We start from the raw sequence: 68,551 nt of genomic DNA on the forward strand, positions 1-68,551 counted from the left end.
GAGGCGAAGAAGCGGCTTCTTCGCGCAAAGACGATTGTGCCGCTCGCAGGGCTCTCCTTAGCTCGGCTTCTGCCGAAAGACGCCCGGGAGCGGCGCTTAGCTCCGGAGAGCATCGTACCTTCGTCTTTAGCGTCTTTTGTAGTCTACATCTTAGCAGAAAGCTTTTCCACTATGTCTGGCTAGGAAAAACTGTGCCAGCACAGAAAACAGCTCCCATCGTGTTCTAGACGTTCCACGGAGGTCTGCCAAGTGTTTGGAAGGAAGCAAAGAAAAGTTGTCCAAAACAGCTTCCAATCGAATGTTCATGTGATTGGAAAAGTCAGGAGAGTGGTAAGGTACTGTTTTCTGTCAGTTGGCAAGCTGCGCACACAATCCCAGTGTTGTACAGCTTCCTTCTGCGCCTTTCCGAAGCTGCCGCTCTCTCCGGCTCCCGGAGGCGATGAAGCGGCTTCTTCGCACAAAGACGATTGTGCCGCTCGCAGGGCTCTCCTTAGCTCGGCTTCTGCCGAAAGACGCCCGGGAGCGGCGCTTAGCTCCGGAAACATCGTACCTTCGTCTTTAGCGTCTTTTGTAGTCTACATCTTAGCAGAAAGCTTTTCCACTATGTCTGGCGAGGAAAAACTGTGCCAGCACAGAAAACATCTCCCATCGTGTTCTGGACGTTCCACGGAGGTCTGCCAAGTGTTTGGAAGGAAGCAAAGAAAAGTTGTCCAAAACAGCTTCCAGTCGACTGTTCATGTGATTGGAAAAGTCAGGAGAGTGGTAAGGTACTGTTTTCTATCAGTTGGCAAGCTGCGCACGCAATCCCAGTGTTGTACAGCTTCCTTCTGCGCCTTTCCGAAGCTGCCGCTCTCTCCGGCTCCCGGAGGCGAAGAAGCGGCTTCTTCGCGCAAAGACGATTGTGCCGCTCGCAGGGCTCTCCTTAGCGCGGCTTCTGCCGAAAGACGCCCGGGAGCAGTGCTTATCTCCGGAGAGCATCGTACCTTGGTCTTTAGCGTCTTTTGTAGTCTTCATCTTAGCAGAAAGCTTTTCCACTATGTCTGGCGAGGAAAAACTGTGCCCTCACAGAAAACAGCTCCCATCGTGTTCTAGAAGTTCCACGGAGGTCTGCCAAGTGTTTGGAAGGAAGCAAAGAAAAGTTGTCCAAAACAGCTTCCAGTCGACTGTTCATGTGATTGGAAAAGTCAGGAGAGTGCTAAGGTACTGTTTTCTATCAGTTGGCAAGCTGCTAACACAATCCCAGTGTTGTACAGCTTCCTTCTGCGCCTTTCCGAAGCTGCCGCTCTCTCCGGCTCCCGGAGGCGAAGAAGCGGCTTCTTCGCGCAAAGACGATTGTGCCGCTCGCAGGGCTCTCCTTAGCTCGGCTTCTGCCGAAAGACGCCCGGGAGCGGCGCTTAGCTCCGGAGAGCATCGTACCTTGGTCTTTAGCGTCTTTTGTAGTCTACATCTTAGCAGAAAGCTTTTCCACTATGTCTGGCTAGGAAAAACTGTGCCAGCACAGAAAACAGCTCCCATCGTGTTCTGGACGTTCCACGGAGGTCTGCCAAATGTTTGGAAGGAAGCAAAGAAAATTGTCCAAAACAGCTTCAAATCGGATGTTCGTGTGATTGGAAAATTCAGGAGAGTGCTAAGGTACTGTTTTCTATCAGTTGGCAAGCTGCGCACGCAATCCCAGTGTTGTACAGCTTCCTTCTGTGCCTTTCCGAAGCTGTCGCTCTCGCCGGCTCCCGGAGGCGATGAAGCGGCTTCTTCGCGCAAAGACGATTGTGCCGCTCGCAGGGCTCTCCTTAGCTCGGCTTCTGCCGAAAGACGCCCGGGAGCGGCGCTTAGCTCCGGTGAGCATCGTACCTTCGTCTTTAGCGTCTTTTGTAGTCTACATCTTAGCAGAAAGCTTTTCCACTATGTCTGGCGAGGAAAAACTGTGCCAGCACAGAAAACATCTCCCATCGTGTTCTGGACGTTCCACGGAGGTCTGCCAAGTGTTTGGAAGGAAGCAAAGAAAAGTTGTCCAAAACAGCTTCCAGTCGACTGTTCATGTGATTGGAAAAGTCAGGAGAGTGGTAAGGTACTGTTTTCTATCAGTTGGCAAGCTGCGCACGCAATCCCAGTGTTGTACAGCTTCCTTCTGCGCCTTTCCGAAGCTGCCGCTCTCTCCGGCTCCCGGAGGCGGAGAAGCGGCTTCTTCGCGCAAAGACGATTGTGCCGCTCGCAGGGCTCTCCTTAGCGCGGCTTCTGCCGAAAGACGCCCGGGAGCAGTGCTTATCTCCGGAGAGCATCGTACCTTGGTCTTTAGCGTCTTTTGTAGTCTACATCTTAGCAGAAAGCTTTTCCACTATGTCTGGCGAGGAAAAACTGTGCCAGCACAGAAAACAGCTCCCATCGTGTTCTAGACGTTCCACGGAGGTCTGCCAAGTGTTTGGAAGGAAGCAAAGAAAATTGTCCAAAACAGCTTCAAATCGAATGTTCGTGTGATTGGAAAAGTCAGGAGAGTGGTAAGGTACTGTTTTCTATCAGTTGGCAAGCTGCGCACACAATCCCAGTGTTGTACAGCTTCCTTCTGCGCCTTTCCGAAGCTGCCGCTCTCTCCGGCTCCCGGAGGCGAAGAAGCGGCTTCTTCGCGCAAAGACGATTGTGCCGCTCGCAGGGCTCTCCTTAGCGCGGCTTCTGCCGAAAGACGCCCGGGAGCGGCGCTTAGCTCCGGAGAGCATCGTACCTTGGTCTTTAGCGTCTTTTGTAGTCTTCAAATTAGCAGAAAGCTTTTCCACTATGTCTGGCGAGGAAAAACTGTGCCCTCACAGAAAACAGCTCCCATCGTGTTCTAGACGTTCCACGGAGGTCTGCCAAGTGTTTGGAAGGAAGCAAAGAATAGTTGTCCAAAACAGCTTCCAGTGGAATGTTCATGTGATTGGAAAAGTCAGGAGAGTGCTAAGGTACTGTTTTCTATCAGTTGGCAAGCTGCGCACACAATCCCAGTGTTGTACAGCTTCCTTCTGCGCCTTTCCGAAGCTGCCGCTCTCTGCGGCTCCCGGAGGCGATGAAGCGGCTTCTTCGCGCAAAGACGATTGTGCCGCTCGCAGGGCTCTCCTTAGCTCGGCTTCTGCCGAAAGACGCCCGGGAGCGGCGCTTAGCTCCGGTGAGCATCGTACCTTCGTCTTTAGCGTCTTTTGTAGTCTTCATCTTAGCAGAAAGCTTTTCCACTATGTCTGGCGAGGAAAAACTGTGCCCTCACAGAAAACAGCTCCCATCGTGTTCTAGACGTTCCACGGAGGTCTGCCAAGTGTTTGGAAGGAAGCAAAGAAAAGTTTTCCAAAACAGCTTCCAGTCGACTGTTCATGTGATTGGAAAAGTCAGGAGAGTGCTAAGGTACTGTTTTCTATCAGTTGGCAAGCTGCGCACGCAATCCCAGTGTTGTACAGCTTCCTTCTGCGCCTTTCCGAAGCTGCCGCTCTCTCCGGCTCCCGGAGGCGAAGAAGCGGCTTCTTCGCGCAAAGACGATTGTGCCGCTCGCAGGGCTCTCCTTAGCGCGGCTTCTGCCGAAAGACGCCCGGGAGCGGCGCTTAGCTCCGGAGAGCATCGTACCTTGGTCTTTAGCGTCTTTTGTAGTCTACATCTTAGCAGAAAGCTTTTCCACTATGTCTGGCGAGGAAAAACTGTGCCAGCACAGAAAACAGCTCCCATCGTGTTCTAGACGTTCCACGGAGGTCTGCCAAGTGTTTGGAAGGAAGCAAAGAAAAGTTGTCCAAAACAGCTTCCAGTGGAATATTCATGAGATTGGAAAAGTCAGGAGAGTGCGAAGGTACTGTTTTCTATCAGTTGGCAAGCTGCGCACGCAATCCCAGTGTTGTACAGCTTCCTTCTGCGCCTTTCCGAAGCTGCCGCTCTCTCCGGCTCCTGGAGGCGAAGAAGCGGCTTCTTCGCGCAAAGACAATTGTGCCGCTCGCAGGGCTCTCCTTAGCGCGGCTTCTGCAGAAAGACGCCCGGGAGCGGCGCTTATCTCCGGAGAGCATCGTACCTTGGTCTTTAGCGTCTTTTGTAGTCTTCAAATTAGCAGAAAGCTTTTCGACTATGTCTGGCGAGGAAAAACTGTGCCCTCACAGAAAACAGCTCCCATCGTGTTCTAGACGTTCCACGGAGGTCTGCCAAGTGTTTGGAAGGAAGCAAAGAAAAGTTGTCCAAAACAGCTTCCAGTGGAATGTTCATGTGATTGGAAAATTCAGGAGAGTGCTAAGGTACTGTTTTCTATCAGTTGGCAAGCTGCGCACACAATCCCAGTGTTGTACAGCTTCCTTCTGCGCCTTTCCGAAGCTGCCGCTCTCTGCGGCTCCCGGAGGCGATGAAGCGGCTTCTTCGCGCAAAGACGATTGTGCCGCTCGCAGGGCTCTCCTTAGCTCGGCTTCTGCCGAAAGACGCCCGGGAGCGGCGCTTAGCTCCGGAGAGCATCGTACCTTGGTCTTTAGCGTCTTTTGTAGTCTACATCTTAGCAGAAAGCTTTTCCACTATGTCTGGCGAGGAAAAACTGTGCCAGCACAGAAAACAGCTCCCATCGTGTTCTAGACGTTCCACGGAGGTCTGCCAAGTGTTTGGAAGGAAGCAAAGAAAATTGTCCAAAACAGCTTCAAATCGAATGTTCGTGTGATTGGAAAAGTCAGGAGAGTGCATAGGTACTCTTTTCTATCAGTTGGCAAGCTGCGCACACAATCCCAGTGTTGTACAGCTTCCTTCTGCGCCTTTCCGAAGCTGCCGCTCTCTCCGGCTCCCGGAGGCGAAGAAGCGGCTTCTTCGCGCAAAGACGATTGTGCCGCTCGCAGGGCTCTCCTTAGCGCGGCTTCTGCCGAAAGACGCCCGGGAGCGGCGCTTAGCTCCGGAGAGCATCGTACCTTGGTCTTTAGCGTCTTTTGTAGTCTTCAAATTAGCAGAAAGCTTTTCCACTATGTCTGGCGAGGAAAAACTGTGCCCTCACAGAAAACAGCTCCCATCGTGTTCTAGACGTTCCACGGAGGTCTGCCAAGTGTTTGGAAGGAAGCAAAGAAAAGTTGTCCAAAACAGCTTCCAGTGGAATGTTCATGTGATTGGAAAAGTCAGGAGAGTGCTAAGGTACTGTTTTCTATCAGTTGGCAAGCTGCGCACACAATCCCAGTGTTGTACAGCTTCCTTCTGCGCCTTTCCGAAGCTGCCGCTCTCTGCGGCTCCCGGAGGCGATGAAGCGGCTTCTTCGCGCAAAGACGATTGTGCCGCTCGCAGGGCTCTCCTTAGCTCGGCTTCTGCCGAAAGACGCCCGGGAGCGGCGCTTAGCTCCGGTGAGCATCGTACCTTCGTCTTTAGCGTCTTTTGTAGTCTACATCTTAGCAGAAAGCTTTTCCACTATGTCTGGCGAGGAAAAACTGTGCCAGCACAGAAAACATCGCCCATCGTGTTCTGGACGTTCCACGGAGGTCTGCCAAGTGTTTGGAAGGAAGCAAAGAAAAGTTGTCCAAAACAGCTTCCAGTCGACTGTTCATGTGATTGGAAAAGTCAGGAGAGTGGTAAGGTACTGTTTTCTATCAGTTGGCAAGCTGCGCACGCAATCCCAGTGTTGTACAGCTTCCTTCTGCGCCTTTCCGAAGCTGCCGCTCTCTCCGGCTCCCGGAGGCGGAGAAGCGGCTTCTTCGCGCAAAGACGATTGTGCCGCTCGCAGGGCTCTCCTTAGCGCGGCTTCTGCCGAAAGACGCCCGGGAGCGGTGCTTATCTCCGGAGAGCATCGTACCTTGGTCTTTAGCGTCTTTTGTAGTCTTCATCTTAGCAGAAAGCTTTTCCACTATGTCTGGCTAGGAAAAACTGTGCCAGCACAGAAAACAGCTCCCATCGTGTTCTAGACGTTCCACGGAGGTCTGCCAAGTGTTTGGAAGGAAGCAAAGAAAAGTTTTCCAAAACAGCTTCCAGTCGACTGTTCATGTGATTGGAAAAGTCAGGAGAGTGCTAAGGTACTGTTTTCTATCAGTTGGCAAGCTGCGCACGCAATCCCAGTGTTGTACAGCTTCCTTCTGCGCCTTTCCGAAGCTGCCGCTCTCTCCGGCTCCCAGAGGCGAAGAAGCGGCTTCTTCGCGCAAAGACGATTGTGCCGCTCGCAGGGCTCTCCTTAGCGCGGCTTCTGCCGAAAGACGCCCGGGAGCGGCGCTTAGCTCCGGAGAGCATCGTACCTTGGTCTTTAGCGTCTTTTGTAGTCTACATCTTAGCAGAAAGCTTTTCCACTATGTCTGGCGAGGAAAAACTGTGCCAGCACAGAAAACAGCTCCCATCGTGTTCTGGACGTTCCACGGAGGTCTGCCAAGTGTTTGGAAGGAAGCAAAGAAAATTGTCCAAAACAGCTTCAAATCGAATGTTCGTGTGATTGGAAAAGTCAGGAGAGTGCATAGGTACTCTTTTCTATCAGTTGGCAAGCTGCGCACACAATCCCAGTGTTGTACAGCTTCCTTCTGCGGCTTTCCGAAGCTGCCGCTCTCTCCGGCTCCCGGAGGCGAAGAAGCGGCTTCTTCGCGCAAAGACGATTGTGCCGCTCGCAGGGCTCTCCTTAGCGCGGCTTCTGCCGAAAGACGCCCGGGAGCGGCGCTTAGCTCCGGAGAGCATCGTACCTTGGTCTTTAGCATCTTTTGTAGTCTACATCTTAGCAGAAAGCTTTTCCACTATGTCTGGCAAGGAAAAACTGTGCCAGCACAGAAAACATCTCCCATCGTGTTCTGGACGTTCCACGGAGGTCTGCCAAGTGTTTGGAAGGAAGCAAAGAAAAGTTGTCCAAAACAGCTTCCAGTGGAATATTCATGAGATTGGAAAAGTCAGGAGAGTGCTAAGGTACTGTTTTCTATCAGTTGGCAAGCTGCGCACGCAATCCCAGTGTTGTACAGCTTCCTTCTGCGCCTTTCCAAACCTGCCGCTCTCTCTGGCTCCCGGAGGCGAAGAAGCGGCTTCTTCGCGCAAAGACGATTGTGCCGCTCGCAGGGCTCTCCTTAGCTCGGCTTCTGCCGAAAGACGCCCGGGAGCGGCGCTTAGCTCCGGAGAGCATCGTACCTTCGTCTTTAGCGTCTTTTGTAGTCTACATCTTAGCAGAAAGCTTTTCCACTATGTCTGGCTAGGAAAAACTGTGCCAGCACAGAAAACAGCTCCCATCGTGTTCTAGACGTTCCACGGAGGTCTGCCAAGTGTTTGGAAGGAAGCAAAGAAAAGTTGTCCAAAACAGCTTCCAATCGAATGTTCATGTGATTGGAAAAGTCAGGAGAGTGGTAAGGTACTGTTTTCTGTCAGTTGGCAAGCTGCGCACACAATCCCAGTGTTGTACAGCTTCCTTCTGCGCCTTTCCGAAGCTGCCGCTCTCTCCGGCTCCCGGAGGCGATGAAGCGGCTTCTTCGCGCAAAGACGATTGTGCCGCTCGCAGGGCTCTCCTTAGCTCGGCTTCTGCCGAAAGACGCCCGGGAGCGGCGCTTAGCTCCGGTGAGCATCGTACCTTCGTCTTTAGCGTCTTTTGTAGTCTACATCTTAGCAGAAAGCTTTTCCACTATGTCTGGCGAGGAAAAACTGTGCCAGCACAGAAAACATCTCCCATCGTGTTCTGGACGTTCCACGGAGGTCTGCCAAGTGTTTGGAAGGAAGCAAAGAAAAGTTGTCCAAAACAGCTTCCAGTCGACTGTTCATGTGATTGGAAAAGTCAGGAGAGTGGTAAGGTACTGTTTTCTATCAGTTGGCAAGCTGCGCACGCAATCCCAGTGTTGTACAGCTTCCTTCTGCGCCTTTCCGAAGCTGCCGCTCTCTCCGGCTCCCGGAGGCGGAGAAGCGGCTTCTTCGCGCAAAGACGATTGTGCCGCTCGCAGGGCTCTCCTTAGCGCGGCTTCTGCCGAAAGACGCCCGGGAGCAGTGCTTATCTCCGGAGAGCATCGTACCTTGGTCTTTAGCGTCTTTTGTAGTCTACATCTTAGCAGAAAGCTTTTCCACTATGTCTGGCGAGGAAAAACTGTGCCAGCACAGAAAACAGCTCCCATCGTGTTCTAGACGTTCCACGGAGGTCTGCCAAGTGTTTGGAAGGAAGCAAAGAAAATTGTCCAAAACAGCTTCAAATCGAATGTTCGTGTGATTGGAAAAGTCAGGAGAGTGCTAAGGTACTGTTTTCTATCAGTTGGCAAGCTGCGCACACAATCCCAGTGTTGTACAGCTTCCTTCTGCGCCTTTCCGAAGCTGCCGCTCTCTCCGGCTCCCGGAGGCGAAGAAGCGGCTTCTTCGCGCAAAGACGATTGTGCCGCTCGCAGGGCTCTCCTTAGCGCGGCTTCTGCCGAAAGACGCCCGGGAGCGGCGCTTAGCTCCGGAGAGCATCGTACCTTGGTCTTTAGCGTCTTTTGTAGTCTTCAAATTAGCAGAAAGCTTTTCCACTATGTCTGGCGAGGAAAAACTGTGCCCTCACAGAAAACAGCTCCCATCGTGTTCTAGACGTTCCACGGAGGTCTGCCAAGTGTTTGGAAGGAAGCAAAGAATAGTTGTCCAAAACAGCTTCCAGTGGAATGTTCATGTGATTGGAAAAGTCAGGAGAGTGCTAAGGTACTGTTTTCTATCAGTTGGCAAGCTGCGCACACAATCCCAGTGTTGTACAGCTTCCTTCTGCGCCTTTCCGAAGCTGCCGCTCTCTGCGGCTCCCGGAGGCGATGAAGCGGCTTCTTCGCGCAAAGACGATTGTGCCGCTCGCAGGGCTCTCCTTAGCTCGGCTTCTGCCGAAAGACGCCCGGGAGCGGCGCTTAGCTCCGGTGAGCATCGTACCTTCGTCTTTAGCGTCTTTTGTAGTCTTCATCTTAGCAGAAAGCTTTTCCACTATGTCTGGCGAGGAAAAACTGTGCCCTCACAGAAAACAGCTCCCATCGTGTTCTAGACGTTCCACGGAGGTCTGCCAAGTGTTTGGAAGGAAGCAAAGAAAAGTTTTCCAAAACAGCTTCCAGTCGACTGTTCATGTGATTGGAAAAGTCAGGAGAGTGCTAAGGTACTGTTTTCTATCAGTTGGCAAGCTGCGCACGCAATCCCAGTGTTGTACAGCTTCCTTCTGCGCCTTTCCGAAGCTGCCGCTCTCTCCGGCTCCCGGAGGCGAAGAAGCGGCTTCTTCGCGCAAAGACGATTGTGCCGCTCGCAGGGCTCTCCTTAGCGCGGCTTCTGCCGAAAGACGCCCGGGAGCGGCGCTTAGCTCCGGAGAGCATCGTACCTTGGTCTTTAGCGTCTTTTGTAGTCTACATCTTAGCAGAAAGCTTTTCCACTATGTCTGGCGAGGAAAAACTGTGCCAGCACAGAAAACAGCTCCCATCGTGTTCTAGACGTTCCACGGAGGTCTGCCAAGTGTTTGGAAGGAAGCAAAGAAAATTGTCCAAAACAGCTTCAAATCGAATGTTCGTGTGATTGGAAAAGTCAGGAGAGTGCATAGGTACTCTTTTCTATCAGTTGGCAAGCTGCGCACGCAATCCCAGTGTTGTACAGCTTCCTTCTGCGCCTTTCCGAAGCTGCCGCTCTCTCCGGCTCCCGGAGGCGAAGAAGCGGCTTCTTCGCGCAAAGACGATTGTGCCGCTCGCAGGGCTCTCCTTAGCGCGGCTTCTGCCGAAAGACGCCCGGGAGCGGCGCTTAGCTCCGGAGAGCATCGTACCTTGGTCTTTAGCATCTTTTGTAGTCTACATCTTAGCAGAAAGCTTTTCCACTATGTCTGGCAAGGAAAAACTGTGCCAGCACAGAAAACATCTCCAATCGTGTTCTGGACGTTCCACGGAGGTCTGCCAAGTGTTTGGAAGGAAGCAAAGAAAAGTTGTCCAAAACAGCTTCCAGTGGAATATTCATGAGATTGGAAAAGTCAGGAGAGTGGTAAGGTACTGTTTTCTATCAGTTGGCAAGCTGCGCACACAATCCCAGTGTTGTACAGCTTCCTTCTGCGCCTTTCCGAAGCTGCCGCTCTCTCCGGCTCCCGGAGGCGAAGAAGCGGCTTCTTCGCGCAAAGACGATTGTGCCGCTCGCAGGGCTCTCCTTAGCTCGGCTTCTGCCGAAAGACGCCCGGGAGCGGCGCTTAGCTCCGGAGAGCATCGTACCTTCGTCTTTAGCGTCTTTTGTAGTCTACATCTTAGCAGAAAGCTTTTCCACTATGTCTGGCAAGGAAAAACTGTGCCAGCACAGAAAACAGCTCCCATCGTGTTCTAGACGTTCCACGGAGGTCTGCCAAGTGTTTGGAAGGAAGCAAAGAAAAGTTGTCCAAAACAGCTTCCAATCGAATGTTCATGTGATTGGAAAAGTCAGGAGAGTGGTAAGGTACTGTTTTCTGTCAGTTGGCAAGCTGCGCACACAATCCCAGTGTTGTACAGCTTCCTTCTGCGCCTTTCCGAAGCTGCCGCTCTCTCCGGCTCCCGGAGGCGATGAAGCGGCTTCTTCGCGCAAAGACGATTGTGCCGCTCGCAGGGCTCTCCATAGCTCGGCTTCTGCCGAAAGACGCCCGGGAGCGGCGCTTAGCTCCGGTGAGCATCGTACCTTCGTCTTTAGCGTCTTTTGTAGTCTACATCTTAGCAGAAAGCTTTTCCACTATGTCTGGCGAGGAAAAACTGTGCCAGCACAGAAAACATCTCCCATCGTGTTCTGGACGTTCCACGGAGGTCTGCCAAGTGTTTGGAAGGAAGCAAAGAAAAGTTGTCCAAAACAGCTTCCAGTCGACTGTTCATGTGATTGGAAAAGTCAGGAGAGTGGTAAGGTACTGTTTTCTATCAGTTGGCAAGCTGCGCACGCAATCCCAGTGTTGTACAGCTTCCTTCTGCGCCTTTCCGAAGCTGCCGCTCTCTCCGGCTCCCGGAGGCGAAGAAGCGGCTTCTTCGCGCAAAGACGATTGTGCCGCTCGCAGGGCTCTCCTTAGCGCGGCTTCTGCCGAAAGACGCCCGGGAGCAGTGCTTATCTCCGGAGAGCATCGTACCTTGGTCTTTAGCGTCTTTTGTAGTCTTCATCTTAGCAGAAAGCTTTTCCACTATGTCTGGCGAGGAAAAACTGTGCCCTCACAGAAAACAGCTCCCATCGTGTTCTAGAAGTTCCACGGAGGTCTGCCAAGTGTTTGGAAGGAAGCAAAGAAAAGTTGTCCAAAACAGCTTCCAGTCGACTGTTCATGTGATTGGAAAAGTCAGGAGAGTGCTAAGGTACTGTTTTCTATCAGTTGGCAAGCTGCTAACACAATCCCAGTGTTGTACAGCTTCCTTCTGCGCCTTTCCGAAGCTGCCGCTCTCTCCGGCTCCCAGAGGCGAAGAAGCGGCTTCTTCGCGCAAAGACGATTGTGCCGCTCGCAGGGCTCTCCTTAGCTCGGCTTCTGCCGAAAGACGCCCGGGAGCGGCGCTTAGCTCCGGAGAGCATCGTACCTTGGTCTTTAGCGTCTTTTGTAGTCTACATCTTAGCAGAAAGCTTTTCCACTATGTCTGGCTAGGAAAAACTGTGCCAGCACAGAAAACAGCTCCCATCGTGTTCTGGACGTTCCACGGAGGTCTGCCAAATGTTTGGAAGGAAGCAAAGAAAATTGTCCAAAACAGCTTCAAATCGGATGTTCGTGTGATTGGAAAATTCAGGAGAGTGCTAAGGTACTGTTTTCTATCAGTTGGCAAGCTGCGCACGCAATCCCAGTGTTGTACAGCTTCCTTCTGTGCCTTTCCGAAGCTGTCGCTCTCGCCGGCTCCCGGAGGCGAAGAAGCGGCTTCTTCGCGCAAAGACGATTTTGCCGCTCGCAGGGCTCTCCTTAGCGCGGCTTCTGCCGAAAGACGCCCGGGAGCGGCGCTTAGCTCCGGAGAGCATCGTACCTTCGTCTTAAGCATCTTTTGTAGTCTACATCTTAGCAGAAAGCTTTTCCACTATGTCTGGCGAGGAAAAACTGTGCCAGCACAGAAAATATCTCCCATCGTGTTCTAGACGTTCCACGGAGGTCTGCCAAGTGTTTGGAAGGAAGCAAAGAAAAGTTGTCCAAAACAGCTTCCAGTGGAATGTTCATGTGATTGGAAAAGTCAGGAGAGTGCTAAGGTACTGTTTTCTATCAGTTGGCAAGCTGCGCACACAATCCCAGTGTTGTACAGCTTCCTTCTGCGCCTTTCCGAAGCTGCCGCTCTCTGCGGCTCCCGGAGGCGATGAAGCGGCTTCTTCGCGCAAAGACGATTGTGCCGCTCGCAGGGCTCTCCTTAGCGCGGCTTCTGCCGAAAGACGCCCGGGAGCAGTGCTTATCTCCGGAGAGCATCGTACCTTGGTCTTTAGCGTCTTTTGTAGTCTACATCTTAGCAGAAAGCTTTTCCACTATGTCTGGCGAGGAAAAACTGTGCCAGCACAGAAAACAGCTCCCATCGTGTTCTAGACGTTCCACGGAGGTCTGCCAAGTGTTTGGAAGGAAGCAAAGAAAATTGTCCAAAACAGCTTCAAATCGAATGTTCGTGTGATTGGAAAAGTCAGGAGAGTGCATAGGTACTCTTTTCTATCAGTTGGCAAGCTGCGCACACAATCCCAGTGTTGTACAGCTTCCTTCTGCGCCTTTCCGAAGCTGCCGCTCTCTCCGGCTCCCGGAGGCGAAGAAGCGGCTTCTTCGCGCAAAGACGATTGTGCCGCTCGCAGGGCTCTCCTTAGCGCGGCTTCTGCCGAAAGACGCCCGGGAGCGGCGCTTAGCTCCGGAGAGCATCGTACCTTGGTCTTTAGCGTCTTTTGTAGTCTTCAAATTAGCAGAAAGCTTTTCCACTATGTCTGGCTAGGAAAAACTGTGCCCTCACAGAAAACAGCTCCCATCGTGTTCTAGACGTTCCACGGAGGTCTGCCAAGTGTTTGGAAGGAAGCAAAGAAAAGTTGTCCAAAACAGCTTCCAGTGGAATGTTCATGTGATTGGAAAAGTCAGGAGAGTGGTAAGGTACTGTTTTCTATCAGTTGGCAAGCTGCGCACACAATCCCAGTGTTGTACAGCTTCCTTCTGCGCCTTTCCGAAGCTGCCGCTCTCTGCGGCTCCCGGAGGCGATGAAGCGGCTTCTTCGCGCAAAGACGATTGTGCCGCTCGCAGGGCTCTCCTTAGCTCGGCTTCTGCCGAAAGACGCCCGGGAGCGGCGCTTAGCTCCGGTGAGCATCGTACCTTCGTCTTTAGCGTCTTTTGTAGTCTTCATCTTAGCAGAAAGCTTTTCCACTATGTCTGGCGAGGAAAAACTGTGCCCTCACAGAAAACAGCTCCCATCGTGTTCTAGACATTCCACGGAGGTCTGCCAAGTGTTTGGAAGGAAGCAAAGAAAAGTTTTCCAAAACAGCTTCCAGTCGACTGTTCATGTGATTGGAAAAGTCAGGAGAGTGGTAAGGTACTGTTTTCTATCAGTTGGCAAGCTGCGCACGCAATCCCAGTGTTGTACAGCTTCCTTCTGCGCCTTTCCGAAGCTGCCGCTCTCTCCGGCTTCCAGAGGCGAAGAAGCGGCTTCTTCGCGCAAAGACGATTGTGCCGCTCGCAGGGCTCTCCTTAGCGCGGCTTCTGCCGAAAGACGCCCGGGAGCGGCGCTTAGCTCCGGAGAGCATCGTACCTTGGTCTTTAGCGTCTTTTGTAGTCTACATCTTAGCAGAAAGCTTTTCCACTATGTCTGGCAAGGAAAAACTGTGCCAGCACAGAAAACAGCTCCCATCGTGTTCTAGACGTTCCACGGAGGTCTGCCAAGTGTTTGGAAGGAAGCAAAGAAAATTGTCCAAAACAGCTTCAAATCGAATGTTCGTGTGATTGGAAAAGTCAGGAGAGTGCATAGGTACTCTTTTCTATCAGTTGGCAAGCTGCGCACGCAATCCCAGTGTTGTACAGCTTCCTTCTGCGCCTTTCCGAAGCTGCCGCTCTCTCCGGCTCCCGGAGGCGAAGAAGCGGCTTCTTCGCGCAAAGACGATTGTGCCGCTCGCAGGGCTCTCCTTAGCGCGGCTTCTGCCGAAAGACGCCCGGGAGCGGCGCTTAGCTCCGGAGAGCATCGTACCTTGGTCTTTAGCATCTTTTGTAGTCTACATCTTAGCAGAAAGCTTTTCCACTATGTCTGGCAAGGAAAAACTGTGCCAGCACAGAAAACATCTCCAATCGTGTTCTGGACGTTCCACGGAGGTCTGCCAAGTGTTTGGAAGGAAGCAAAGAAAAGTTGTCCAAAACAGCTTCCAGTGGAATATTCATGAGATTGGAAAAGTCAGGAGAGTGGTAAGGTACTGTTTTCTATCAGTTGGCAAGCTGCGCACACAATCCCAGTGTTGTACAGCTTCCTTCTGCGCCTTTCCGAAGCTGCCGCTCTCTCCGGCTCCCGGAGGCGAAGAAGCGGCTTCTTCGCGCAAAGACGATTGTGCCGCTCGCAGGGCTCTCCTTAGCTCGGCTTCTGCCGAAAGACGCCCGGGAGCGGCGCTTAGCTCCGGAGAGCATCGTACCTTCGTCTTTAGCGTCTTTTGTAGTCTACATCTTAGCAGAAAGCTTTTCCACTATGTCTGGCAAGGAAAAACTGTGCCAGCACAGAAAACAGCTCCCATCGTGTTCTAGACGTTCCACGGAGGTCTGCCAAGTGTTTGGAAGGAAGCAAAGAAAAGTTGTCCAAAACAGCTTCCAATCGAATGTTCATGTGATTGGAAAAGTCAGGAGAGTGGTAAGGTACTGTTTTCTGTCAGTTGGCAAGCTGCGCACACAATCCCAGTGTTGTACAGCTTCCTTCTGCGCCTTTCCGAAGCTGCCGCTCTCTCCGGCTCCCGGAGGCGATGAAGCGGCTTCTTCGCGCAAAGACGATTGTGCCGCTCGCAGGGCTCTCCATAGCTCGGCTTCTGCCGAAAGACGCCCGGGAGCGGCGCTTAGCTCCGGTGAGCATCGTACCTTCGTCTTTAGCGTCTTTTGTAGTCTACATCTTAGCAGAAAGCTTTTCCACTATGTCTGGCGAGGAAAAACTGTGCCAGCACAGAAAACATCTCCCATCGTGTTCTGGACGTTCCACGGAGGTCTGCCAAGTGTTTGGAAGGAAGCAAAGAAAAGTTGTCCAAAACAGCTTCCAGTCGACTGTTCATGTGATTGGAAAAGTCAGGAGAGTGGTAAGGTACTGTTTTCTATCAGTTGGCAAGCTGCGCACGCAATCCCAGTGTTGTACAGCTTCCTTCTGCGCCTTTCCGAAGCTGCCGCTCTCTCCGGCTCCCGGAGGCGAAGAAGCGGCTTCTTCGCGCAAAGACGATTGTGCCGCTCGCAGGGCTCTCCTTAGCGCGGCTTCTGCCGAAAGACGCCCGGGAGCAGTGCTTATCTCCGGAGAGCATCGTACCTTGGTCTTTAGCGTCTTTTGTAGTCTTCATCTTAGCAGAAAGCTTTTCCACTATGTCTGGCGAGGAAAAACTGTGCCCTCACAGAAAACAGCTCCCATCGTGTTCTAGAAGTTCCACGGAGGTCTGCCAAGTGTTTGGAAGGAAGCAAAGAAAAGTTGTCCAAAACAGCTTCCAGTCGACTGTTCATGTGATTGGAAAAGTCAGGAGAGTGCTAAGGTACTGTTTTCTATCAGTTGGCAAGCTGCTAACACAATCCCAGTGTTGTACAGCTTCCTTCTGCGCCTTTCCGAAGCTGCCGCTCTCTCCGGCTCCCAGAGGCGAAGAAGCGGCTTCTTCGCGCAAAGACGATTGTGCCGCTCGCAGGGCTCTCCTTAGCTCGGCTTCTGCCGAAAGACGCCCGGGAGCGGCGCTTAGCTCCGGAGAGCATCGTACCTTGGTCTTTAGCGTCTTTTGTAGTCTACATCTTAGCAGAAAGCTTTTCCACTATGTCTGGCTAGGAAAAACTGTGCCAGCACAGAAAACAGCTCCCATCGTGTTCTGGACGTTCCACGGAGGTCTGCCAAATGTTTGGAAGGAAGCAAAGAAAATTGTCCAAAACAGCTTCAAATCGGATGTTCGTGTGATTGGAAAATTCAGGAGAGTGCTAAGGTACTGTTTTCTATCAGTTGGCAAGCTGCGCACGCAATCCCAGTGTTGTACAGCTTCCTTCTGTGCCTTTCCGAAGCTGTCGCTCTCGCCGGCTCCCGGAGGCGAAGAAGCGGCTTCTTCGCGCAAAGACGATTTTGCCGCTCGCAGGGCTCTCCTTAGCGCGGCTTCTGCCGAAAGACGCCCGGGAGCGGCGCTTAGCTCCGGAGAGCATCGTACCTTCGTCTTAAGCATCTTTTGTAGTCTACATCTTAGCAGAAAGCTTTTCCACTATGTCTGGCGAGGAAAAACTGTGCCAGCACAGAAAATATCTCCCATCGTGTTCTAGACGTTCCACGGAGGTCTGCCAAGTGTTTGGAAGGAAGCAAAGAAAAGTTGTCCAAAACAGCTTCCAGTGGAATGTTCATGTGATTGGAAAAGTCAGGAGAGTGCTAAGGTACTGTTTTCTATCAGTTGGCAAGCTGCGCACACAATCCCAGTGTTGTACAGCTTCCTTCTGCGCCTTTCCGAAGCTGCCGCTCTCTGCGGCTCCCGGAGGCGATGAAGCGGCTTCTTCGCGCAAAGACGATTGTGCCGCTCGCAGGGCTCTCCTTAGCGCGGCTTCTGCCGAAAGACGCCCGGGAGCGGCGCTTAGCTCCGGTGAGCATCGTACCTTCGTCTTTAGCGTCTTTTGTAGTCTACATCTTAGCAGAAAGCTTTTCCACTATGTCTGGCGAGGAAAAACTGTGCCAGCACAGAAAACATCTCCCATCGTGTTCTGGACGTTCCACGGAGGTCTGCCAAGTGTTTGGAAGGAAGCAAAGAAAAGTTGTCCAAAACAGCTTCCAGTCGACTGTTCATGTGATTGGAAAAGTCAGGAGAGTGGTAAGGTACTGTTTTCTATCAGTTGGCAAGCTGCGCACGCAATCCCAGTGTTGTACAGCTTCCTTCTGCGCCTTTCCGAAGCTGCCGCTCTCTCCGGCTCCCGGAGGCGGAGAAGCGGCTTCTTCTCGCAAAGACGATTGTGCCGCTCGCAGGGCTCTCCTTAGCGCGGCTTCTGCCGAAAGACGCCCGGGAGCAGTGCTTATCTCCGGAGAGCATCGTACCTTGGTCTTTAGCGTCTTTTGTAGTCTACATCTTAGCAGAAAGCTTTTCCACTATGTCTGGCGAGGAAAAACTGTGCCAGCACAGAAAACAGCTCCCATCGTGTTCTAGACGTTCCACGGAGGTCTGCCAAGTGTTTGGAAGGAAGCAAAGAAAATTGTCCAAAACAGCTTCAAATCGAATGTTCGTGTGATTGGAAAAGTCAGGAGAGTGCATAGGTACTCTTTTCTATCAGTTGGCAAGCTGCGCACACAATCCCAGTGTTGTACAGCTTCCTTCTGCGCCTTTCCGAAGCTGCCGCTCTCTCCGGCTCCCGGAGGCGAAGAAGCGGCTTCTTCGCGCAAAGACGATTGTGCCGCTCGCAGGGCTCTCCTTAGCGCGGCTTCTGCCGAAAGACGCCCGGGAGCGGCGCTTAGCTCCGGAGAGCATCGTACCTTGGTCTTTAGCGTCTTTTGTAGTCTTCAAATTAGCAGAAAGCTTTTCCACTATGTCTGGCTAGGAAAAACTGTGCCCTCACAGAAAACAGCTCCCATCGTGTTCTAGACGTTCCACGGAGGTCTGCCAAGTGTTTGGAAGGAAGCAAAGAAAAGTTGTCCAAAACAGCTTCCAGTGGAATGTTCATGTGATTGGAAAAGTCAGGAGAGTGCTAAGGTACTGTTTTCTATCAGTTGGCAAGCTGCGCACACAATCCCAGTGTTGTACAGCTTCCTTCTGCGCCTTTCCGAAGCTGCCGCTCTCTGCGGCTCCCGGAGGCGATGAAGCGGCTTCTTCGCGCAAAGACGATTGTGCCGCTCGCAGGGCTCTCCTTAGCTCGGCTTCTGCCGAAAGACGCCCGGGAGCGGCGCTTAGCTCCGGTGAGCATCGTACCTTCGTCTTTAGCGTCTTTTGTAGTCTTCATCTTAGCAGAAAGCTTTTCCACTATGTCTGGCGAGGAAAAACTGTGCCCTCACAGAAAACAGCTCCCATCGTGTTCTAGACATTCCACGGAGGTCTGCCAAGTGTTTGGAAGGAAGCAAAGAAAAGTTTTCCAAAACAGCTTCCAGTCGACTGTTCATGTGATTGGAAAAGTCAGGAGAGTGGTAAGGTACTGTTTTCTATCAGTTGGCAAGCTGCGCACGCAATCCCAGTGTTGTACAGCTTCCTTCTGCGCCTTTCCGAAGCTGCCGCTCTCTCCGGCTTCCAGAGGCGAAGAAGCGGCTTCTTCGCGCAAAGACGATTGTGCCGCTCGCAGGGCTCTCCTTAGCGCGGCTTCTGCCGAAAGACGCCCGGGAGCGGCGCTTAGCTCCGGAGAGCATCGTACCTTGGTCTTTAGCGTCTTTTGTAGTCTACATCTTAGCAGAAAGCTTTTCCACTATGTCTGGCAAGGAAAAACTGTGCCAGCACAGAAAACAGCTCCCATCGTGTTCTAGACGTTCCACGGAGGTCTGCCAAGTGTTTGGAAGGAAGCAAAGAAAATTGTCCAAAACAGCTTCAAATCGAATGTTCGTGTGATTGGAAAAGTCAGGAGAGTGCATAGGTACTCTTTTCTATCAGTTGGCAAGCTGCGCACGCAATCCCAGTGTTGTACAGCTTCCTTCTGCGCCTTTCCGAAGCTGCCGCTCTCTCCGGCTCCCGGAGGCGAAGAAGCGGCTTCTTCGCGCAAAGACGATTGTGCCGCTCGCAGGGCTCTCCTTAGCGCGGCTTCTGCCGAAAGACGCCCGGGAGCGGCGCTTAGCTCCGGAGAGCATCGTACCTTGGTCTTTAGCATCTTTTGTAGTCTACATCTTAGCAGAAAGCTTTTCCACTATGTCTGGCAAGGAAAAACTGTGCCAGCACAGAAAACATCTCCAATCGTGTTCTGGACGTTCCACGGAGGTCTGCCAAGTGTTTGGAAGGAAGCAAAGAAAAGTTGTCCAAAACAGCTTCCAGTGGAATATTCATGAGATTGGAAAAGTCAGGAGAGTGGTAAGGTACTGTTTTCTATCAGTTGGCAAGCTGCGCACACAATCCCAGTGTTGTACAGCTTCCTTCTGCGCCTTTCCGAAGCTGCCGCTCTCTGCGGCTCCCGGAGGCGATGAAGCGGCTTCTTCGCGCAAAGACGATTGTGCCGCTCGCAGGGCTCTCCTTAGCGCGGCTTCTGCCGAAAGACGCCCGGGAGCGGCGCTTAGCTCCGGTGAGCATCGTACCTTCGTCTTTAGCGTCTTTTGTAGTCTACATCTTAGCAGAAAGCTTTTCCACTATGTCTGGCGAGGAAAAACTGTGCCAGCACAGAAAACATCTCCCATCGTGTTCTGGACGTTCCACGGAGGTCTGCCAAGTGTTTGGAAGGAAGCAAAGAAAAGTTGTCCAAAACAGCTTCCAGTCGACTGTTCATGTGATTGGAAAAGTCAGGAGAGTGGTAAGGTACTGTTTTCTATCAGTTGGCAAGCTGCGCACGCAATCCCAGTGTTGTACAGCTTCCTTCTGCGCCTTTCCGAAGCTGCCGCTCTCTCCGGCTCCCGGAGGCGGAGAAGCGGCTTCTTCGCGCAAAGACGATTGTGCCGCTCGCAGGGCTCTCCTTAGCGCGGCTTCTGCCGAAAGACGCCCGGGAGCAGTGCTTATCTCCGGAGAGCATCGTACCTTGGTCTTTAGCGTCTTTTGTAGTCTACATCTTAGCAGAAAGCTTTTCCACTATGTCTGGCGAGGAAAAACTGTGCCAGCACAGAAAACAGCTCCCATCGTGTTCTAGACGTTCCACGGAGGTCTGCCAAGTGTTTGGAAGGAAGCAAAGAAAATTGTCCAAAACAGCTTCAAATCGAATGTTCGTGTGATTGGAAAAGTCAGGAGAGTGCATAGGTACTCTTTTCTATCAGTTGGCAAGCTGCGCACACAATCCCAGTGTTGTACAGCTTCCTTCTGCGCCTTTCCGAAGCTGCCGCTCTCTCCGGCTCCCGGAGGCGAAGAAGCGGCTTCTTCGCGCAAAGACGATTGTGCCGCTCGCAGGGCTCTCCTTAGCGCGGCTTCTGCCGAAAGACGCCCGGGAGCGGCGCTTAGCTCCGGAGAGCATCGTACCTTGGTCTTTAGCGTCTTTTGTAGTCTTCAAATTAGCAGAAAGCTTTTCCACTATGTCTGGCTAGGAAAAACTGTGCCCTCACAGAAAACAGCTCCCATCGTGTTCTAGACGTTCCACGGAGGTCTGCCAAGTGTTTGGAAGGAAGCAAAGAAAAGTTGTCCAAAACAGCTTCCAGTGGAATGTTCATGTGATTGGAAAAGTCAGGAGAGTGCTAAGGTACTGTTTTCTATCAGTTGGCAAGCTGCGCACACAATCCCAGTGTTGTACAGCTTCCTTCTGCGCCTTTCCGAAGCTGCCGCTCTCTGCGGCTCCCGGAGGCGATGAAGCGGCTTCTTCGCGCAAAGACGATTGTGCCGCTCGCAGGGCTCTCCTTAGCTCGGCTTCTGCCGAAAGACGCCCGGGAGCGGCGCTTAGCTCCGGTGAGCATCGTACCTTCGTCTTTAGCGTCTTTTGTAGTCTTCATCTTAGCAGAAAGCTTTTCCACTATGTCTGGCGAGGAAAAACTGTGCCCTCACAGAAAACAGCTCCCATCGTGTTCTAGACGTTCCACGGAGGTCTGCCAAGTGTTTGGAAGGAAGCAAAGAAAAGTTTTCCAAAACAGCTTCCAGTCGACTGTTCATGTGATTGGAAAAGTCAGGAGAGTGGTAAGGTACTGTTTTCTATCAGTTGGCAAGCTGCGCACGCAATCCCAGTGTTGTACAGCTTCCTTCTGCGCCTTTCCGAAGCTGCCGCTCTCTCCGGCTTCCAGAGGCGAAGAAGCGGCTTCTTCGCGCAAAGACGATTGTGCCGCTCGCAGGGCTCTCCTTAGCGCGGCTTCTGCCGAAAGACGCCCGGGAGCGGCGCTTAGCTCCGGAGAGCATCGTACCTTGGTCTTTAGCGTCTTTTGTAGTCTACATCTTAGCAGAAAGCTTTTCCACTATGTCTGGCAAGGAAAAACTGTGCCAGCACAGAAAACAGCTCCCATCGTGTTCTAGACGTTCCACGGAGGTCTGCCAAGTGTTTGGAAGGAAGCAAAGAAAATTGTCCAAAACAGCTTCAAATCGAATGTTCGTGTGATTGGAAAAGTCAGGAGAGTGCATAGGTACTCTTTTCTATCAGTTGGCAAGCTGCGCACGCAATCCCAGTGTTGTACAGCTTCCTTCTGCGCCTTTCCGAAGCTGCCGCTCTCTCCGGCTCCCGGAGGCGAAGAAGCGGCTTCTTCGCGCAAAGACGATTGTGCCGCTCGCAGGGCTCTCCTTAGCGCGGCTTCTGCCGAAAGACGCCCGGGAGCGGCGCTTAGCTCCGGAGAGCATCGTACCTTGGTCTTTAGCATCTTTTGTAGTCTACATCTTAGCAGAAAGCTTTTCCACTATGTCTGGCAAGGAAAAACTGTGCCAGCACAGAAAACATCTCCAATCGTGTTCTGGACGTTCCACGGAGGTCTGCCAAGTGTTTGGAAGGAAGCAAAGAAAAGTTGTCCAAAACAGCTTCCAGTGGAATATTCATGAGATTGGAAAAGTCAGGAGAGTGGTAAGGTACTGTTTTCTATCAGTTGGCAAGCTGCGCACACAATCCCAGTGTTGTACAGCTTCCTTCTGCGCCTTTCCGAAGCTGCCGCTCTCTGCGGCTCCCGGAGGCGATGAAGCGGCTTCTTCGCGCAAAGACGATTGTGCCGCTCGCAGGGCTCTCCTTAGCGCGGCTTCTGCCGAAAGACGCCCGGGAGCGGCGCTTAGCTCCGGTGAGCATCGTACCTTCGTCTTTAGCGTCTTTTGTAGTCTACATCTTAGCAGAAAGCTTTTCCACTATGTCTGGCGAGGAAAAACTGTGCCAGCACAGAAAACATCTCCCATCGTGTTCTGGACGTTCCACGGAGGTCTGCCAAGTGTTTGGAAGGAAGCAAAGAAAAGTTGTCCAAAACAGCTTCCAGTCGACTGTTCATGTGATTGGAAAAGTCAGGAGAGTGGTAAGGTACTGTTTTCTATCAGTTGGCAAGCTGCGCACGCAATCCCAGTGTTGTACAGCTTCCTTCTGCGCCTTTCCGAAGCTGCCGCTCTCTCCGGCTCCCGGAGGCGGAGAAGCGGCTTCTTCGCGCAAAGACGATTGTGCCGCTCGCAGGGCTCTCCTTAGCGCGGCTTCTGCCGAAAGACGCCCGGGAGCAGTGCTTATCTCCGGAGAGCATCGTACCTTGGTCTTTAGCGTCTTTTGTAGTCTACATCTTAGCAGAAAGCTTTTCCACTATGTCTGGCGAGGAAAAACTGTGCCAGCACAGAAAACAGCTCCCATCGTGTTCTAGACGTTCCACGGAGGTCTGCCAAGTGTTTGGAAGGAAGCAAAGAAAATTGTCCAAAACAGCTTCAAATCGAATGTTCGTGTGATTGGAAAAGTCAGGAGAGTGCATAGGTACTCTTTTCTATCAGTTGGCAAGCTGCGCACACAATCCCAGTGTTGTACAGCTTCCTTCTGCGCCTTTCCAAAGCTGCCGCTCTCTCCGGCTCCCGGAGGCGAAGAAGCGGCTTCTTCGCGCAAAGACGATTGTGCCGCTCGCAGGGCTCTCCTTAGCGCGGCTTCTGCCGAAAGACGCCCGGGAGCGGCGCTTAGCTCCGGAGAGCATCGTACCTTGGTCTTTAGCGTCTTTTGTAGTCTTCAAATTAGCAGAAAGCTTTTCCACTATGTCTGGCTAGGAAAAACTGTGCCCTCACAGAAAACAGCTCCCATCGTGTTCTAGACGTTCCACGGAGGTCTGCCAAGTGTTTGGAAGGAAGCAAAGAAAAGTTGTCCAAAACAGCTTCCAGTGGAATGTTCATGTGATTGGAAAAGTCAGGAGAGTGCTAAGGTACTGTTTTCTATCAGTTGGCAAGCTGCGCACACAATCCCAGTGTTGTACAGCTTCCTTCTGCGCCTTTCCGAAGCTGCCGCTCTCTGCGGCTCCCGGAGGCGATGAAGCGGCTTCTTCGCGCAAAGACGATTGTGCCGCTCGCAGGGCTCTCCTTAGCTCGGCTTCTGCCGAAAGACGCCCGGGAGCGGCGCTTAGCTCCGGTGAGCATCGTACCTTCGTCTTTAGCGTCTTTTGTAGTCTTCATCTTAGCAGAAAGCTTTTCCACTATGTCTGGCGAGGAAAAACTGTGCCCTCACAGAAAACAGCTCCCATCGTGTTCTAGACGTTCCACGGAGGTCTGCCAAGTGTTTGGAAGGAAGCAAAGAAAAGTTTTCCAAAACAGCTTCCAGTCGACTGTTCATGTGATTGGAAAAGTCAGGAGAGTGGTAAGGTACTGTTTTCTATCAGTTGGCAAGCTGCGCACGCAATCCCAGTGTTGTACAGCTTCCTTCTGCGCCTTTCCGAAGCTGCCGCTCTCTCCGGCTCCCAGAGGCGAAGAAGCGGCTTCTTCGCGCAAAGACGATTGTGCCGCTCGCAGGGCTCTCCTTAGCGCGGCTTCTGCCGAAAGACGCCCGGGAGCGGCGCTTAGCTCCGGAGAGCATCGTACCTTGGTCTTTAGCGTCTTTTGTAGTCTACATCTTAGCAGAAAGCTTTTCCACTATGTCTGGCGAGGAAAAACTGTGCCAGCACAGAAAACAGCTCCCATCGTGTTCTAGACGTTCCACGGAGGTCTGCCAAGTGTTTGGAAGGAAGCAAAGAAAATTGTCCAAAACAGCTTCAAATCGAATGTTCGTGTGATTGGAAAAGTCAGGAGAGTGCATAGGTACTCTTTTCTATCAGTTGGCAAGCTGCGCACGCAATCCCAGTGTTGTACAGCTTCCTTCTGCGCCTTTCCGAAGCTGCCGCTCTCTCCGGCTCCCGGAGGCGAAGAAGCGGCTTCTTCGCGCAAAGACGATTGTGCCGCTCGCAGGGCTCTCCTTAGCGCGGCTTCTGCCGAAAGACGCCCGGGAGCGGCGCTTAGCTCCGGAGAGCATCGTACCATGGTCTTTAGCATCTTTTGTAGTCTACATCTTAGCAGAAAGCTTTTCCACTATGTCTGGCAAGGAAAAACTGTGCCAGCACAGAAAACATCTCCAATCATGTTCTGGACGTTCCACGGAGGTCTGCCAAGTGTTTGGAAGGAAGCAAAGAAAAGTTGTCCAAAACAGCTTCCAGTGGAATATTCATGAGATTGGAAAAGTCAGGAGAGTGGTAAGGTACTGTTTTCTATCAGTTGGCAAGCTGCGCACACAATCCCAGTGTTGTACAGCTTCCTTCTGCGCCTTTCCGAAGCTGCCGCTCTCTCCGGCTCCCGGAGGCGAAGAAGCGGCTTCTTCGCGCAAAGACGATTGTGCCGCTCGCAGGGCTCTCCTTAGCTCGGCTTCTGCCGAAAGACGCCCGGGAGCGGCGCTTAGCTCCGGAGAGCATCGTACCTTCGTCTTTAGCGTCTTTTGTAGTCTACATCTTAGCAGAAAGATTTTCCACTATGTCTGGCGAGGAAAAACTGTGCCAGCACAGAAAACATCTCCCATCGTGTTCTGGACGTTCCACGGAGGTCTGCCAAGTGTTTGGAAGGAAGCAAAGAAAAGTTGTCCAAAACAGCTTCAAATCGAATGTTCGTGTGATTGGAAAAGTCAGGAGAGTGGTAAGGTACTGTTTTCTATCAGTTGGCAAGCTGTGCACACAATCCCAGTGTTGTACAGCTTCCTTCTGCGCCTTTCCGAAGCTGCCGCTCTCTGCGGCTCCCGGAGGCGAAGAAGCGGCTTCTTCGCGCAAAGACGATTGTGCCGCTTGCAGGGCTCTCCTTAGCTCGGCTTCTGCCGAAAGACGCCCGGGAGCGGCGCTTAGCTCCGGAGAGCATCGTACCTTGGTCTTTAGCGTCTTTTGTAGTCTACATCTTAGCAGAAAGCTTTTCCACTATGTCTGGCGAGGAAAAACTGTGCCAGCACAGAAAATATCTCCCATCGTGTTCTGGACGTTCCACGGAGGTCTGCCAAGTGTTTGGAAGGAAGCAAAGAAAAGTTGTCCAAAACTGGAAGGAAGCAAAGAAAATTGTCCAAAACTGCTTCAAATCGAATGTTCGTGTGATTGGAAAAGTCAGGAGAGTGCATAGGTACTCTTTTCTATCAGTTGGCAAGCTGCGCACACAATCCCAGTGTTGTACAGCTTCCTTCTGCGGCTTTCCGAAGCTGCCGCTCTCTCCGGCTCCCGGAGGCGAAGAAGCGGCTTCTTCGCGCAAAGACGATTGTGCCGCTCGCAGGGCTCTCCTTAGCGCCGCTTCTGCCGAAAGACGCCCGGGAGCGGCGCTTAGCTCTGGAGAGCATCGTACCTTGGTCTTTAGCATCTTTTGTAGTCTACATCTTAGCAGAAAGCTTTTCCACTATGTCTGGCAAGGAAAAACTGTGCCAGCACAGAAAACATCTCCCATCGTGTTCTGGACGTTCCACGGAGGTCTGCCAAGTGTTTGGAAGGAAGCAAAGAAAAGTTGTCCAAAACAGCTTCCAGTGGAATATTCATGAGATTGGAAAAGTCAGGAGAGTGCTAAGGTACTGTTTTCTATCAGTTGGCAAGCTGCGCACGCAATCCCAGTGTTGTACAGCTTCCTTCTGCGCCTTTCCGAAGCTGCCGCTCTCTCTGGCTCCCGGAGGCGAAGAAGCGGCTTCTTCGCGCAAAGACGATTGTGCCGCTCGCAGGGCTCTCCTTAGCGCGGCTTCTGCCGAAAGACGCCCGGGAGCGGCGCTTAGCTCCGGAGATCATCGTACCTTCGTCTTTAGCGTCTTTTGTAGTCTACATCTTAGCAGAAAGCTTTTCCACTATGTCTGGCGAGGAAAAACTGTGCCAGCACAGAAAACAGCTCCCATCGTGTTCTAGACGTTCCACGGAGGTCTGCCAAGTGTTTGGAAGGAAGCAAAGAAAAGTTGTCCAAAACAGCTTCCAATCGAATGTTCATGTGATTGGAAAAGTCAGGAGAGTGGTAAGGTACTGTTTTCTATCAGTTGGCAAGCTGCGCACACAATCCCAGTGCTGTACAGCTTCCTTCTGCGCCTTTCCGAAGCTGCCGCTCTCTCCGGCTCCCGGAGGCGAAGAAGCGGCTTCTTCGCGCAAAGACGATTGTGCCGCTCGCAGGGCTCTCCTTAGCGCGGCTTCTGCCGAAAGACGCCCGGGAGCGGCGCTTAGCTCCGGAGAGCATTGTACCTTCGTCTTTAGCGTCTTTTGTAGTCTACATCTTAGCAGAAAGCTTTTCCACTATGTCTGGCGAGGAAAAACTGTGCCAGCACAGAAAACATCTCCCATCGTGTTCTGGACGTTCCACGGAGGTCTGCCAGGTGTTTGGAAGGAAGCAAAGAAAAGTTGTCCAAAACAGCTTCCAATCGAATGTTCATGTGATTGGAAAAGTCAGGAGAGTGGTAAGGTACTGTTTTCTGTCAGTTGGCAAGCTGCGCACACAATCCCAGTGCTGTACAGCTTCCTTCTGCGCCTTTCCGAAGCTGCCGCTCTCTCCGGCTCCCGGAGGCGAAGAAGCGGCTTCTTCGCGCAAAGACGATTGTGCCGCTCGCAGGGCTCTCCTTAGCTCGGCTTCTGCCGAAAGACGCCCGGGAGCGGCGCTTAGCTCCGGAGAGCATTGTACCTTCGTCTTTAGCGTCTTTTGTAGTCTACATCTTAGCAGAAAGCTTTTCCACTATGTCTGGCGAGGAAAAACTGTGCCAGCACAGAAAACATCTCCCATCGTGTTCTGGACGTTCCACGGAGGTCTGCCAGGTGTTTGGAAGGAAGGAAAGAAAAGTTGTCCAAAACAGCTTCAAATCGAATGTTCGTGTGATTGGAAAAGTCAGCAGAGTGCTAAGGTACTGTTTTCTATCAGTTGGCAAGCTGTGCACAGAATCCCAGTGTTGTACAGCTTCCTTCTGCGGCTTCCCGAAGCTGCCGCTCTCTCCGGCTCCCGGAGGCGAAGAAGCGGCTTCTTCGCGCAAAGACGATTGTGCCGCTTGCAGGGTTCTCCTTAGCTCGGCTTCTGCCGAAAGACGCCCGGGAGCGGCGCTTAGCTCCGGAGAGCATCGTACCTTGGTCTTTAGCATCTTTTGTAGTCTACATCTTAGCAGAAAGCTTTTCCACTATGTCTGGCGAGGAAAAACTGTGCCAGCACAGAAAACATCTCCCATCGTGCTCTGGACGTTCCACGGAGGTCTGCCAAGTGTTTGGAAGGAAGCAAAGAAAATTGTCCAAAACAGCTTCCAATCGAATGTTCATGTGATTGGAAAAGTCAGGAGAGTGGTAAGGTACTGTTTTCTGTCAGTTGGCAAGCTGCGCACACAATCCCAGTGTTGTACAGCTTCCTTCTGCGCCTTTCCGAAGCTGCCGCTCTCTCCGGCTCCCGGAGGCGAAGAAGCGGCTTCTTCGCGCAAAGACGATTGTGCCGCTCGCAGGGCTCTCCTTAGCTCGGCTTCTGCCGAAAGACGCCCGGAAGCGGCGCTTAGCTCCGGAGAGCATCGTACCTTGGTCTTTAGTGTCTTTTGTATTCTACATCTTAGCAGAAAGCTTTTCCACTATGTCTGGCGAGGAAAAACTGTGCCAGCACAGAAAACATCTCCCATCGTGCTCTGGACGTTCCACGGAGGTCTGCCAAGTGTTTGGAAGGAAGCAAAGAAAATTGTCCAAAACAGCTTCAAATCGAATGTTCGTGTGATTGGAAAAGTCAGGAGAGTGCATAGGTACTCTTTTCTATCAGTTGGCAAGCTGCGCACACAATCGCAGTGTTGTACAGCTTCCTTCTGCGCCTTTCCGAAGCTGCCGCTCTCTCCGGCTCCCGGAGGCGAAGAAGCGGCTTCTTCGCGCAAAGACGATTGTGCCGCTCGCAGGGCTCTCCTTAGCGCGGCTTCTGCCGAAAGACGCCCGGGAGCGGCGCTTAGCTCCGGAGAGCATCGTACCTTGGTCTTTAGCATCTTTTGTAGTCTACATCTTAGCAGAAAGCTTTTCCACTATGTCTGGCAAGGAAAAACTGTGCCAGCACAGAAAACATCTCCCATCGTGTTCTGGACGTTCCACGGAGGTCTGCCAAGTGTTTGGAAGGAAGCAAAGAAAAGTTGTCCAAAACAGCTTCCAGTGGAATATTCATGAGATTGGAAAAGTCAGGAGAGTGCGAAGGTACTGTTTTCTATCAGTTGGCAAGCTGCGCACGCAATCCCAGTGTTGTACAGCTTCCTTCTGCGCCTTTCCGAAGCTGCCGCTCTCTCTGGCTCCCGGAGGCGAAGAAGCGGCTTCTTCGCGCAAAGACGATTGTGCCGCTCGCAGGGCTCTCCTTAGCTCGGCTTCTGCCGAAAGACGCCCGGGAGCGGCGCTTAGCTCCGGAGAGCATCGTACCTTGGTCTTTAGCGTCTTTTGTAGTCTTCATCTTAGCAGAAATCTTTTCCACTATGTCTGGCGAGGGAAAACTGTGCCCTCACAGAAAACATCTCCCATCGTGTTCTGGACGTTCCACGGAGGTCTGCCAAGTGTTTGGAAGGAAGCAATGAAAAGTTGTCCAAAACAGCTTCCAGTGGAATATTCATGAGATTGGAAAAGTCAGGAGAGTGCGAAGGTACTGTTTTCTATCAGTTGGCAAGCTGCGCACGCAATCCCAGTGTTGTACAGCTTCCTTCTGCGCCTTTCCGAAGCTGCCGCTCTCTCCGGCTCCCGGAGGCGAAGAAGCGGCTTCTTCGCGCAAAGACGATTGTGCCGCTCGCAGGGCTCTCCTTAGCGCGGCTTCTGCAGAAAGACGCCCGGGAGCAGCGCTTATCTCCGGAGAGCATCGTACCTTGGTCTTTAGCGTCTTTTGTAGTCTTCATCTTAGCAGAAAGCTTTTCCACTATGTCTGGCGAGGAAAAACTGTGCCCTCACAGAAAACAGCTCCCATCGTGTTCTAGACGTTCCACGGAGGTCTGCCAAGTGTTTGGAAGGAAGCAAAGAAAATTGTCCAAAACAGCTTCCAGTGGAATGTTCATGTGATTGGAAAAGTCAGGAGAGTGCGAAGGTACTGTTTTCTATCAGTTGGCAAGCTGCTAACACAATCCCAGTGTTGTACAGCTTCCTTCTGCGCCTTTCCGAAGCTGCCGCTCTCTGCGGCTTCCGGAGGCGATGAAGCGGCTTCTTCGCGCAAAGACGATTGTGCCGCTCGCAGGGCTCTCCTTAGCTCGGCTTCTGCCGAAAGACGCCCGGGAGCGGCGCTTAGCTCCGGTGAGCATCGTACCATGGTCTTTAGCATCTTTTGTAGTCTACATCTTAGCAGAAAGCTTTTCCACTATGTCTGGCAAGGAAAAACTGTGCCAGCACAGAAAACATCTCCAATCATGTTCTGGACGTTCCACGGAGGTCTGCCAAGTGTTTGGAAGGAAGCAAAGAAAAGTTGTCCAAAACAGCTTCCAGTGGAATATTCATGAGATTGGAAAAGTCAGGAGAGTGGTAAGGTACTGTTTTCTATCAGTTGGCAAGCTGCGCACACAATCCCAGTGTTGTACAGCTTCCTTCTGCGCCTTTCCGAAGCTGCCGCTCTCTCCGGCTCCCGGAGGCGAAGAAGCGGCTTCTTCGCGCAAAGACGATTGTGCCGCTCGCAGGGCTCTCCTTAGCTCGGCTTCTGCCGAAAGACGCCCGGGAGCGGCGCTTAGCTCCGGAGAGCATCGTACCTTCGTCTTTAGCGTCTTTTGTAGTCTACATCTTAGCAGAAAGATTTTCCACTATGTCTGGCGAGGAAAAACTGTGCCAGCACAGAAAACATCTCCCATCGTGTTCTGGACGTTCCACGGAGGTCTGCCAGGTGTTTGGAAGGAAGGAAAGAAAAGTTGTCCAAAACAGCTTCAAATCGAATGTTCGTGTGATTGGAAAAGTCAGGAGAGTGGTAAGGTACTGTTTTCTATCAGTTGGCAAGCTGTGCACACAATCCCAGTGTTGTACAGCTTCCTTCTGCGCCTTTCCGAAGCTGCCGCTCTCTGCGGCTCCCGGAGGCGAAGAAGCGGCTTCTTCGCGCAAAGACGATTGTGCCGCTTGCAGGGCTCTCCTTAGCTCGGCTTCTGCCGAAAGACGCCCGGGAGCGGCGCTTAGCTCCGGAGAGCATCGTACCTTGGTCTTTAGCGTCTTTTGTAGTCTACATCTTAGCAGAAAGCTTTTCCACTATGTCTGGCGAGGAAAAACTGTGCCAGCACAGAAAATATCTCCCATCGTGTTCTGGACGTTCCACGGAGGTCTGCCAAGTGTTTGGAAGGAAGCAAAGAAAAGTTGTCCAAAACTGGAAGGAAGCAAAGAAAATTGTCCAAAACTGCTTCAAATCGAATGTTCGTGTGATTGGAAAAGTCAGGAGAGTGCATAGGTACTCTTTTCTATCAGTTGGCAAGCTGCGCACACAATCCCAGTGTTGTACAGCTTCCTTCTGCGGCTTTCCGAAGCTGCCGCTCTCTCCGGCTCCCGGAGGCGAAGAAGCGGCTTCTTCGCGCAAAGACGATTGTGCCGCTCGCAGGGCTCTCCTTAGCGCCGCTTCTGCCGAAAGACGCCCGGGAGCGGCGCTTAGCTCTGGAGAGCATCGTACCTTGGTCTTTAGCATCTTTTGTAGTCTACATCTTAGCAGAAAGCTTTTCCACTATGTCTGGCAAGGAAAAACTGTGCCAGCACAGAAAACATCTCCCATCGTGTTCTGGACGTTCCACGGAGGTCTGCCAAGTGTTTGGAAGGAAGCAAAGAAAAGTTGTCCAAAACAGCTTCCAGTGGAATATTCATGAGATTGGAAAAGTCAGGAGAGTGCTAAGGTACTGTTTTCTATCAGTTGGCAAGCTGCGCACGCAATCCCAGTGTTGTACAGCTTCCTTCTGCGCCTTTCCGAAGCTGCCGCTCTCTCTGGCTCCCGGAGGCGAAGAAGCGGCTTCTTCGCGCAAAGACGATTGTGCCGCTCGCAGGGCTCTCCTTAGCGCGGCTTCTGCCGAAAGACGCCCGGGAGCGGCGCTTAGCTCCGGAGATCATCGTACCTTCGTCTTTAGCGTCTTTTGTAGTCTACATCTTAGCAGAAAGCTTTTCCACTATGTCTGGCGAGGAAAAACTGTGCCAGCACAGAAAACAGCTCCCATCGTGTTCTAGACGTTCCACGGAGGTCTGCCAAGTGTTTGGAAGGAAGCAAAGAAAAGTTGTCCAAAACAGCTTCCAATCGAATGTTCATGTGATTGGAAAAGTCAGGAGAGTGGTAAGGTACTGTTTTCTATCAGTTGGCAAGCTGCGCACACAATCCCAGTGCTGTACAGCTTCCTTCTGCGCCTTTCCGAAGCTGCCGCTCTCTCCGGCTCCCGGAGGCGAAGAAGCGGCTTCTTCGCGCAAAGACGATTGTGCCGCTCGCAGGGCTCTCCTTAGCGCGGCTTCTGCCGAAAGACGCCCGGGAGCGGCGCTTAGCTCCGGAGAGCATTGTACCTTCGTCTTTAGCGTCTTTTGTAGTCTACATCTTAGCAGAAAGCTTTTCCACTATGTCTGGCGAGGAAAAACTGTGCCAGCACAGAAAACATCTCCCATCGTGTTCTGGACGTTCCACGGAGGTCTGCCAGGTGTTTGGAAGGAAGCAAAGAAAAGTTGTCCAAAACAGCTTCCAATCGAATGTTCATGTGATTGGAAAAGTCAGGAGAGTGGTAAGGTACTGTTTTCTGTCAGTTGGCAAGCTGCGCACACAATCCCAGTGCTGTACAGCTTCCTTCTGCGCCTTTCCGAAGCTGCCGCTCTCTCCGGCTCCCGGAGGCGAAGAAGCGGCTTCTTCGCGCAAAGACGATTGTGCCGCTCGCAGGGCTCTCCTTAGCTCGGCTTCTGCCGAAAGACGCCCGGGAGCGGCGCTTAGCTCCGGAGAGCATTGTACCTTCGTCTTTAGCGTCTTTTGTAGTCTACATCTTAGCAGAAAGCTTTTCCACTATGTCTGGCGAGGAAAAACTGTGCCAGCACAGAAAACATCTCCCATCGTGTTCTGGACGTTCCACGGAGGTCTGCCAGGTGTTTGGAAGGAAGGAAAGAAAAGTTGTCCAAAACAGCTTCAAATCGAATGTTCGTGTGATTGGAAAAGTCAGCAGAGTGCTAAGGTACTGTTTTCTATCAGTTGGCAAGCTGTGCACAGAATCCCAGTGTTGTACAGCTTCCTTCTGCGGCTTCCCGAAGCTGCCGCTCTCTCCGGCTCCCGGAGGCGAAGAAGCGGCTTCTTCGCGCAAAGACGATTGTGCCGCTTGCAGGGTTCTCCTTAGCTCGGCTTCTGCCGAAAGACGCCCGGGAGCGGCGCTTAGCTCCGGAGAGCATCGTACCTTGGTCTTTAGCATCTTTTGTAGTCTACATCTTAGCAGAAAGCTTTTCCACTATGTCTGGCGAGGAAAAACTGTGCCAGCACAGAAAACATCTCCCATCGTGCTCTGGACGTTCCACGGAGGTCTGCCAAGTGTTTGGAAGGAAGCAAAGAAAATTGTCCAAAACAGCTTCCAATCGAATGTTCATGTGATTGGAAAAGTCAGGAGAGTGGTAAGGTACTGTTTTCTGTCAGTTGGCAAGCTGCGCACACAATCCCAGTGTTGTACAGCTTCCTTCTGCGCCTTTCCGAAGCTGCCGCTCTCTCCGGCTCCCGGAGGCGAAGAAGCGGCTTCTTCGCGCAAAGACGATTGTGCCGCTCGCAGGGCTCTCCTTAGCTCGGCTTCTGCCGAAAGACGCCCGGAAGCGGCGCTTAGCTCCGGAGAGCATCGTACCTTGGTCTTTAGTGTCTTTTGTATTCTACATCTTAGCAGAAAGCTTTTCCACTATGTCTGGCGAGGAAAAACTGTGCCAGCACAGAAAACATCTCCCATCGTGCTCTGGACGTTCCACGGAGGTCTGCCAAGTGTTTGGAAGGAAGCAAAGAAAATTGTCCAAAACAGCTTCAAATCGAATGTTCGTGTGATTGGAAAAGTCAGGAGAGTGCATAGGTACTCTTTTCTATCAGTTGGCAAGCTGCGCACACAATCGCAGTGTTGTACAGCTTCCTTCTGCGCCTTTCCGAAGCTGCCGCTCTCTCCGGCTCCCGGAGGCGAAGAAGCGGCTTCTTCGCGCAAAGACGATTGTGCCGCTCGCAGGGCTCTCCTTAGCGCGGCTTCTGCCGAAAGACGCCCGGGAGCGGCGCTTAGCTCCGGAGAGCATCGTACCTTGGTCTTTAGCATCTTTTGTAGTCTACATCTTAGCAGAAAGCTTTTCCACTATGTCTGGCAAGGAAAAACTGTGCCAGCACAGAAAACATCTCCCATCGTGTTCTGGACGTTCCACGGAGGTCTGCCAAGTGTTTGGAAGGAAGCAAAGAAAAGTTGTCCAAAACAGCTTCCAGTGGAATATTCATGAGATTGGAAAAGTCAGGAGAGTGCGAAGGTACTGTTTTCTATCAGTTGGCAAGCTGCGCACGCAATCCCAGTGTTGTACAGCTTCCTTCTGCGCCTTTCCGAAGCTGCCGCTCTCTCTGGCTCCCGGAGGCGAAGAAGCGGCTTCTTCGCGCAAAGACGATTGTGCCGCTCGCAGGGCTCTCCTTAGCTCGGCTTCTGCCGAAAGACGCCCGGGAGCGGCGCTTAGCTCCGGAGAGCATCGTACCTTGGTCTTTAGCGTCTTTTGTAGTCTTCATCTTAGCAGAAATCTTTTCCACTATGTCTGGCGAGGGAAAACTGTGCCCTCACAGAAAACATCTCCCATCGTGTTCTGGACGTTCCACGGAGGTCTGCCAAGTGTTTGGAAGGAAGCAATGAAAAGTTGTCCAAAACAGCTTCCAGTGGAATATTCATGAGATTGGAAAAGTCAGGAGAGTGCGAAGGTACTGTTTTCTATCAGTTGGCAAGCTGCGCACGCAATCCCAGTGTTGTACAGCTTCCTTCTGCGCCTTTCCGAAGCTGCCGCTCTCTCCGGCTCCCGGAGGCGAAGAAGCGGCTTCTTCGCGCAAAGACGATTGTGCCGCTCGCAGGGCTCTCCTTAGCGCGGCTTCTGCAGAAAGACGCCCGGGAGCAGCGCTTATCTCCGGAGAGCATCGTACCTTGGTCTTTAGCGTCTTTTGTAGTCTTCATCTTAGCAGAAAGCTTTTCCACTATGTCTGGCGAGGAAAAACTGTGCCCTCACAGAAAACAGCTCCCATCGTGTTCTAGACGTTCCACGGAGGTCTGCCAAGTGTTTGGAAGGAAGCAAAGAAAATTGTCCAAAACAGCTTCCAGTGGAATGTTCATGTGATTGGAAAAGTCAGGAGAGTGCGAAGGTACTGTTTTCTATCAGTTGGCAAGCTGCTAACACAATCCCAGTGTTGTACAGCTTCCTTCTGCGCCTTTCCGAAGCTGCCGCTCTCTGCGGCTTCCGGAGGCGATGAAGCGGCTTCTTCGCGCAAAGACGATTGTGCCGCTCGCAGGGCTCTCCTTAGCTCGGCTTCTGCCGAAAGACGCCCGGGAGCGGCGCTTAGCTCCGGTGAGCATCGTACCTTCGTCTTTAGCGTCTTTTGTAGTATACATCTTAGCAGAAAGCTTTTCCACTATGTCTGGCTAGGAAAAACTGTGCCAGCACAGAAAACATCTCCCATCGTGTTCTGGACGTTCCACGGAGGTCTGCCAAGTGTTTGGAAGGAAGCAAAGAAAAGTTGTCCAAAACAGCTTCCAGTTGACTGTTCATGTGATTGGAAAAGTCAGGAGAGTGGTAAGGTACTGTTTTCTATCAGTTGGCAAGCTGCGCACGCAATCCCAGTGTTGTACAGCTTCCTTCTGCGCCTTTCCGAAGCTGCCGCTCTCTCCGGCTCCCGGAGGCGAAGAAGCGGCTTCTTCGCGCAAAGACGATTGTGCCGCTCGCAGGGCTCTCCTTAGCTCGGCTTCTGCAGAAAGACGCCCGGGAGCAGTGCTTATCTCCGGAGAGCATCGTACCTTGGTCTTTAGCGTCTTTTGTAGTCTTCATCTTAGCAGAAAGCTTTTCCACTATGTCTGGCGAGGAATAACTGTGCCCTCACAGAAAACAGCTCCCATCGTGTTCTAGACGTTCCACGGAGGTCTGCCAAGTGTTTGGAAGGAAGCAAAGAAAAGTTGTCCAAAACAGCTTCCAGTCGACTGTTCATGTGATTGGAAAAGTCAGGAGAGTGCTAAGGTACTGTTTTCTATCAGTTGGCAAGCTGCGCACGCAATCCCAGTGTTGTACAGCTTCCTTCTGCGCCTTTCCGAAGCTGCCGCTCTCTCCGGCTCCCGGAGGCGAAGAAGCGGCTTCTTCGCGCAAAGACGATTGTGCCGCTCGCAGGGCTCTCCTTAGCGCGGCTTCTGCCGAAAGACGCCCGGGAGCGGCGCTTAGCTCCGGAGAGCATCGTACCTTGGTCTTTAGCGTCTTTTGTAGTCTACATCTTAGCAGAAAGCTTTTCCACTATGTCTGGCGAGGAAAAACTGTGCCAGCACAGAAAACATCTCCCATCGTGTTCTGGAAGTTCCACGGAGGTCTGCCAAGTGTTTGGAAGGAAGCAAAGAAAATTGTCCAAAACAGCTTCAAATCGAATGTTCGTGTGATTGGAAAAGTCAGGAGAGTGCTAAGGTACTGTTTTCTATCAGTTGGCAAGCTGCGCACACAATCGCAGTGTTGTACAGCTTCCTTCTGCGCCTTTCCGAAGCTGCCGCTCTCTCCGGCTCCCGGAAGCGAAGAAGCGGCTTCTTCGCGCAAAGACGATTGTGCCGCTCGCAGGGCTCTCCTTAGCGCGGCTTCTGCCGAAAGACGCCCGGGAGCGGCGCTTAGCTCCGGAGAGCATCGTACCTTGGTCTTTAGTGTCTTTTGTAGTCTACATCTTAGCAGAAAGCTTTTCCACTATGTCTGGCGAGGAAAAACTGTGCCCTCACAGAAAACAGCTCCCATCGTGTTCTAGACGTTCCACGGAGGTCTGCCAAGTGTTTGGAAGGAAGCAAAGAAAAGTTGTCCAAAACAGCTTCCAGTCGACTGTTCATGTGATTGGAAAAGTCAGGAGAGTGCTAAGGTACTGTTTTCTATCAGTTGGCAAGCTGCGCACGCAATCCCAGTGTTGTACAGCTTCCTTCTGCGCCTTTCCGAAGCTGCCGCTCTCTCCGGCTCCCGGAGGCGAAGAAGCGGCTTCTTCGCGCAAAGACGATTGTGCCGCTCGCAGGGCTCTCCTTAGCGCGGCTTCTGCCGAAAGACGCCCGGGAGCGGCGCTTAGCTCCGGAGAGCATCGTACCTTGGTCTTTAGCGTCTTTTGTAGTCTACATCTTAGCAGAAAGCTTTTCCACTATGTCTGGCGAGGAAAAGCTGTGCCAGCACAGAAAACAGCTCCCATCGTGTTCTAGACGTTCCACGGAGGTCTGCCAAGTGTTTGGAAGGAAGCAAAGAAAATTGTCCAAAACAGCATCAAATCGAATGTTCGTGTGATTGGAAAAGTCAGGAGAGTGCATAGGTACTCTTTTCTATCAGTTGGCAAGCTGCGCACACAATCCCAGTGTTGTACAGCTTCCTTCTGCGGCTTTCCGAAGCTGCCGCTCTCTCCGGCTCCCGGAGGCGAAGAAGCGGCTTCTTCGCGCAAAGACGATTGTGCCGCTCGCAGGGCTCTCCTTAGCGCCGCTTCTGCCGAAAGACGCCCGGGAGCGGCGCTTAGCTCTGGAGAGCATCGTACCTTGGTCTTTAGCATCTTTTGTAGTCTACATCTTAGCAGAAAGCTTTTCCACTATGTCTGGCAAGGAAAAACTGTGCCAGCACAGAAAACATCTCCCATCGTGTTCTGGACGTTCCACGGAGGTCTGCCAAGTGTTTGGAAGGAAGCAAAGAAAAGTTGTCCAAAACAGCTTCCAGTGGAATATTCATGAGATTGGAAAAGTCAGGAGAGTGCTAAGGTACTGTTTTCTATCAGTTGGCAAGCTGCGCACGCAATCCCAGTGTTGTACAGCTTCCTTCTGCGCCTTTCCGAAGCTGCCGCTCTCTCTGGCTCCCGGAGGCGAAGAAGCGGCTTCTTCGCGCAAAGACGATTGTGCCGCTCGCAGGGCTCTCCTTAGCGCGGCTTCTGCCGAAAGACGCCCGGGAGCGGCGCTTAGCTCCGGAGATCATCGTACATTCGTCTTTAGCGTCTTTTGTAGTCTACATCTTAGCAGAAAGCTTTTCCACTATGTCTGGCTAGGAAAAACTGTGCCAGCACAGAAAACAGCTCCCATCGTGTTCTAGACGTTCCACGGAGGTCTGCCAAATGTTTGGAAGGAAGCAAAGAAAAGTTGTCCAAAACAGCTTCCAATCGAATGTTCATGTGATTGGAAAAGTCAGGAGAGTGGTAAGGTACTGTTTTCTATCAGTTGGCAAGCTGCGCACGCAATCCCAGTGTTGTACAGCTTCCTTCTGCGCCTTTCCGAAGCTGCCGCTCTCTCCGGCTCCCGGAGGCGGAGAAGCGGCTTCTTCGCGCAAAGACGATTGTGCCGCTCGCAGGGCTCTCCTTAGCGCGGCTTCTGCCGAAAGACGCCCGGGAGCAGTGCTTATCTCCGGAGAGCATCGTACCTTGGTCTTTAGCGTCTTTTGTAGTCTTCATCTTAGCAGAAAGCTTTTCCACTATGTCTGGCGAGGAAAAACTGTGCCAGCACAGAAAACAGCTCCCATCGTGTTCTAGACGTTCCACGGAGGTCTGCCAAGTGTTTGGAAGGAAGCAAAGAAAAGTTGTCCAAAACAGCTTCCAGTCGACTGTTCATGTGATTGGAAAAGTCAGGAGAGTGCTAAGGTACTGTTTTCTATCAGTTGGCAAGCTGCGCACGCAATCCCAGTGTTGTACAGCTTCCTTCTGCGCCTTTCCGAAGCTGCCGCTCTCTCCGGCTCCCGGAGGCGGAGAAGCGGCTTCTTCGCGCAAAGACGATTGTGCCGCTCGCAGGGCTCTCCTTAGCGCGGCTTCTGCCGAAAGACGCCCGGGAGCGGCGCTTAGCTCCGGAGAGCATCGTACCTTGGTCTTTAGCGTCTTTTGTAGTCTACATCTTAGCAGAAAGCTTTTCCACTATGTCTGGCGAGGAAAAACTGTGCCAGCACAGAAAACAGCTCCCATCGTGTTCTAGACGTTCCACGGAGGTCTGCCAGGTGTTTGGAAGGAAGGAAAGAAAAGTTGTCCAAAACAGCTTCAAATCGAATGTTCGTGTGATTGGAAAAGTCAGGAGAGTGCTAAGGTACTGTTTTCTATCAGTTGGCAAGCTGTGCACAGAATCCCAGTGTTGTACAGCTTCCTTCTGCGGCTTCCCGAAGCTGCCGCTCTCTCCGGCTCCCGGAGGCGAAGAAGCGGCTTCTTCGCGCAAAGACGATTGTGCCGCTTGCAGGGTTCTCCTTAGCTCGGCTTCTGCCGAAAGACGCCCGGGAGCGGCGCTTAGCTCCGGAGAGCATCGTACCTTGGTCTTTAGCGTCTTTTGTAGTCTACATCTTAGCAGAAAGCTTTTCCACTATGTCTGGCGAGGAAAAACTGTGCCAGCACAGAAAACATCTCCCATCGTGCTCTGGACGTTCCACGGAGGTCTGCCAAGTGTTTGGAAGGAAGCAAAGAAAATTGTCCAAAACAGCTTCCAATCGAATGTTCATGTGATTGGAAAAGTCAGGAGAGTGGTAAGGTACTGTTTTCTGTCAGTTGGCAAGCTGCGCACACAATCCCAGTGTTGTACAGCTTCCTTCTGCGCCTTTCCGAAGCTGCCGCTCTCTCCGGCTCCCGGAGGCGAAGAAGCGGCTTCTTCGCGCAAAGACGATTGTGCCGCTCGCAGGGCTCTCCTTAGCTCGGCTTCTGCCGAAAGACGCCCGGAAGCGGCGCTTAGCTCCGGAGAGCATCGTACCTTGGTCTTTAGTGTCTTTTGTATTCTACATCTTAGCAGAAAGCTTTTCCACTATGTCTGGCGAGGAAAAACTGTGCCAGCACAGAAAACATCTCCCATCGTGCTCTGGACGTTCCACGGAGGTCTGCCAAGTGTTTGGAAGGAAGCAAAGAAAATTGTCCAAAACAGCTTCAAATCGAATGTTCGTGTGATTGGAAAAGTCAGGAGAGTGCATAGGTACTCTTTTCTATCAGTTGGCAAGCTGCGCACACAATCGCAGTGTTGTACAGCTTCCTTCTGCGCCTTTCCGAAGCTGCCGCTCTCTCCGGCTCCCGGAGGCGAAGAAGCGGCTTCTTCGCGCAAAGACGATTGTGCCGCTCGCAGGGCTCTCCTTAGCGCGGCTTCTGCCGAAAGACGCCCGGGAGCGGCGCTTAGCTCCGGAGAGCATCGTACCTTGGTCTTTAGCATCTTTTGTAGTCTACATCTTAGCAGAAAGCTTTTCCACTATGTCTGGCAAGGAAAAACTGTGCCAGCACAGAAAACATCTCCCATCGTGTTCTGGACGTTCCACGGAGGTCTGCCAAGTGTTTGGAAGGAAGCAAAGAAAAGTTGTCCAAAACAGCTTCCAGTGGAATATTCATGAGATTGGAAAAGTCAGGAGAGTGCGAAGGTACTGTTTTCTATCAGTTGGCAAGCTGCGCACGCAATCCCAGTGTTGTACAGCTTCCTTCTGCGCCTTTCCGAAGCTGCCGCTCTCTCTGGCTCCCGGAGGCGAAGAAGCGGCTTCTTCGCGCAAAGACGATTGTGCCGCTCGCAGGGCTCTCCTTAGCTCGGCTTCTGCCGAAAGACGCCCGGGAGCGGCGCTTAGCTCCGGAGAGCATCGTACCTTGGTCTTTAGCGTCTTTTGTAGTCTTCATCTTAGCAGAAATCTTTTCCACTATGTCTGGCGAGGGAAAACTGTGCCCTCACAGAAAACATCTCCCATCGTGTTCTGGACGTTCCACGGAGGTCTGCCAAGTGTTTGGAAGGAAGCAATGAAAAGTTGTCCAAAACAGCTTCCAGTGGAATATTCATGAGATTGGAAAAGTCAGGAGAGTGCGAAGGTACTGTTTTCTATCAGTTGGCAAGCTGCGCACGCAATCCCAGTGTTGTACAGCTTCCTTCTGCGCCTTTCCGAAGCTGCCGCTCTCTCCGGCTCCCGGAGGCGAAGAAGCGGCTTCTTCGCGCAAAGACGATTGTGCCGCTCGCAGGGCTCTCCTTAGCGCGGCTTCTGCAGAAAGACGCCCGGGAGCAGCGCTTATCTCCGGAGAGCATCGTACCTTGGTCTTTAGCGTCTTTTGTAGTCTTCATCTTAGCAGAAAGCTTTTCCACTATGTCTGGCGAGGAAAAACTGTGCCCTCACAGAAAACAGCTCCCATCGTGTTCTAGACGTTCCACGGAGGTCTGCCAAGTGTTTGGAAGGAAGCAAAGAAAATTGTCCAAAACAGCTTCCAGTGGAATGTTCATGTGATTGGAAAAGTCAGGAGAGTGCGAAGGTACTGTTTTCTATCAGTTGGCAAGCTGCTAACACAATCCCAGTGTTGTACAGCTTCCTTCTGCGCCTTTCCGAAGCTGCCGCTCTCTGCGGCTCCCGGAGGCGATGAAGCGGCTTCTTCGCGCAAAGACGATTGTGCCGCTCGCAGGGCTCTCCTTAGCTCGGCTTCTGCCGAAAGACGCCCGGGAGCGGCGCTTAGCTCCGGTGAGCATCGTACCTTCGTCTTTAGCGTCTTTTGTAGTATACATCTTAGCAGAAAGCTTTTCCACTATGTCTGGCTAGGAAAAACTGTGCCAGCACAGAAAACATCTCCCATCGTGTTCTGGACGTTCCACGGAGGTCTGCCAAGTGTTTGGAAGGAAGCAAAGAAAAGTTGTCCAAAACAGCTTCCAGTTGACTGTTCATGTGATTGGAAAAGTCAGGAGAGTGGTAAGGTACTGTTTTCTATCAGTTGGCAAGCTGCGCACGCAATCCCAGTGTTGTACAGCTTCCTTCTGCGCCTTTCCGAAGCTGCCGCTCTCTCCGGCTCCCGGAGGCGAAGAAGCGGCTTCTTCGCGCAAAGACGATTGTGCCGCTCGCAGGGCTCTCCTTAGCTCGGCTTCTGCAGAAAGACGCCCGGGAGCAGTGCTTATCTCCGGAGAGCATCGTACCTTGGTCTTTAGCGTCTTTTGTAGTCTTCATCTTAGCAGAAAGCTTTTCCACTATGTCTGGCGAGGAATAACTGTGCCCTCACAGAAAACAGCTCCCATCGTGTTCTAGACGTTCCACGGAGGTCTGCCAAGTGTTTGGAAGGAAGCAAAGAAAAGTTGTCCAAAACAGCTTCCAGTCGACTGTTCATGTGATTGGAAAAGTCAGGAGAGTGCTAAGGTACTGTTTTCTATCAGTTGGCAAGCTGCGCACGCAATCCCAGTGTTGTACAGCTTCCTTCTGCGCCTTTCCGAAGCTGCCGCTCTCTCCGGCTCCCGGAGGCGAAGAAGCGGCTTCTTCGCGCAAAGACGATTGTGCCGCTCGCAGGGCTCTCCTTAGCGCGGCTTCTGCCGAAAGACGCCCGGGAGCGGCGCTTAGCTCCGGAGAGCATCGTACCTTGGTCTTTAGCGTCTTTTGTAGTCTACATCTTAGCAGAAAGCTTTTCCACTATGTCTGGCGAGGAAAAACTGTGCCAGCACAGAAAACATCTCCCATCGTGTTCTGGACGTTCCACGGAGGTCTGCCAAGTGTTTGGAAGGAAGCAAAGAAAATTGTCCAAAACAGCTTCAAATCGAATGTTCGTGTGATTGGAAAAGTCAGGAGAGTGCTAAGGTACTGTTTTCTATCAGTTGGCAAGCTGCGCACACAATCCCAGTGTTGTACAGCTTCCTTCTGCGCCTTTCCGAAGCTGCCGCTCTCTCCGGCTCCCGGAAGCGAAGAAGCGGCTTCTTCGCACAAAGACGATTGTGCCGCTCGCAGGGCTCTCCTTAGCTCGGCTTCTGCCGAAAGACGCCCGGAAGCGGCGCTTAGCTCCGGAGAGCATCGTACCTTCGTCTTTAGCGTCTTTTGTAGTCTACATCTTAGCAGAAAGCTTTTCCACTATGTCTGGCGAGGAAAAACTGTGCCAGCACAGAAAACATCTCCCATCGTGTTCTGGACGTTCCACGGAGGTCTGCCAGGTGTTTGGAAGGAAGGAAAGAAAAGTTGTCCAAAACAGCTTCAAATCGAATGTTCGTGTGATTGGAAAAGTCAGCAGAGTGCTAAGGTACTGTTTTCTATCAGTTGGCAAGCTGTGCACAGAATCCCAGTGTTGTACAGCTTCCTTCTGCGGCTTCCCGAAGCTGCCGCTCTCTCCGGCTCCCGGAGGCGAAGAAGCGGCTTCTTCGCGCAAAGACGATTGTGCCGCTTGCAGGGTTCTCCTTAGCTCGGCTTCTGCCGAAAGACGCCCGGGAGCGGCGCTTAGCTCCGGAGAGCATCGTACCTTGGTCTTTAGCATCTTTTGTAGTCTACATCTTAGCAGAAAGCTTTTCCACTATGTCTGGCGAGGAAAAACTGTGCCAGCACAGAAAACATCTCCCATCGTGCTCTGGACGTTCCACGGAGGTCTGCCAAGTGTTTGGAAGGAAGCAAAGAAAATTGTCCAAAACAGCTTCCAATCGAATGTTCATGTGATTGGAAAAGTCAGGAGAGTGGTAAGGTACTGTTTTCTGTCAGTTGGCAAGCTGCGCACACAATCCCAGTGTTGTACAGCTTCCTTCTGCGCCTTTCCGAAGCTGCCGCTCTCTCCGGCTCCCGGAGGCGAAGAAGCGGCTTCTTCGCGCAAAGACGATTGTGCCGCTCGCAGGGCTCTCCTTAGCTCGGCTTCTGCCGAAAGACGCCCGGAAGCGGCGTTTAGCTCCGGAGAGCATCGTACCTTGGTCTTTAGTGTCTTTTGTATTCTACATCTTAGCAGAAAGCTTTTCCACTATGTCTGGCGAGGAAAAACTGTGCCAGCACAGAAAACATCTCCCATCGTGCTCTGGACGTTCCACGGAGGTCTGCCAAGTGTTTGGAAGGAAGCAAAGAAAATTGTCCAAAACAGCTTCAAATCGAATGTTCGTGTGATTGGAAAAGTCAGGAGAGTGCATAGGTACTCTTTTCTATCAGTTGGCAAGCTGCGCACACAATCGCAGTGTTGTACAGCTTCCTTCTGCGCCTTTCCGAAGCTGCCGCTCTCTCCGGCTCCCGGAGGCGAAGAAGCGGCTTCTTCGCGCAAAGACGATTGTGCCGCTCGCAGGGCTCTCCTTAGCGCGGCTTCTGCCGAAAGACGCCCGGGAGCGGCGCTTAGCTCCGGAGAGCATCGTACCTTGGTCTTTAGCATCTTTTGTAGTCTACATCTTAGCAGAAAGCTTTTCCACTATGTCTGGCAAGGAAAAACTGTGCCAGCACAGAAAACATCTCCCATCGTGTTCTGGACGTTCCACGGAGGTCTGCCAAGTGTTTGGAAGGAAGCAAAGAAAAGTTGTCCAAAACAGCTTCCAGTGGAATATTCATGAGATTGGAAAAGTCAGGAGAGTGCGAAGGTACTGTTTTCTATCAGTTGGCAAGCTGCGCACGCAATCCCAGTGTTGTACAGCTTCCTTCTGCGCCTTTCCGAAGCTGCCGCTCTCTCTGGCTCCCGGAGGCGAAGAAGCGGCTTCTTCGCGCAAAGACGATTGTGCCGCTCGCAGGGCTCTCCTTAGCACGGCTTCTGCCGAAAGACGCCCGGGAGCGGCGCTTAGCTCCGGAGAGCATCGTACCTTGGTCTTTAGTGTCTTTTGTAGTCTACATCTTAGCAGAAAGCTTTTCCACTATGTCTGGCGAGGAAAAACTGTGCCAGCACAGAAAACATCTCCCATCGTGCTCTAGACGTTCCACGGAGGTCTGCCAAGTGTTTGGAAGGAAGCAAAGAAAATTGTCCAAAACAGCTTCCAATCGAATGTTCGTGTGATTTGAAAAGTCAGGAGAGTGCTAAGGTACTGTTTTCTGTCAGTTGGCAAGCTGCGCACACAATCCCAGTGTTGTACAGCTTCCTTCTGCGCCTTTCCGAAGCTGCCGCTCTCTCCGGCTCCCGGAGGCGAAGAAGCGGCTTCTTCGCGCAAAGACGATTGTGCCGCTCGCAGGGCTCTCCTTAGCTCGGCTTCTGCCGAAAGACGCCCGGGAGCGGCGCTTAGCTCCGGAAACATCGTACCTTCGTCTTTAGCGTCTTTTGTAGTCTACATCTTAGCAGAAAGCTTTTCCACTATGTCTGGCGAGGAAAAACTGTGCCAGCACAGAAAACATCTCCCATCGTGCTCTGGAAGTTCCACGGAGGTCTGCCAAGTGTTTGGAAGGAAGCAAAGAAAATTGTCCAAAACAGCTTCAAATCGAAAGTTCGTGTGATTGGAAAAGTCAGGAGAGTGCATAGGTACTCTTTTCTATCAGTTGGCAAGCTGCGCACACAATCCCAGTGTTGTACAGCTTCCTTCTGCGCCTTTCCAAAGCTGCCGCTCTCTCCGGCTCCCGGAGGCGAAGAAGCGGCTTCTTCGCGCAAAGACGATTGTGCCGCTCGCAGGGCTCTCCTTAGCGCGGCTTCTGCCGAAAGACGCCCGGGAGCGGCGCTTAGCTCCGGAGAGCATCGTAACTTGGTCTTTAGCATCTTTTGTAGTCTACATCTTAGCAGAAAGCTTTTCCACTATGTCTGGCGAGGAAAAACTGTGCCAGCACAGAAAACATCTCCCATCGTGTTCTGGACGTTCCACGGAGGTCTGCCAAGTGTTTGGAAGGAAGCAAAGAAAAGTTGTCCAAAACAGCTTCCAGTGGAATATTCATGAGATTGGAAAAGTCAGGAGAGTGCTAAGGTACTGTTTTCTATCAGTTGGCAAGCTGCGCACACAATCCCAGTGTTGTACAGCTTCCTTCTGCGCCTTTCCGAAGCTGCCGCTCTCTCCGGCTCCCGGAGGCGAAGAAGCGGCTTCTTCGCGCAAAGACGATTGTGCCGCTCGCAGGGCTCTCCTTAGCTCGGCTTCTGCCGAAAGACGCCCGGGAGCGGCGCTTAGCTCCGGAGAGCATCGTACCTTGGTCTTTAGCGTCTTTTGTAGTCTACATCTTAGCAGAAAGCTTTTCCACTATGTCTGGCGAGGAAAAACTGTCCCAGCACAGAAAACAGCTCCCATCGTGTTCTAGACGTTCCACGGAGGTCTGCCAAGTGTTTGGAAGGAAGCAAAGAAAAGTTGTCCAAAACAGCTTCCAATCGAATGTTCATGTGATTGGAAAAGTCAGGAGAGTGGTAAGGTACTGTTTTCTGTCAGTTGGCAAGCTGCGCACACAATCCCAGTGTTGTACAGCTTCCTTCTGCGCCTTTCCGAAGCTGCCGCTCTCTCCGGCTCCCGGAGGCGAAGAAGCGGCTTCTTCGCGCAAAGACGATTGTGCCGCTCGCAGGGCTCTCCTTAGCTCGGCTTCTGCCGAAAGACGCCCGGGAGCGGGGCTTAGCTCCGGAGAGCATCGTACCTTCGTCTTTAGCGTCTTTTGTAGTCTACATCTTAGCAGAAAGCTTTTCCACTATGTCTGGCGAGGAAAAACTGTGCCAGCACAGAAAACATCTCCCATCGTGTTGTAGACGTTCCACGGAGGTCTGCCAGGTGTTTGGAAGGAAGCAAAGAAAAGTTGTCCAAAACAGTTTCAAATCGAATGTTCGTGTGATTGGAAAAGTCAGGGGAGTGGTAAGGTACTGTTTTCTATCAGTTGGCAAGCTGTGCACAGAATCCCAGTGTTGTACAGCTTCCTTCTGCGCCTTTCCGAAGCTGCCGCTCTCTCCGGCTCCCGGAGGCGAAGAAGCGGCTTCTTCGCGCAAAGACAATTGTGCCGCTCGCAGGGCTCTCCTTAGCTCGGCTTCTGCCGAAAGACGCCCGGGAGCGGCGCTTAGCTCCGGAGAGCATCGTACCTTGGTCTTTAGCATCTTTTGTAGTCTACATCTTAGCAGAAAGCTTTTCCACTATGTCTGGCGAGGAAAAACTGTGCCAGCACAGAAAACATCTCCCATCGTGTTCTGGACGTTCCACGGAGGTCTGCCAAGTGTTTGGAAGGAAGCAATGAAAAGTTGTCCAAAACAGCTTCCAGTGGAATATTCATGAGATTGGAAAAGTCAGGAGAGTGCGAAGGTACTGTTTTCTATCAGTTGGCAAGCTGCGCACGCAATCCCAGTGTTGTACAGCTTCCTTCTGCGCCTTTCCGAAGCTGCCGCTCTCTCCGGCTCCCAGAGGCGAAGAAGCGGCTTCTTCGCGCAAAGACGATTGTGCCGCTCGCAGGGCTCTCCTTAGCGCGGCTTCTGCCGAAAGACGCCCGGGAGCGGCGCTTAGCTCCGGAGAGCATCGTACCTTGGTCTTTAGCGTCTTTTGTAGTCTACATCTTAGCAGAAAGCTTTTCCACTATGTCTGGCGAGGAAAAACTGTCCCAGCACAGAAAACAGCTCCCATCGTGTTCTAGACGTTCCACGGAGGTCTGCCAAGTGTTTGGAAGGAAGCAAAGAAAATTGTCCAAAACAGCTTCAAATCGAATGTTCGTGTGATTGGAAAAGTTAGGAGAGTACATAGGTACTCTTTTCTATCAGTTGGCAAGCTGTGCACACAATCCCAGTGTTGTACAGCTTCCTTCTGCGCCTTTCCGAAGCTGCCGCTCTCTCCGGCTCCCAGAGGCGAAGAAGCGGCTTCTTCGCGCAAAGACGATTGTGCCGCTCGCAGGGCTCTCCTTAGCGCGGCTTCTGCCGAAAGACGCCCGGGAGCGGCGCTTAGCTCCGGAGAGCATCGTACATTGGTCTTTAGCATCTTTTGTAGTCTACATCTTAGCAGAAAGCTTTTCCACTATGTCTGGCAAGGAAAAACTGTGCCAGCACAGAAAACATCTCCCATCGTGTTCTGGACGTTCCACGGAGGTCTGCCAAGTGTTTGGAAGGAAGCAAAGAAAAGTAGTCCAAAACAGCTTCCAGTGGAATATTCATGAGATTGGAAAAGTCAGGAGAGTGCTAAGGTACTGTTTTCTATGAGTTGGCAAGTTGCGCACGCAATCCCAGTGTTGTACAGCTTCCTTCTGCGCCTTTCCGAAGCTGCCGCTCTCTCTGGCTCCCGGAGGCGAAGAAGCGGCTTCTTCGCGCAAAGACGATTGTGCCGCTCGCAGGGCTCTCCTTAGCTCGGCTTCTGCCGAAAGACGCCCGGGAGCGGCGCTTAGCTCCGGAGAGCATCGTACCTTGGTCTTTAGTGTCTTTTGTAGTCTACATCTTAGCAGAAAGCTTTTCCACTATGTCTGGCGAGGAAAAACTGTGCCAGCACAGAAAACATCTCCCATCGTGTTCTAGACGTTCCACGGAGGTCTGCCAAGTGTTTGGAAGGAAGCAAAGAAAATTGTCCAAAACAGCTTCCAATCGAATGTTCGTGTGATTTGAAAAGTCAGGAGAGTGCTAAGGTACTGTTTTCTGTCAGTTGGCAAGCTGCGCACACAATCCCAGTGTTGTACAGCTTCCTTCTGCGCCTTTCCGAAGCTGCCGCTCTCTCCGGCTCCCGGAGGCGAAGAAGCGGCTTCTTCGCGCAAAGACGATTGTGCCGCTCGCAGGGCTCTCCTTAGCTCGGCTTCTGCCGAAAGACGCCCGGGAGCGGCGCTTAGCTCCGGAGAGCATCGTACCTTCGTCTTTAGCGTCTTTTGTAGTCTACATCTTAGCAGAAAGCTTTTCCACTATGTCTGGCGAGGAAAAACTGTGCCAGCACAGAAAACAGCTCCCATCGTGCTCTGGACGTTCCACGGAGGTCTGCCAAGTGTTTGGAAGGAAGCAAAGAAAATTGTCCAAAACAGCTTCAAATCGAATGTTCGTGTGATTGGAAAAGTCAGGAGAGTGCATAGGTACTCTTTTCTATCAGTTGGCAAGCTGCGCACACAATCCCAGTGTTGTACAGCTTCCTTCTGCGCCTTTCCAAAGCTGCCGCTCTCTCCGGCTCCCGGAGGCGAAGAAGCGGCTTCTTCGCGCAAAGACGATTGTGCCGCTCGCAGGGCTCTCCTTAGCGCGGCTTCTGCCGAAAGACGCCCGGGAGCGGCGCTTACCTCCGGAGAGCATCGTACCTTGGTCTTTAGCATCTTTTGTAGTCTACATCTTAGCAGAAAGCTTTTCCACTATGTCTGGCGAGGAAAAACTGTGCCAGCACAGAAAACATCTCCCATCGTGTTCTGGACGTTCCACGGAGGTCTGCCAAGTGTTTGGAAGGAAGCAAAGAAAAGTTGTCCAAAACAGCTTCCAGTGGAATATTCATGAGATTGGAAAAGTCAGGAGAGTGCTAAGGTACTGTTTTCTATCAGTTGGCAAGCTGCGCACACAATCCCAGTGTTGTACAGCTTCCTTCTGCGCCTTTCCGAAGCTGCCGCTCTCTCTGGCTCCCGGAGGCGAAGAAGCGGCTTCTTCGCGCAAAGACGATTGTGCCGCTCGCAGGGCTCTCCTTAGCTCGGCTTCTGCCGAAAGACGCCCGGGAGCGGCGCTTAGCTCCGGAGAGCATCGTACCTTGGTCTTTAGCGTCTTTTGTAGTCTACATCTTAGCAGAAAGCTTTTCCACTATGTCTGGCGAGGAAAAGCTGTGCCAGCACAGAAAACAGCTCCCATCGTGTTCTAGACGTTCCACGGAGGTCTGCCAAGTGTTTGGAAGGAAGCAAAGAAAAGTTGTCCAAAACAGCTTCCAGTCGACTGTTCATGTGATTGGAAAAGTCAGGAGAGTGGTAAGGTACTGTTTTCTATCAGTTGGCAAGCTGCGCACGCAATCCCAGTGTTGTACAGCTTCCTTCTGCGCCTTTCCGAAGCTGCCGCTCTCTCCGGCTCCCGGAGGCGGAGAAGCGGCTTCTTCGCGCAAAGACGATTGTGCCGCTCGCAGGGCTCTCCTTAGCGCGGCTTCTGCCGAAAGACGCCCGGGAGCAGTGCTTATCTCCGGAGAGCATCGTACCTTGGTCTTTAGCGTCTTTTGTAGTCTTCATCTTAGCAGAAAGCTTTTCCACTATGTCTGGCGAGGAAAAACTGTGCCCTCACAGAAAACAGCTCCCATCGTGTTCTAGACGTTCCACGGAGGTCTGCCAAGTGTTTGGAAGGAAGCAAAGAAAAGTTTTCCAAAACAGCTTCCAGTCGACTGTTCATGTGATTGGAAAAGTCAGGAGAGTGCTAAGGTACTGTTTTCTGTCAGTTGGCAAGCTGCGCACACAATCCCAGTGTTGTACAGCTTCCTTCTGCGCCTTTCCGAAGCTGCCGCTCTCTCCGGCTCCCAGAGGCGAAGAAGCGGCTTCTTCGCGCAAAGACGATTGTGCCGCTCGCAGGGCTCTCCTTAGCGCGGCTTCTGCCGAAAGACGCCCGGGAGCGGCGCTTAGCTCCGGAGAGCATCGTACCTTGGTCTTTAGCGTCTTTTGTAGTCTACATCTTAGCAGAAAGCTTTTCCACTATGTCTGGCGAGGAAAAACTGTGCCAGCACAGAAAACAGCTCCCATCGTGTTCTAGACGTTCCACGGAGGTCTGCCAAGTGTTTGGAAGGAAGCAAAGAAAATTGTCCAAAACAGCTTCAAATCGAATGTTCGTGTGATTGGAAAAGTCAGGAGAGTGCATAGGTACTCTTTTCTATCAGTTGGCAAGCTGCGCACACAATCCCAGTGTTGTACAGCTTCCTTCTGCGCCTTTCCGAAGCTGCCGCTCTCTCCGGCTCCCGGAGGCGAAGAAGCGGCTTCTTCGCGCAAAGACGATTGTGCCGCTTGCAGGGCTCTCCTTAGCGCGGCTTCTGCCGAAAGACGCCCGGGAGCGGCGCTTAGCTCCGGAGAGCATCGTACCTTGGTCTTTAGCATCTTTTGTAGTCTACATCTTAGCAGAAAGCTTTTCCACTATGTCTGGCAAGGAAAAACTGTGCCAGCACAGAAAACATCTCCCATCGTGTTCTGGACGTTCCACGGAGGTCTGCCAAGTGTTTGGAAGGAAGCAAAGAAAAGTTGTCCAAAACAGCTTCCAGTGGAATATTCATGAGATTGGAAAAGTCAGGAGAGTGCTAAGGTACTGTTTTCTATCAGTTGGCAAGCTGCGCATGCAATCCCAGTGTTGTACAGCTTCCTACTGCGCCTTTCCAAACCTGCCGCTCTCTCTGGCTCCCGGAGGCGAAGAAGCGGCTTCTTCGCGCAAAGACGATTGTGCCGCTCGCAGGGCTCTCCTTAGCGCGGCTTCTGCCGAAAGACGCCCGGGAGCGGCGCTTAGCTCCGGAGAGCATCGTACCTTGGTCTTTAGCGTCTTTTGTAGTCTACATCTTAGCAGAAAGCTTTTCCACTATGTCTGGCGAGGAAAAACTGTGCCAGCACAGAAAACAGCTCCCATCGTGTTCTAGACGTTCCACGGAGGTCTGCCAAGTGTTTGGAAGGAAGCAAAGAAAAGTTGTCCAAAACAGCTTCCAATCGAATGTTCATGTGATTGGAAAAGTCAGGAGAGTGGTAAGGTACTGTTTTCTGTCAGTTGGCAAGCTGCGCACACAATCCCAGTGTTGTACAGCTTCCTTCTGCGCCTTTCCGAAGCTGCCGCTCTCTCCGGCTCCCAGAGGCGAAGAAGCGGCTTCTTCGCGCAAAGACGATTGTGCCGCTCGCAGGGCTCTCCTTAGCTCGGCTTCTGCCGAAAGACGCCCGGGAGCGGCGCTTAGCTCCGGAGAGCATCGTACCTTCGTCTTTAGCGTCTTTTGTAGTCTACATCTTAGCAGAAAGATTTTCCACTATGTCTGGCGAGGAAAAACTGTGCCAGCACAGAAAACAGCTCCCATCGTGTTCTGGACGTTCCACGGAGGTCTGCCAGGTGTTTGGAAGGAAGCAAAGAAAAGTTGTCCAAAACAGCTTCAAATCGAATGTTCGTGTGATTGGAAAAGTCAGGAGAGTTCTAAGGTACTCTTTTCTATCAGTTGGCAAGCTGTGCACACAATCCCAGTGTTGTACAGCTTCCTTCTGCGCCTTTCCGAAGCTGCCGCTCTCTGCGGCTCCCGGAGGCGAAGAAGCGGCTTCTTCGCGCAAAGACGATTGTGCCGCTTGCAGGGCTCTCCTTAGCGTGGCTTCTGCCGAAAGACGCCCGGGAGCGGCGCTTAGCTCCAGAGAGCATCGTACCTTGGTCTTTAGCGTCTTTTGTAGTCTACATCTTAGCAGAAAGCTTTTCCACTATGTCTGGCGAGGAAAAACTGTGCCAGCACAGAAAATATCTCCCATCGTGTTCTGGACGTTCCACAGAGGTCTGCCAAGTGTTTGGAAGGAAGCAAAGAAAAGTAGTCCAAAACAGCTTCCAGTGGAATATTCATGAGATTGGAAAAGTCAGGAGAGTGCTAAGGTACTGTTTTCTATGAGTTGGCAAGCTGCGCACACAATCCCAGTGTTGTACAGCTTCCTTCTGCGCCTTTCCGAAGCTGCCGCTCTCTCTGGCTCCCGGAGGCGAAGAAGCGGCTTCTTCGCGCAAAGACAATTGTGCCGCTCGCAGGGCTCTCCTTAGCGCGGCTTCTGCAGAAAGACGCCCGGGAGCGGCGCTTATCTCCGGAGAGCATCGTACCTTGGTCTTTAGCGTCTTTTGTAGTCTTCAAATTAGCAGAAAGCTTTTCGACTATGTCTGGCGAGGAAAAACTGTGCCAGCACAGAAAACAGCTCCCATCGTGTTCTAGACGTTCCACGGAGGTCTGCCAAGTGTTTGGAAGGAAGCAAAGAAAAGTTGTCCAAAACAGCTTCCAGTGGAATGTTCATGTGATTGGAAAAGTCAGGAGAGTGCTAAGGTACTGTTTTCTATCAGTTGGCAAGCTGCGCACACAATCCCAGTGTTGTACAGCTTCCTTCTGCGCCTTTCCGAAGCTGCCGCTCTCTCCGGCTCCCGGAGGCGAAGAAGCGGCTTCTTCGCGCAAAGACGATTGTGCCGCTCGCAGGGCTCTCCTTAGCGCGGCTTCTGCCGAAAGACGCCCGGGAGCGGCGCTTAGCTCCGGAGAGCATCGTACCTTGGTCTTTAGCGTCTTTGTAGTCTTCAAATTAGCAGAAAGCTTTTCCACTATGTCTGGCGAGGAAAAACTGTGCCCTCACAGAAAACAGCTCCCATCGTGTTCTAGACGTTCCACGGAGGTCTGCCAAATGTTTGGAAGGAAGCAAAGAAAAGTTGTCCAAAACAGCTTCCAGTGGAATGTTCATGTGATTGGAAAAGTCAGGAGAGTGCTAAGGTACTGTTTTCTATCAGTTGGCAAGCTGCGCACACAATCCCAGTGTTGTACAGCTTCCTTCTGCGCCTTTCCGAAGCTGCCGCTCTCTGCGGCTCCCGGAGGCGATGAAGCGGCTTCTTCGCGCAAAGACGATTGTGCCGCTCGCAGGGCTCTCCTTAGCTCGGCTTCTGCCGAAAGACGCCCGGGAGCGGCGCTTAGCTCCGGTGAGCATCGTACCTTCGTCTTTAGCGTCTTTTGTAGTCTACATCTTAGCAGAAAGCTTTTCCACTATGTCTGGCGAGGAAAAACTGTGCCAGCACAGAAAACATCGCCCATCGTGTTCTGGACGTTCCACGGAGGTCTGCCAAGTGTTTGGAAGGAAGCAAAGAAAAGTTGTCCAAAACAGCTTCCAGTCGACTGTTCATGTGATTGGAAAAGTCAGGAGAGTGGTAAGGTACTGTTTTCTATCAGTTGGCAAGCTGCGCACGCAATCCCAGTGTTGTACAGCTTCCTTCTGCGCCTTTCCGAAGCTGCCGCTCTCTCCGGCTCCCGGAGGCGGAGAAGCGGCTTCTTCGCGCAAAGACGATTGTGCCGCTCGCAGGGCTCTCCTTAGCGTGGCTTCTGCCGAAAGACGCCCGGGAGCGGCGCTTAGCTCCAGAGAGCATCGTACCTTGGTCTTTAGCGTCTTTTGTAGTCTACATCTTAGCAGAAAGCTTTTCCACTATGTCTGGCGAGGAAAAACTGTGCCAGCACAGAAAATATCTCCCATCGTGTTCTGGACGTTCCACAGAGGTCTGCCAAGTGTTTGGAAGGAAGCAAAGAAAAGTTGTCCAAAACAGCTTCCAGTGGAATATTCATGAGATTGGAAAAGTCAGGAGAGTGCGAAGGTACTGTTTTCTATCAGTTGGCAAGCTGCGCACGCAATCCCAGTGTTGTACAGCTTCCTTCTGCGCCTTTCCGAAGCTGCCGCTCTCTCCGGCTCCTGGAGGCGAAGAAGCGGCTTCTTCGCGCAAAGACAATTGTGCCGCTCGCAGGGCTCTCCTTAGCGCGGCTTCTGCAGAAAGACGCCCGGGAGCGGCGCTTATCTCCGGAGAGCATCGTACCTTGGTCTTTAGCGTCTTTTGTAGTCTTCAAATTAGCAGAAAGCTTTTCGACTATGTCTGGCGAGGAAAAACTGTGCCCTCACAGAAAACAGCTCCCATCGTGTTCTAGACGTTCCACGGAGGTCTGCCAAGTGTTTGGAAGGAAGCAAAGAAAAGTTGTCCAAAACAGCTTCCAGTGGAATGTTCATGTGATTGGAAAATTCAGGAGAGTGCTAAGGTACTGTTTTCTATCAGTTGGCAAGCTGCGCACACAATCGCAGTGTTGTACAGCTTCCTTCTGCGCCTTTCCGAAGCTGCCGCTCTCTCCGGCTCCCGGAGGCGATGAAGCGGCTTCTTCGCGCAAAGACGATTGTGCCGCTCGCAGGGCTCTCCTTAGCTCGGCTTCTGCCAAAAGACGCCCGGGAGCGGCGCTTAGCTCCGGAGAGCATCGTACCTTGGTCTTTAGCGTCTTTTGTAGTCTACATCTTAGCAGAAAGCTTTTCCACTATGTCTGGCGAGGAAAAACTGTGCCAGCACAGAAAACAGCTCCCATCGTGTTCTAGACGTTCCACGGAGGTCTGCCAAGTGTTTGGAAGGAAGCAAAGAAAATTGTCCAAAACAGCTTCAAATCGAATGTTCGTGTGATTGGAAAAGTCAGGAGAGTGCATAGGTACTCTTTTCTATCAGTTGGCAAGCTGCGCACACAATCCCAGTGTTGTACAGCTTCCTTCTGCGCCTTTCCGAAGCTGCCGCTCTCTCCGGCTCCCGGAGGCGAAGAAGCGGCTTCTTCGCGCAAAGACGATTGTGCCGCTCGCAGGGCTCTCCTTAGCTCGGCTTCTGCCGAAAGACGCCCGGGAGCGGCGCTTAGCTCCGGAGAGCATCGTACCTTGGTCTTTAGCGTCTTTTGTAGTCTTCAAATTAGCAGAAAGCTTTTCCACTATGTCTGGCGAGGAAAAACTGTGCCCTCACAGAAAACAGCTCCCATCGTGTTCTAGACGTTCCACGGAGGTCTGCCAAGTGTTTGGAAGGAAGCAAAGAAAAGTTGTCCAAAACAGCTTCCAGTGGAATGTTCATGTGATTGGAAAAGTCAGGAGAGTGCTAAGGTACTGTTTTCTATCAGTTGGCAAGCTGCGCACACAATCCCAGTGTTGTACAGCTTCCTTCTGCGCCTTTCCGAAGCTGCCGCTCTCTGCGGCTCCCGGAGGCGATGAAGCGGCTTCTTCGCGCAAAGACGATTGTGCCGCTCGCAGGGCTCTCCTTAGCTCGGCTTCTGCCGAAAGACGCCCGGGAGCGGCGCTTAGCTCCGGTGAGCATCGTACCTTCGTCTTTAGCGTCTTTTGTAGTCTACATCTTAGCAGAAAGCTTTTCCACTATGTCTGGCGAGGAAAAACTGTGCCAGCACAGAAAACATCGCCCATCGTGTTCTGGACGTTCCACGGAGGTCTGCCAAGTGTTTGGAAGGAAGCAAAGAAAAGTTGTCCAAAACAGCTTCCAGTCGACTGTTCATGTGATTGGAAAAGTCAGGAGAGTGGTAAGGTACTGTTTTCTATCAGTTGGCAAGCTGCGCACGCAATCCCAGTGTTGTACAGCTTCCTTCTGCGCCTTTCCGAAGCTGCCGCTCTCTCCGGCTCCCGGAGGCGGAGAAGCGGCTTCTTCGCGCAAAGACGATTGTGCCGCTCGCAGGGCTCTCCTTAGCGCGGCTTCTGCCGAAAGACGCCCGGGAGCGGTGCTTATCTCCGGAGAGCATCGTACCTTGGTCTTTAGCGTCTTTTGTAGTCTTCATCTTAGCAGAAAGCTTTTCCACTATGTCTGGCTAGGAAAAACTGTGCCAGCACAGAAAACAGCTCCCATCGTGTTCTAGACGTTCCACGGAGGTCTGCCAAGTGTTTGGAAGGAAGCAAAGAAAAGTTTTCCAAAACAGCTTCCAGTCGACTGTTCATGTGATTGGAAAAGTCAGGAGAGTGCTAAGGTACTGTTTTCTATCAGTTGGCAAGCTGCGCACGCAATCCCAGTGTTGTACAGCTTCCTTCTGCGCCTTTCCGAAGCTGCCGCTCTCTCCGGCTCCCAGAGGCGAAGAAGCGGCTTCTTCGCGCAAAGACGATTGTGCCGCTCGCAGGGCTCTCCTTAGCGCGGCTTCTGCCGAAAGACGCCCGGGAGCGGCGCTTAGCTCCGGAGAGCATCGTACCTTGGTCTTTAGCGTCTTTTGTAGTCTACATCTTAGCAGAAAGCTTTTCCACTATGTCTGGCGAGGAAAAACTGTGCCAGCACAGAAAACAGCTCCCATCGTGTTCTGGACGTTCCACGGAGGTCTGCCAAGTGTTTGGAAGGAAGCAAAGAAAATTGTCCAAAACAGCTTCAAATCGAATGTTCGTGTGATTGGAAAAGTCAGGAGAGTGCATAGGTACTCTTTTCTATCAGTTGGCAAGCTGCGCACACAATCCCAGTGTTGTACAGCTTCCTTCTGCGCCTTTCCGAAGCTGCCGCTCTCTCCGGCTCCCGGAGGCGAAGAAGCGGCTTCTTCGCGCAAAGACGATTGTGCCGCTCGCAGGGCTCTCCTTAGCGCGGCTTCTGCCGAAAGACGCCCGGGAGCGGCGCTTAGCTCCGGAGAGCATCGTACCTTGGTCTTTAGCATCTTTTGTAGTCTACATCTTAGCAGAAAGCTTTTCCACTATGTCTGGCAAGGAAAAACTGTGCCAGCACAGAAAACATCTCCCATCGTGTTCTGGACGTTCCACGGAGGTCTGCCAAGTGTTTGGAAGGAAGCAAAGAAAAGTTGTCCAAAACAGCTTCCAGTGGAATATTCATGAGATTGGAAAAGTCAGGAGAGTGCTAAGGTACTGTTTTCTATCAGTTGGCAAGCTGCGCACGCAATCCCAGTGTTGTACAGCTTCCTTCTGCGCCTTTCCAAACCTGCCGCTCTCTCTGGCTCCCGGAGGCGAAGAAGCGGCTTCTTCGCGCAAAGACGATTGTGCCGCTCGCAGGGCTCTCCTTAGCTCGGCTTCTGCCGAAAGACGCCCGGGAGCGGCGCTTAGCTCCGGAGAGCATCGTACCTTCGTCTTTAGCGTCTTTTGTAGTCTACATCTTAGCAGAAAGCTTTTCCACTATGTCTGGCTAGGAAAAACTGTGCCAGCACAGAAAACAGCTCCCATCGTGTTCTAGACGTTCCACGGAGGTCTGCCAAGTGTTTGGAAGGAAGCAAAGAAAAGTTGTCCAAAACAGCTTCCAATCGAATGTTCATGTGATTGGAAAAGTCAGGAGAGTGGTAAGGTACTGTTTTCTGTCAGTTGGCAAGCTGCGCACACAATCCCAGTGTTGTACAGCTTCCTTCTGCGCCTTTCCGAAGCTGCCGCTCTCTCCGGCTCCCGGAGGCGAAGAAGCGGCTTCTTCGCGCAAAGACGATTGTGCCGCTCGCAGGGCTCTCCTTAGCTCGGCTTCTGCCGAAAGACGCCCGGGAGCGGCGCTTAGCTCCGGTGAGCATCGTACCTTCGTCTTTAGCGTCTTTTGTAGTCTACATCTTAGCAGAAAGCTTTTCCACTATGTCTGGCGAGGAAAAACTGTGCCAGCACAGAAAACATCTCCCATCGTGTTCTGGACGTTCCACGGAGGTCTGCCAAGTGTTTGGAAGGAAGCAAAGAAAAGTTGTCCAAAACAGCTTCCAGTCGACTGTTCATGTGATTGGAAAAGTCAGGAGAGTGGTAAGGTACTGTTTTCTATCAGTTGGCAAGCTGCGCACGCAATCCCAGTGTTGTACAGCTTCCTTCTGCGCCTTTCCGAAGCTGCCGCTCTCTCCGGCTCCCGGAGGCGAAGAAGCGGCTTCTTCGCGCAAAGACGATTGTGCCGCTCGCAGGGCTCTCCTTAGCGCGGCTTCTGCCGAAAGACGCCCGGGAGCAGTGCTTATCTCCGGAGAGCATCGTACCTTGGTCTTTAGCGTCTTTTGTAGTCTTCATCTTAGCAGAAAGCTTTTCCACTATGTCTGGCGAGGAAAAACTGTGCCCTCACAGAAAACAGCTCCCATCGTGTTCTAGAAGTTCCACGGAGGTCTGCCAAGTGTTTGGAAGGAAGCAAAGAAAAGTTGTCCAAAACAGCTTCCAGTCGACTGTTCATGTGATTGGAAAAGTCAGGAGAGTGCTAAGGTACTGTTTTCTATCAGTTGGCAAGCTGCTAACACAATCCCAGTGTTGTACAGCTTCCTTCTGCGCCTTTCCGAAGCTGCCGCTCTCTCCGGCTCCCGGAGGCGAAGAAGCGGCTTCTTCGCGCAAAGACGATTGTGCCGCTCGCAGGGCTCTCCTTAGCTCGGCTTCTGCCGAAAGACGCCCGGGAGCGGCGCTTAGCTCCGGAGAGCATCGTACCTTGGTCTTTAGCGTCTTTTGTAGTCTACATCTTAGCAGAAAGCTTTTCCACTATGTCTGGCTAGGAAAAACTGTGCCAGCACAGAAAACAGCTCCCATCGTGTTCTGGACGTTCCACGGAGGTCTGCCAAATGTTTGGAAGGAAGCAAAGAAAATTGTCCAAAACAGCTTCAAATCGGATGTTCGTGTGATTGGAAAATTCAGGAGAGTGCTAAGGTACTGTTTTCTATCAGTTGGCAAGCTGCGCACGCAATCCCAGTGTTGTACAGCTTCCTTCTGTGCCTTTCCGAAGCTGTCGCTCTCGCCGGCTCCCGGAGGCGATGAAGCGGCTTCTTCGCGCAAAGACGATTGTGCCGCTCGCAGGGCTCTCCTTAGCTCGGCTTCTGCCGAAAGACGCCCGGGAGCGGCGCTTAGCTCCGGTGAGCATCGTACCTTCGTCTTTAGCGTCTTTTGTAGTCTACATCTTAGCAGAAAGCTTTTCCACTATGTCTGGCGAGGAAAAACTGTGCCAGCACAGAAAACATCTCCCATCGTGTTCTGGACGTTCCACGGAGGTCTGCCAAGTGTTTGGAAGGAAGCAAAGAAAAGTTGTCCAAAACAGCTTCCAGTCGACTGTTCATGTGATTGGAAAAGTCAGGAGAGTGGTAAGGTACTGTTTTCTATCAGTTGGCAAGCTGCGCACGCAATCCCAGTGTTGTACAGCTTCCTTCTGCGCCTTTCCGAAGCTGCCGCTCTCTCCGGCTCCCGGAGGCGGAGAAGCGGCTTCTTCGCGCAAAGACGATTGTGCCGCTCGCAGGGCTCTCCTTAGCGCGGCTTCTGCCGAAAGACGCCCGGGAGCAGTGCTTATCTCCGGAGAGCATCGTACCTTGGTCTTTAGCGTCTTTTGTAGTCTACATCTTAGCAGAAAGCTTTTCCACTATGTCTGGCGAGGAAAAACTGTGCCAGCACAGAAAACAGCTCCCATCGTGTTCTAGACGTTCCACGGAGGTCTGCCAAGTGTTTGGAAGGAAGCAAAGAAAATTGTCCAAAACAGCTTCAAATCGAATGTTCGTGTGATTGGAAAAGTCAGGAGAGTGCTAAGGTACTCTTTTCTATCAGTTGGCAAGCTGCGCACACAATCCCAGTGTTGTACAGCTTCCTTCTGCGCCTTTCCGAAGCTGCCGCTCTCTCCGGCTCCCGGAGGCGAAGAAGCGGCTTCTTCGCGCAAAGACGATTGTGCCGCTCGCAGGGCTCTCCTTAGCGCGGCTTCTGCCGAAAGACGCCCGGGAGCGGCGCTTAGCTCCGGAGAGCATCGTACCTTCGTCTTTAGCGTCTTTTGTAGTCTTCAAATTAGCAGAAAGCTTTTCCACTATGTCTGGCGAGGAAAAACTGTGCCCTCACAGAAAACAGCTCCCATCGTGTTCTAGACGTTCCACGGAGGTCTGCCAAGTGTTTGGAAGGAAGCAAAGAATAGTTGTCCAAAACAGCTTCCAGTGGAATGTTCATGTGATTGGAAAAGTCAGGAGAGTGCTAAGGTACTGTTTTCTATCAGTTGGCAAGCTGCGCACACAATCCCAGTGTTGTACAGCTTCCTTCTGCGCCTTTCCGAAGCTGCCGCTCTCTGCGGCTCCCGGAGGCGATGAAGCGGCTTCTTCGCGCAAAGACGATTGTGCCGCTCGCAGGGCTCTCCTTAGCTCGGCTTCTGCCGAAAGACGCCCGGGAGCGGCGCTTAGCTCCGGTGAGCATCGTACCTTCGTCTTTAGCGTCTTTTGTAGTCTTCATCTTAGCAGAAAGCTTTTCCACTATGTCTGGCGAGGAAAAACTGTGCCCTCACAGAAAACAGCTCCCATCGTGTTCTAGACGTTCCACGGAGGTCTGCCAAGTGTTTGGAAGGAAGCAAAGAAAAGTTTTCCAAAACAGCTTCCAGTCGACTGTTCATGTGATTGGAAAAGTCAGGAGAGTGCTAAGGTACTGTTTTCTATCAGTTGGCAAGCTGCGCACGCAATCCCAGTGTTGTACAGCTTCCTTCTGCGCCTTTCCGAAGCTGCCGCTCTCTCCGGCTCCCGGAGGCGAAGAAGCGGCTTCTTCGCGCAAAGACGATTGTGCCGCTCGCAGGGCTCTCCTTAGCGCGGCTTCTGCCGAAAGACGCCCGGGAGCGGCGCTTAGCTCCGGAGAGCATCGTACCTTGGTCTTTAGCGTCTTTTGTAGTCTACATCTTAGCAGAAAGCTTTTCCACTATGTCTGGCGAGGAAAAACTGTGCCAGCACAGAAAACAGCTCCCATCGTGTTCTAGACGTTCCACGGAGGTCTGCCAAGTGTTTGGAAGGAAGCAAAGAAAATTGTCCAAAACAGCTTCAAATCGAATGTTCGTGTGATTGGAAAAGTCAGGAGAGTGCATAGGTACTGTTTTCTATCAGTTGGCAAGCTGCGCACGCAATCCCAGTGTTGTACAGCTTCCTTCTGCGCCTTTCCGAAGCTGCCGCTCTCTCCGGCTCCCGGAGGCGAAGAAGCGGCTTCTTCGCGCAAAGACGATTGTGCCGCTCGCAGGGCTCTCCTTAGCGCGGCTTCTGCCGAAAGACGCCCGGGAGCGGCGCTTAGCTCCGGAGAGCATCGTACCTTGGTCTTTAGCATCTTTTGTAGTCTACATCTTAGCAGAAAGCTTTTCCACTATGTCTGGCAAGGAAAAACTGTGCCAGCACAGAAAACATCTCCAATCGTGTTCTGGACGTTCCACGGAGGTCTGCCAAGTGTTTGGAAGGAAGCAAAGAAAAGTTGTCCAAAACAGCTTCCAGTGGAATATTCATGAGATTGGAAAAGTCAGGAGAGTGGTAAGGTACTGTTTTCTATCAGTTGGCAAGCTGCGCACACAATCCCAGTGTTGTACAGCTTCCTTCTGCGCCTTTCCGAAGCTGCCGCTCTCTCCGGCTCCCGGAGGCGAAGAAGCGGCTTCTTCGCGCAAAGACGATTGTGCCGCTCGCAGGGCTCTCCTTAGCTCGGCTTCTGCCGAAAGACGCCCGGGAGCGGCGCTTAGCTCCGGAGAGCATCGTACCTTCGTCTTTAGCGTCTTTTGTAGTCTACATCTTAGCAGAAAGCTTTTCCACTATGTCTGGCAAGGAAAAACTGTGCCAGCACAGAAAACAGCTCCCATCGTGTTCTAGACGTTCCACGGAGGTCTGCCAAGTGTTTGGAAGGAAGCAAAGAAAAGTTGTCCAAAACAGCTTCCAATCGAATGTTCATGTGATTGGAAAAGTCAGGAGAGTGGTAAGGTACTGTTTTCTGTCAGTTGGCAAGCTGCGCACACAATCCCAGTGTTGTACAGCTTCCTTCTGCGCCTTTCCGAAGCTGCCGCTCTCTCCGGCTCCCGGAGGCGATGAAGCGGCTTCTTCGCGCAAAGACGATTGTGCCGCTCGCAGGGCTCTCCATAGCTCGGCTTCTGCCGAAAGACGCCCGGGAGCGGCGCTTAGCTCCGGTGAGCATCGTACCTTCGTCTTTAGCGTCTTTTGTAGTCTACATCTTAGCAGAAAGCTTTTCCACTATGTCTGGCGAGGAAAAACTGTGCCAGCACAGAAAACATCTCCCATCGTGTTCTGGACGTTCCACGGAGGTCTGCCAAGTGTTTGGAAGGAAGCAAAGAAAAGTTGTCCAAAACAGCTTCCAGTCGACTGTTCATGTGATTGGAAAAGTCAGGAGAGTGGTAAGGTACTGTTTTCTATCAGTTGGCAAGCTGCGCACGCAATCCCAGTGTTGTACAGCTTCCTTCTGCGCCTTTCCGAAGCTGCCGCTCTCTCCGGCTCCCGGAGGCGAAGAAGCGGCTTCTTCGCGCAAAGACGATTGTGCCGCTCGCAGGGCTCTCCTTAGCGCGGCTTCTGCCGAAAGACGCCCGGGAGCAGTGCTTATCTCCGGAGAGCATCGTACCTTGGTCTTTAGCGTCTTTTGTAGTCTTCATCTTAGCAGAAAGCTTTTCCACTATGTCTGGCGAGGAAAAACTGTGCCCTCACAGAAAACAGCTCCCATCGTGTTCTAGAAGTTCCACGGAGGTCTGCCAAGTGTTTGGAAGGAAGCAAAGAAAAGTTGTCCAAAACAGCTTCCAGTCGACTGTTCATGTGATTGGAAAAGTCAGGAGAGTGCTAAGGTACTGTTTTCTATCAGTTGGCAAGCTGCTAACACAATCCCAGTGTTGTACAGCTTCCTTCTGCGCCTTTCCGAAGCTGCCGCTCTCTCCGGCTCCCAGAGGCGAAGAAGCGGCTTCTTCGCGCAAAGACGATTGTGCCGCTCGCAGGGCTCTCCTTAGCTCGGCTTCTGCCGAAAGACGCCCGGGAGCGGCGCTTAGCTCCGGAGAGCATCGTACCTTGGTCTTTAGCGTCTTTTGTAGTCTACATCTTAGCAGAAAGCTTTTCCACTATGTCTGGCTAGGAAAAACTGTGCCAGCACAGAAAACAGCTCCCATCGTGTTCTGGACGTTCCACGGAGGTCTGCCAAATGTTTGGAAGGAAGCAAAGAAAATTGTCCAAAACAGCTTCAAATCGGATGTTCGTGTGATTGGAAAATTCAGGAGAGTGCTAAGGTACTGTTTTCTATCAGTTGGCAAGCTGCGCACGCAATCCCAGTGTTGTACAGCTTCCTTCTGTGCCTTTCCGAAGCTGTCGCTCTCGCCGGCTCCCGGAGGCGAAGAAGCGGCTTCTTCGCGCAAAGACGATTTTGCCGCTCGCAGGGCTCTCCTTAGCGCGGCTTCTGCCGAAAGACGCCCGGGAGCGGCGCTTAGCTCCGGAGAGCATCGTACCTTCGTCTTAAGCATCTTTTGTAGTCTACATCTTAGCAGAAAGCTTTTCCACTATGTCTGGCGAGGAAAAACTGTGCCAGCACAGAAAATATCTCCCATCGTGTTCTAGACGTTCCACGGAGGTCTGCCAAGTGTTTGGAAGGAAGCAAAGAAAAGTTGTCCAAAACAGCTTCCAGTGGAATGTTCATGTGATTGGAAAAGTCAGGAGAGTGCTAAGGTACTGTTTTCTATCAGTTGGCAAGCTGCGCACACAATCCCAGTGTTGTACAGCTTCCTTCTGCGCCTTTCCGAAGCTGCCGCTCTCTGCGGCTCCCGGAGGCGATGAAGCGGCTTCTTCGCGCAAAGACGATTGTGCCGCTCGCAGGGCTCTCCTTAGCGCGGCTTCTGCCGAAAGACGCCCGGGAGCGGCGCTTAGCTCCGGTGAGCATCGTACCTTCGTCTTTAGCGTCTTTTGTAGTCTACATCTTAGCAGAAAGCTTTTCCACTATGTCTGGCGAGGAAAAACTGTGCCAGCACAGAAAACATCTCCCATCGTGTTCTGGACGTTCCACGGAGGTCTGCCAAGTGTTTGGAAGGAAGCAAAGAAAAGTTGTCCAAAACAGCTTCCAGTCGACTGTTCATGTGATTGGAAAAGTCAGGAGAGTGGTAAGGTACTGTTTTCTATCAGTTGGCAAGCTGCGCACGCAATCCCAGTGTTGTACAGCTTCCTTCTGCGCCTTTCCGAAGCTGCCGCTCTCTCCGGCTCCCGGAGGCGGAGAAGCGGCTTCTTCGCGCAAAGACGATTGTGCCGCTCGCAGGGCTCTCCTTAGCGCGGCTTCTGCCGAAAGACGCCCGGGAGCAGTGCTTATCTCCGGAGAGCATCGTACCTTGGTCTTTAGCGTCTTTTGTAGTCTACATCTTAGCAGAAAGCTTTTCCACTATGTCTGGCGAGGAAAAACTGTGCCAGCACAGAAAACAGCTCCCATCGTGTTCTAGACGTTCCACGGAGGTCTGCCAAGTGTTTGGAAGGAAGCAAAGAAAATTGTCCAAAACAGCTTCAAATCGAATGTTCGTGTGATTGGAAAAGTCAGGAGAGTGCATAGGTACTCTTTTCTATCAGTTGGCAAGCTGCGCACACAATCCCAGTGTTGTACAGCTTCCTTCTGCGCCTTTCCGAAGCTGCCGCTCTCTCCGGCTCCCGGAGGCGAAGAAGCGGCTTCTTCGCGCAAAGACGATTGTGCCGCTCGCAGGGCTCTCCTTAGCGCGGCTTCTGCCGAAAGACGCCCGGGAGCGGCGCTTAGCTCCGGAGAGCATCGTACCTTGGTCTTTAGCGTCTTTTGTAGTCTTCAAATTAGCAGAAAGCTTTTCCACTATGTCTGGCTAGGAAAAACTGTGCCCTCACAGAAAACAGCTCCCATCGTGTTCTAGACGTTCCACGGAGGTCTGCCAAGTGTTTGGAAGGAAGCAAAGAAAAGTTGTCCAAAACAGCTTCCAGTGGAATGTTCATGTGATTGGAAAAGTCAGGAGAGTGCTAAGGTACTGTTTTCTATCAGTTGGCAAGCTGCGCACACAATCCCAGTGTTGTACAGCTTCCTTCTGCGCCTTTCCGAAGCTGCCGCTCTCTGCGGCTCCCGGAGGCGATGAAGCGGCTTCTTCGCGCAAAGACGATTGTGCCGCTCGCAGGGCTCTCCTTAGCTCGGCTTCTGCCGAAAGACGCCCGGGAGCGGCGCTTAGCTCCGGTGAGCATCGTACCTTCGTCTTTAGCGTCTTTTGTAGTCTTCATCTTAGCAGAAAGCTTTTCCACTATGTCTGGCGAGGAAAAACTGTGCCCTCACAGAAAACAGCTCCCATCGTGTTCTAGACATTCCACGGAGGTCTGCCAAGTGTTTGGAAGGAAGCAAAGAAAAGTTTTCCAAAACAGCTTCCAGTCGACTGTTCATGTGATTGGAAAAGTCAGGAGAGTGGTAAGGTACTGTTTTCTATCAGTTGGCAAGCTGCGCACGCAATCCCAGTGTTGTACAGCTTCCTTCTGCGCCTTTCCGAAGCTGCCGCTCTCTCCGGCTCCCAGAGGCGAAGAAGCGGCTTCTTCGCGCAAAGACGATTGTGCCGCTCGCAGGGCTCTCCTTAGCGCGGCTTCTGCCGAAAGACGCCCGGGAGCGGCGCTTAGCTCCGGAGAGCATCGTACCTTGGTCTTTAGCGTCTTTTGTAGTCTACATCTTAGCAGAAAGCTTTTCCACTATGTCTGGCGAGGAAAAACTGTGCCAGCACAGAAAACAGCTCCCATCGTGTTCTAGACGTTCCACGGAGGTCTGCCAAGTGTTTGGAAGGAAGCAAAGAAAATTGTCCAAAACAGCTTCAAATCGAATGTTCGTGTGATTGGAAAAGTCAGGAGAGTGCATAGGTACTCTTTTCTATCAGTTGGCAAGCTGCGCACGCAATCCCAGTGTTGTACAGCTTCCTTCTGCGCCTTTCCGAAGCTGCCGCTCTCTCCGGCTCCCGGAGGCGAAGAAGCGGCTTCTTCGCGCAAAGACGATTGTGCCGCTCGCAGGGCTCTCCTTAGCGCGGCTTCTGCCGAAAGACGCCCGGGAGCGGCGCTTAGCTCCGGAGAGCATCGTACCTTGGTCTTTAGCATCTTTTGTAGTCTACATCTTAGCAGAAAGCTTTTCCACTATGTCTGGCAAGGAAAAACTGTGCCAGCACAGAAAACATCTCCAATCGTGTTCTGGACGTTCCACGGAGGTCTGCCAAGTGTTTGGAAGGAAGCAAAGAAAAGTTGTCCAAAACAGCTTCCAGTGGAATATTCATGAGATTGGAAAAGTCAGGAGAGTGGTAAGGTACTGTTTTCTGTCAGTTGGCAAGCTGCGCACACAATCCCAGTGTTGTACAGCTTCCTTCTGCGCCTTTCCGAAGCTGCCGCTCTCTCCGGCTCCCGGAGGCGAAGAAGCGGCTTCTTCGCGCAAAGACGATTGTGCCGCTCGCAGGGCTCTCCTTAGCGCGGCTTCTGCCGAAAGACGCCCGGGAGCGGCGCTTAGCTCCGGTGAGCATCGTACCTTCGTCTTTAGCGTCTTTTGTAGTCTACATCTTAGCAGAAAGCTTTTCCACTATGTCTGGCGAGGAAAAACTGTGCCAGCACAGAAAACATCTCCCATCGTGTTCTGGACGTTCCACGGAGGTCTGCCAAGTGTTTGGAAGGAAGCAAAGAAAAGTTGTCCAAAACAGCTTCCAGTCGACTGTTCATGTGATTGGAAAAGTCAGGAGAGTGGTAAGGTACTGTTTTCTATCAGTTGGCAAGCTGCGCACGCAATCCCAGTGTTGTACAGCTTCCTTCTGCGCCTTTCCGAAGCTGCCGCTCTCTCCGGCTCCCGGAGGCGGAGAAGCGGCTTCTTCGCGCAAAGACGATTGTGCCGCTCGCAGGGCTCTCCTTAGCGCGGCTTCTGCCGAAAGACGCCCGGGAGCAGTGCTTATCTCCGGAGAGCATCGTACCTTGGTCTTTAGCGTCTTTTGTAGTCTACATCTTAGCAGAAAGCTTTTCCACTATGTCTGGCGAGGAAAAACTGTGCCAGCACAGAAAACAGCTCCCATCGTGTTCTAGACGTTCCACGGAGGTCTGCCAAGTGTTTGGAAGGAAGCAAAGAAAATTGTCCAAAACAGCTTCAAATCGAATGTTCGTGTGATTGGAAAAGTCAGGAGAGTGCATAGGTACTCTTTTCTATCAGTTGGCAAGCTGCGCACACAATCCCAGTGTTGTACAGCTTCCTTCTGCGCCTTTCCGAAGCTGCCGCTCTCTCCGGCTCCCGGAGGCGAAGAAGCGGCTTCTTCGCGCAAAGACGATTGTGCCGCTCGCAGGGCTCTCCTTAGCGCGGCTTCTGCCGAAAGACGCCCGGGAGCGGCGCTTAGCTCCGGAGAGCATCGTACCTTGGTCTTTAGCGTCTTTTGTAGTCTTCAAATTAGCAGAAAGCTTTTCCACTATGTCTGGCTAGGAAAAACTGTGCCCTCACAGAAAACAGCTCCCATCGTGTTCTAGACGTTCCACGGAGGTCTGCCAAGTGTTTGGAAGGAAGCAAAGAAAAGTTGTCCAAAACAGCTTCCAGTGGAATGTTCATGTGATTGGAAAAGTCAGGAGAGTGGTAAGGTACTGTTTTCTATCAGTTGGCAAGCTGCGCACACAATCCCAGTGTTGTACAGCTTCCTTCTGCGCCTTTCCGAAGCTGCCGCTCTCTGCGGCTCCCGGAGGCGATGAAGCGGCTTCTTCGCGCAAAGACGATTGTGCCGCTCGCAGGGCTCTCCTTAGCTCGGCTTCTGCCGAAAGACGCCCGGGAGCGGCGCTTAGCTCCGGTGAGCATCGTACCTTCGTCTTTAGCGTCTTTTGTAGTCTTCATCTTAGCAGAAAGCTTTTCCACTATGTCTGGCGAGGAAAAACTGTGCCCTCACAGAAAACAGCTCCCATCGTGTTCTAGACGTTCCACGGAGGTCTGCCAAGTGTTTGGAAGGAAGCAAAGAAAAGTTTTCCAAAACAGCTTCCAGTCGACTGTTCATGTGATTGGAAAAGTCAGGAGAGTGGTAAGGTACTGTTTTCTATCAGTTGGCAAGCTGCGCACGCAATCCCAGTGTTGTACAGCTTCCTTCTGCGCCTTTCCGAAGCTGCCGCTCTCTCCGGCTCCCAGAGGCGAAGAAGCGGCTTCTTCGCGCAAAGACGATTGTGCCGCTCGCAGGGCTCTCCTTAGCGCGGCTTCTGCCGAAAGACGCCCGGGAGCGGCGCTTAGCTCCGGAGAGCATCGTACCTTGGTCTTTAGCGTCTTTTGTAGTCTACATCTTAGCAGAAAGCTTTTCCACTATGTCTGGCGAGGAAAAACTGTGCCAGCACAGAAAACAGCTCCCATCGTGTTCTAGACGTTCCACGGAGGTCTGCCAAGTGTTTGGAAGGAAGCAAAGAAAATTGTCCAAAACAGCTTCAAATCGAATGTTCGTGTGATTGGAAAAGTCAGGAGAGTGCATAGGTACTCTTTTCTATCAGTTGGCAAGCTGCGCACGCAATCGCAGTGTTGTACAGCTTCCTTCTGCGCCTTTCCGAAGCTGCCGCTCTCTCCGGCTCCCGGAGGCGAAGAAGCGGCTTCTTCGCGCAAAGACGATTGTGCCGCTCGCAGGGCTCTCCTTAGCGCGGCTTCTGCCGAAAGACGCCCGGGAGCGGCGCTTAGCTCCGGAGAGCATCGTACCTTGGTCTTTAGCATCTTTTGTAGTCTACATCTTAGCAGAAAGCTTTTCCACTATGTCTGGCAAGGAAAAACTGTGCCAGCACAGAAAACATCTCCAATCATGTTCTGGACGTTCCACGGAGGTCTGCCAAGTGTTTGGAAGGAAGCAAAGAAAAGTTGTCCAAAACAGCTTCCAGTGGAATATTCATGAGATTGGAAAAGTCAGGAGAGTGGTAAGGTACTGTTTTCTATCAGTTGGCAAGCTGCGCACACAATCCCAGTGTTGTACAGCTTCCTTCTGCGCCTTTCCGAAGCTGCCGCTCTCTCCGGCTCCCGGAGGCGAAGAAGCGGCTTCTTCGCGCAAAGACGATTGTGCCGCTCGCAGGGCTCTCCTTAGCTCGGCTTCTGCCGAAAGACGCCCGGGAGCGGCGCTTAGCTCCGGAGAGCATCGTACCTTCGTCTTTAGCGTCTTTTGTAGTCTACATCTTAGCAGAAAGATTTTCCACTATGTCTGGCGAGGAAAAACTGTGCCAGCACAGAAAACATCTCCCATCGTGTTCTGGACGTTCCACGGAGGTCTGCCAGGTGTTTGGAAGGAAGGAAAGAAAAGTTGTCCAAAACAGCTTCAAATCGAATGTTCGTGTGATTGGAAAAGTCAGGAGAGTGGTAAGGTACTGTTTTCTATCAGTTGGCAAGCTGTGCACACAATCCCAGTGTTGTACAGCTTCCTTCTGCGCCTTTCCGAAGCTGCCGCTCTCTCCGGCTCCCGGAGGCGAAGAAGCGGCTTCTTCGCGCAAAGACGATTGTGCCGCTTGCAGGGCTCTCCTTAGCTCGGCTTCTGCCGAAAGACGCCCGGGAGCGGCGCTTAGCTCCGGAGAGCATCGTACCTTGGTCTTTAGCGTCTTTTGTAGTCTACATCTTAGCAGAAAGCTTTTCCACTATGTCTGGCGAGGAAAAACTGTGCCAGCACAGAAAATATCTCCCATCGTGTTCTGGACGTTCCACGGAGGTCTGCCAAGTGTTTGGAAGGAAGCAAAGAAAAGTTGTCCAAAACTGGAAGGAAGCAAAGAAAATTGTCCAAAACTGCTTCAAATCGAATGTTCGTGTGATTGGAAAAGTCAGGAGAGTGCATAGGTACTCTTTTCTATCAGTTGGCAAGCTGCGCACACAATCCCAGTGTTGTACAGCTTCCTTCTGCGGCTTTCCGAAGCTGCCGCTCTCTCCGGCTCCCGGAGGCGAAGAAGCGGCTTCTTCGCGCAAAGACGATTGTGCCGCTCGCAGGGCTCTCCTTAGCGCCGCTTCTGCCGAAAGACGCCCGGGAGCGGCGC

The sequence above is a fragment of the Ammospiza caudacuta genome, chromosome 2 (assembly GCF_027887145.1).
Source record: "Ammospiza caudacuta isolate bAmmCau1 chromosome 2, bAmmCau1.pri, whole genome shotgun sequence".
Classification (NCBI taxonomy): Eukaryota; Metazoa; Chordata; class Aves; order Passeriformes; family Passerellidae; genus Ammospiza; species Ammospiza caudacuta.